Source organism: Nycticebus coucang, chromosome 3, assembly GCF_027406575.1.
Source record: "Nycticebus coucang isolate mNycCou1 chromosome 3, mNycCou1.pri, whole genome shotgun sequence".
NCBI classification, from domain to species: domain Eukaryota; kingdom Metazoa; phylum Chordata; class Mammalia; order Primates; family Lorisidae; genus Nycticebus; species Nycticebus coucang.
This window is the reverse complement of record NC_069782.1, coordinates 74711521-74783609: the sequence shown is the minus strand read 5'-3', so window position 1 is coordinate 74783609 and position 72089 is coordinate 74711521. Positions and strand designations below refer to the sequence as shown.

The following is a 72089-nucleotide window of genomic DNA, read 5'->3' as shown; positions in this document are numbered from 1 at the left end:
CCCTGCAAATATCTTCTCCCATTCTGAGGGCTGTCTGCTTGCTCTGCTTACTGTGTTCTTAGCTGTGCAGAAGCTTTTTAGTTTGATCAAGTCCCAGTAGTGTATTTTTGAAGCTGCTTCAATTGCCCGGGGGGTTCTCCTCATGAAATACTCACCCAGACCAATTTCTTCAAGGGTTTTCCCTGCATTCTCCTCTAGTATTTTTATAGTTTCATGTTTTAAGTTTAAATCTTTAATCCAATGAGAGTCTATCTTAGTTAATGGTGAAAGGTGTGGGTCCAATTTCAGTCTTCTGCAGGTTGCCAGCCAGTTCACCCAGCACCATTTGTTAAATAGGGAATCTTTTCCCCACTGAATGTTTTTAATTGGCTTGTCAAAAATCAAATAGCGGTAAGTAGCTGGATTCATCTCTTGGTTCTCTATTCTGTTCCAGATATCTACTTCTCTGTTTTTGTGCCAATACCATGCTGTTTTGATCACTATCGATTTGTAGTAAAGTTTGAGGTCTGGTAGTGTGATTCCTCCTGTTTTGTTTTTATTTCTGACTAATGTCTTGGCTATTCGAGGTTTTTTCTGATTCCATATAAAACGAAGTAATGTTTTTTCAAGATCTTTAAAATATGACAGTGGAGCTTTAATAGGGAGTGCGTTGAAATTATATATTGCTTTGGGTAGTATGGACATTTTGATAATGTTGATTCTTCCCAGCCATGAGCATGGAATGTTTTTCCATTTGTTAACATTTTCAGCTATTTCTTTTCTTAGAGTTTCATAGTTCTCTTTATAGAGATCTTTCACGTCTTTTGTTAGGTAAATTCCCAAATATTTCATCTTCTTTGGCACTACTGTGAATGGGACAGAGTCCTTAACTGCTTTTTCAATTTGACTGTTGTTGGTGTATATAAAGGCTACCGATTTATGAATGTTCATTTTGTAACCTGAGACGCTGCTGTATTTCTTGATCACTTCTAGGAGTTTTGTAGTAGAGTCCCTAGTGTTTTCCAGATACACAATCATATCATCTGCGAAGAGCGAGAGTTTGATCTCTTCTGACCCTATATGGATACCCTTGATTGCCTTTTCTTCCCTAATTGCGGTGGCTAAAACTTCCATTACAATGTTGAAAAGCAATGGAGACAATGGGCAGCCTTGTCTGGTTCCTGATCTGAGTGGAAATGATTCCAATTTAACTCCATTCAATATGATATTGGCTGTGGGTTTGCTGTAGATAGCCTCTATCAGTTTAAGAAAAGTCCCTTCTAGACCAATTTTCTTGAGTGTTCTGATCATGAAGGGATGCTGGATATTATCAAAAGCTTTTTCTGCATCAATTGAGAGAATCATATGGTCTTTGTTTTTTAATTTGTTTATGTGCTGAATTACATTGATAGATTTACGTGTATTGAACCAGCCTTGAGACCCTGGGATAAAACCAACATGGTCATGATGTATAATTTGTTTGATGTGTTGCTGGATTCGGTTTGTTAGGATCTTGTTGAATATTTTTGCATCTATATTCATTAGTGATATTGGTCTATAATTTTCTTTTCTTGTTGGGTCTTTTCCTGGTTTGGGGATCAGGGTGATGTTTGCTTCATAGAACGTGTTGGGTAGTCTTCCTTCTTTTTCTACATTTTGGAACAGGTTGAGTAATATAGGTACTAATTCCTCTTTAAAGGTTTGGTAGAATTCTGACGTGAAACCATCTGGTCCCGGGCTTTTCTTTTTAGGGAGGTTTTGTATAGTTGATGCTATTTCTGAACTTGATATGGGTCTGTTCAACATTTCCACTTGATTCTGGTTAAGTCTTGGAAGGTGGCGTGCTTCCAAGTATAGGTCTATTTCCTTCAGATTTTCATATTTCTGAGAATAAAGTTTCTTGTAATATTCATTAAGGATTTTTTGGATTTCTGATGAGTCTGTGGTTATTTCGTCTTTGTTGTTTCTGATTGATGATATTAGAGATTTTACTCTTTTTTTCCTGATTAGGTTGGCCAGAGGTTTATCTATTTTATTGACCTTTTCAAAAAACCAGCTTTTTGATTTATTGATCTGTTGTCTTATTCTTTTGTTTTCAATTTCATTTAATTCTGCTCTAATTTTGGTTATTTCTTTTCTTCTACTGGGTTTGGGGTTGGAATGTTCTTCCTTTTCCAGTTGCGTGAGATGTCCCATTAAGTTGTTAACTTCCTCTCTTTCCGTTCTCTTGAGGAAGGCTTGCAGTGCTATAAATTTCCCTCTTAGAACTGCCTTTGCGGTGTCCCAGAGGTTCTGATAGTTTGTGTCTTCATTGTCGTTTTGTTCCAAAAAATTGGCAATGTCTTCCTTAATCTCATCTCTGACCCAGCTATCACTCAGCATAAGGTTATTTAACTTCCATGTTTTTGTATGGGTATGCAGATTCCTGTTGTTATTCAATTCAAGTTTTATTCCATGATGGTCCGAGAAGATGCATGGAATAATTTCTATTCCTTTAAATTTACTGAGGTTAGACTTGTGACCTAAAATGTGGTCAATTTTGGAGTAAGTTCCGTGGGCTGATGAGAAGTATGTGTATTCAGTTTTGTTGGGATGAAATGTTCTGTAGATGTCTGCTAAATCTAAATATTGGATGGTTAGGTTTAAATCTAAGATTTCTTTGCTCAGCTTCTTTCTGGAGGATCGATCCAACGCTGCCAAGGGAGTGTTGAAATCTCCGACAATTATGGAGCTGGAGGAAATCAAGTTACTCATGTCTGTTAGAGTTTCTCTTATAAATTGAGGTGCATTCTGGTTGGGTGCATAGATATTAATAATTGAGATCTCATCATATTGAGTATTACCCTTAACAAATATGAAGTGACCATTCTTGTCCTTCCTTACTTTTGATGGTTTAAAGCCTACTGTATCTGCAAATAAAATTGCAACACCTGCTTTTTTCTGATTACCATTTGCCTGAAATATGATGACCATCCTTTCACCCTGAGTCTGTATTTGTCTTTTAAGTTGAGATGTGACTCTTGTATGCAACAAATATCTGGCTTGAGTTTTTGTATCCAGTCAGCTAACCTATGCCTCTTTAGAGGACAGTTTAAGCCATTCACATTGATGGAGAGTATTGATAAGTCTGGTGGAATTTTGGGTATCGAGTTTTTCAAAGGTCCAGTGGACATTTTTAATCCTTTCGCCAGTGTGGAAGTTGGAGTTTGATCCGAAGTTTCTGAGTGAGTTTACTTTTGTGGTATAGGATTGGGTTGGTCATTGTGGAGGATAGGTCTGAGAACATCCTGAAGAGCTGGTTTACTTATGGCAAATTTTTTCAACATATGAATGTCATTGAAGTATTTAATTTCTCCATCATAGATGAAACTCAGTTTAGCTGGATACAAGATCCTGGGTTGAAAGTTTTTTTGCTTTAGGAGATTAAAAGTTGATGACCAGCCTCTTCTGGCTTGAAAAGTTTCAGCAGAGAGATCTGCAGTTATTCTAATATTCTTACCTTTGTACGTTATAGTTTTCTTTCGCCGGGCTGCTTTGAGAATCTTCTCTTTCATGTTAACTTTAGTGAAGCTAATTATGATATGTCTGGGGGATGACTTATTGGGGTTGAATCGTGCTGGGGTTCTGAAGCTGTCTGCTATCTGAATTTCAGATTCTCTGGGCATGTCTGGAAAATTTTCTTTCATAATTTCATGCAGAAGGGCCTCTGTACCCTCAGAGGCGACTTCATCGTTCTCAGAAATTCCTATAATCCTTATGTTGCTTTTTTCCGAATTATCTGAGAGTTCTCTGAGTGAGTGATCCGTTTTTGCTCTCCATTTCTCTTCCTCTTTGAGAGATTGGGAGCGTTCGAAGACTTTATCTTCAATGTCAGAAATCCTTTCTTCTGCTTGCTCCATTCTGTTACTGAGAGATTCTACTGTATTTTTCATATCTTTGAGGGCTGTAAGTTCTTGCTTCAGTGTGTCTAAGTCTTTGGTGGTTTTGTCTTTAAATTCATTAAATTCTTGAGACAATTTTTGAATTTCTCCTCGAATTCCTAATTCCATTTTATTAATCTTGTCTGCAATCCAAATTCTGAATTCGATTTCTGACATCTCAGCCAGTTGTTTATGAATGGGATCTTCAATCACATCTGCCATATCTTTTCTTGGGGGGGTTGATCTATTCTGGTTGTTCATGTTACCAGAGTTTTTCCGCTGATTCCGCCCCATGGTTATTTTACTCCCTTTGGTTTTTCCCCTGGGGTTTTATCGAGGGCCCGTACAGTGTTGTGGCCTGAGAAACTGAGGCCCTGTCTGGTGTGGTGGAGCAAAGTGGTTCTGTCTTGCTTTCAGCTGATTTCTGTTCGATCCTATTGCAACTTCTACTCTGGTTTGAAATCTCAGCTGTGTGGAAAAATCAGCAATTAAGTCACCCCGCCTGCCCACCACTGGCCCCAGTTGGAAAAGGAGAATCAAACCTTCCTACAATCGCACACCCAGGGCACTGCCTGAAAAGTCCTCAGTCTATTAGCCCAGTTCAAAAGGTCCAAATCAACTGTCTCAATCGGCACTTGTCTCGGGTGGGAGAGTTCAAGAGGTCTCTGGGAACTGGATCACAGGGGCCTGGTGACTCCTCTGACACGGCTCACCCCAGTGCAGCGTGGAGTCAGGAGGAGCCACCCAGCAAACAGAGCAGTCTAGGAAGTTTGATGTCTCCTTCCCCACTTTGCCCCTCCGTCGGACCCAGTCACTGGTATCTCTGCAGATGGCTAACCCAGTTGCCTGCAGTGAACAGACACTCCAGGGGTTTGCACCTGCCTGAATCGCAAGGAAGTCTGCCAGGCCCCCGCAGACTGCCGCTATCTAGCAGGAGGAGATGGGGCCTGACATCTTTGAGTGTTTGATGCAGGTGATAGGAAGGAGGTGTTCACTCGGGCTTAGCCCCGTCCCTGATGGATGCTGCTAACAGAACAGAACAGAACAGAACAGACAACTTTGCGGGGTTCTTTCTCTGTTCCTGTCGAAATCGCCTACAGAAGACGGGCTGTTTTGAGTTCAAATGTCTGTGCTGCTGGAGATTTGCATCCGAACACCTCTCTGGGTCGGCCCCACCCTGGAAGCTTCCCGGGTTTGTGAGCCGTCTCAGGAAATCCCCCGCTCACCGGTGGCCTCCTCTGGTTGCCCAGGGAGACAGGGGGTGTGGCCTCAGAATATCCAGAAGTGAGCGTTCTGCTGTTAAAGAAAAAACGGCTGTTGATCTACCTCCAGGGAACTGCTGCTCTGGTGTGGGCACTCAGGCGACCCTTTTCTCCTCTGTCCCGCGCCCCAGAGTCAGCACTGAGCGGCCGCAGTTTGTGCTGGGTCCACACCCCTCAAGAGATCCCCCAAGAATCAGAACTCTTGGGGGATGGGCCCCCAGTCCCCGATTGGGAGGGGGGGGGGAAGCTAGAGTTTCATTCAGTTTTACGCAACACTATGGCCCGGGGAGGGCTCCTGCACTGCACCGCAGGGAAGTGCCGCCAAGGCTTGATTTCCCCTCAGCAGAGTGCCCTCTCCTCGCTCACGTGTCCCAGAGTCAGCGCTGACCTGACGCAGCTCTGTGCACTCCCCTCGAGAAATCACCCAAGGATCCGAACTCCTGGGGGATAGGCCCTCAGACCCCAAGTGAGAGTAGGAGCTCTCAGCTCTCAGCAGGGAAGCTAGAGTCTTATTCAGTCTTGTGCCCCGTAATGTTGCCCGGGGAGGGTTGCTGACTGCACCGCAGGGAAGTGCCGCGAGGCGTGACTCCCCCTCAGCCCGGTGCCCTCACCTCACTCGCACGCCTCAGAGTCAATGCTGACTAGTCGCAACTCGGGGACTGTCCACTCCCCTTGAGAAATCACCCAAGGATCCGAACTCCTGGGGGACAGGCCTCCAGACCTCAGTGGGCGGGAGGGGAGCGCCGGGGATTCAGGGTTGCCGGCAAAGGATTCCCAAAGTTTTATTCAGTTTTATGCCCGGCAGGAGAACGCCATGGCACCCCAGTAGGGGAGGTAGGTCCAGTTTTTAGAAGGTCTCTCCCTGGAGTGTAGTGGGAGGGCCTTTAATTTCTGCCCGCTTGTTCAACTGTGGGGCTCTTGAGCCAGTCTCATGGGGGAGGGGGACTCCCGTCCGCTTGGTGGTAGATTTTGTACCTTTTGTTTGCGTCCTTGTGATCACAGCTTGCCTCAGCGGTGTTGATGTGCGTTCTTCAACCTTCTCTCTTGGTGAGGCTCAAGTCCACCAGGATACTTACTAAATTCCTGTCCCTTAACTCTCCTTCTGGACGGGAGCCTCTGTTGAAAGCTGGCTTCAGTCCGCCATCTTGTCTCCCCCTCCCGCATTGCCATTTCTAGAGATATTTTAAATGAGACCCATACTGTTTTAGGATAACAACCACGGGATCACAAGTGAGCTGATTTCCTGCTTAAGTTTAGTAAAAGATGGGAGCAAACAGGAATGCAGGTCACTCATCCAAAGACAAGAAATAAACAAGGGAGATGAAAAGCTGGGGCTGGACTGGGCATCCTTGGGTGGGGCACAGGCTTCCTCCCACCTCCCACACTCACCCCACACCCCGTCCTCCCAGTTTTGCTCTTAACCATCTGTTGGATCTGCTGCTTCACTCTCCCCTCCCCAGGCTGCCTTGGCCTTTTCCCCTAAACATTGATTTGTCAGAAATATACAATTCATGGTGCATAGTAGGCATTCAACAAATACTCGGTGTGGGTATTTGGGTATATTTGTTTTCATTTATGTTAAGTTTTTTCCATCCATGTAAGTGTAATACCGTATGTCTGCACATTTCAGATTTTACTATCATGATTCTGCTAGCTTCACTCATGAATTAGGAAGCCTCTTATCTTTGTATGCCTGTGCCTGTCTTGCAAAGTGTATATGGGATATGAGTTGCCTGGGGATTTAGGGTTGATTAGTTCTGTTTCCTTAGTCATTTCCATTCTCAACCTGTCTTAGTCGGCTCAAACTGCCATAACAGAATACCACATACTGGGTGGCTTCAACAAACAGAAATGTATTTCTCACATTTCTGGCAGCTGAAGTTCAAGATCAAGGTGCAGGCCAGTTCAGTTCCTGCAGAGGGCTCTATTCTTGGCTTGGAGAAGACACCTTTTCACTTCATCATCACGTGCCCTTTTCCCTCTGAGCATACATTCCTTGTGCTATGGCTTGAGTGTTTGTGTCCCCTTCCAAATCCACACTGAAGCTTAATCTCCCAATGCAATAGTAATAAGGGGTGAAGCCTTTAGGAGGTAATTAGGCCATGAGGGTTACTATAGAAGGGCTGGAGGCAGGAGTTTGAGGTCGCAGTGAGCTATGGTTGCACCACCACACTCCAGCCCAAGCAAAAGAACAAGGCTTTGTCTCTAAATAAGTAAATAAACAAAAAATAAAAGGGTTGACAATAATTAGCCAGGCCTTTTTTTGCCCTTCCATCCCTTTCACCATGTTAGTACTTGTAGATGGCACCATCTTGGAAGCAGATGGCCCTCGCCAGACTCCAAACCTACTGGTGCCTTGGTCTTGGACTTCCCAGCATCCAGAATTCTGAGAAACAAATTCTGTTATTTATAAATTACCCAGTTTGTTATGGCAGCACAAACAGACTAAGACAACCAGTGTCTCTTTCTCTTATTATACACGTAATGACACCAAGTCCTGTTGAACTAGGACTCCATAGTATGATTTCATTCAACCTTAATTACCTATTCAAGGGTCCTATCTATCTCTGAAAACAGTCACATTGGGGGTCAGAGCTTCAACACATGAACTTTAAGGTGACACAATTGAGTCCCTAACACAGTATTTCTGGCCAACAGTAGGAAAGCGCTTCCCGGCACACTGTGGGATGGATTGGATTGGATGATTAGTTCCAGCCAACAAATTGTGAGCAGAAACAACTTCACTTCTGAGCAATTTAAACTGCAAAGGTGCCTCAGAATAGGGACAGCTACACAAGAGATGAGGCAACCTGGAAAGGACAGGGATGTACCATCAGGAGTCCAGGGCAGGCAGGGCCAGCCCTGGCCCCTCACACCAGCCTACCAAGTAGTAAGTCCACCTGGGTTCTCAACAGAGCAGTTGTGGCCACGTCTCCACCAACAGACATGGGTGAAATAGGAAACAAGAGCATGTGGGAATGAGGTGGGCCGGGAGGGGACAGTTAGCAAGGTAGGGCGCTCAGGTCGCCGGGGCTGCTCTCCCTTCGGCCTGGGCTCACTCTGGGCTTCTCCACAGCTGCCGGCTTCAGGCCTCCCACCTCTCACATGAGAAAGCAGCATCGCTGCACGGCCACTTCTGTCCTCCTTTAAAAAATTAAAATAAAAGTTTTTTTCCTAAAAGTGTGGGCCAAAAGCATGGGCACGCATTGTACACAACAAAATATGTTGTCAGCTATAGATATATATTTCTTCTCTCGGTTCTGTAGCTTTGCATTTTTATTTTCTTACTGGCAGCTTTTGATAAAACAAGAAAATTTTTTCCCAAATCTACTCTCTTTTATTATTGTGAGAAGATAACAAAAATAACCAAATTTACCATTTCAACCATTTTTAGATGCCCAGTTCAGTAGCATTAAACATATTAAGATTTTTGTGCAAACATTATCCCCAACAATCTCCAGTTTTTCATCTTCCCAAACTAAAACTCAGTACCAATTAAGCAATAACTTCCCATTCCCCCTCATCCCAGCACATGACAACCACCGTTCTACTTTCTGTCTCTATGTTGACTACGCTCATTACTCTGTTAGTGGAATCATACAATATTTGTCCTTTTGTGATTAGCTTATTTTACTTAGTATAGTATCTTTCAGGATTCATCCATTTTGTGGCATGTGTCACAGTTTCATTCCTATTTAAGGCTCGATAATTTCCCATTGTATGTATATACCACATCTTTATTCATCTTTCCATCAGTAGACATTTGGGTTTCTGCCTTCTGGCTGTTGTGAATAATGCTGCTATAGACATTGGTATACAAATGTCTTACAGATCCATGCTTTCAATTCTTTGGGGTATGTATCCAGAAGTGAAATTGCTGGATCCTGTGCAGTGCCTGTGGCTCAGTGAGTAGGGCGCCGGCCCCATATACCGAGGCTGGAGGGTTCAAACCCGGCAACAGCCAAACTGCAACAAAAAAAAATAGCCGGGCGTTGTGGCAGGCACCTGTGGTCCCAGCTACTTGGGAGGCTGAGGCAAAAGAATCACCTAAGCCCAAGAGTTGGAGGTTGCTGTGAGCTGTGACACTATAGCACTCTACCGAGGGCAACAAAGTAAGACTCTGTCTCTACAAAATAAAATAAATAAATATTAAAAAAAAAAGAAATTGCTGGATCCTATGGTAATTCTATATTTAATATTTTGTTGTCATTGTTGGTTTTGTTGTTGTTTTTGTTGCAGTTTCCATTGTTGTCTCAGCTGGCCCAGGCCGGGTTTGAACCCGCAAGCCTCAGTGTATGTGGCCAGTGCCCTACCCACTGAGCTACGGGCACCACCCTATATTTAATACTTTGAAGAATGGTTGTACTGGTTTCTTTTCTTTCTTTCTTTATTTTTTTTTTTTTTGAGACAGAGTCTCACTATGCATGTCACCCTCGGTAGAGTGCCGTGGCATCACAGCTCACAGCAACCTCAAACTCTAGGGCTTAAGTGATTCTCTTGCCTCAGCCTCCCAAGTATCTGGAACTCCAGGCACACACCACAATGCCTGGCTATTTTTTGTTGTTATTGTAGTTATCACTGTTGCTTAGCTGGCCCTGACCAGGTTTGAACCCGCCTGCCCTGGCTCACGTGGCTGGTGCCGTAACCACTGAGCTACGGGCACCAAGCCAGGTCATACTGATTTCTATAGCAGCTGCACCATTCCACGCTTCCGTTAGCAGTACACAAGGTTTCCAATTTCTCCACATTCTCAACAGCATTTGTCGTTTGGGGATTTTGTTTTAGATTTTTATGATAATCATCCCCTTATCTGTGAAGCGATGTCTCAATGTGGCTTTAAGTTTCCCTAATGATTAATCCTTCTTAATTTTTGTGAGTGCAGTGACATAGAGGCCAAAGTTCTTTTTTTTCCATATAAATATTTAGTGTTTGAGAACCCTTTCCTTTCCCATTGGGTGGACTTGGTACCTTTGTTGAAAACCAATTGATCATTTATGTGTGGGTCTATTTCTTGACTTTCTATTCTATTCCATTGATTTATCTACTCTTATGCCAATAAGTACTTGATTTAGTACTTAATGACTCTTAATATCAGACGAGGTAAGTCCTCTAATTTTGTTCATCTTTTTAAAGACTGCGTTAGTGATTTTAGATCCTTTGCCTTTCCCAGTACAACTTTTTTTAAGAGATAAGGTCATACTGTGTTGTCCAGGCTTGAATGCAGTGGCTATTCACAAGCACAATCTTAGCTCACTGCAGCCTTGAACTACTGGCCTCAAGTAATCTTCCTGTCTCAGTCTCCTGAGTTGCTAGGACTATAGTTGCATGCCACCATGGCTGGCCCTACACAATTTAGAATCAGCTTGTGTGTGTCTACAAGAACATCCAGCTGGGTTCGGTGCCTGTAGCTCAGTGGCTAGGGTGCCAGCCATGTACACCGGAGCTGGTGGGTTTGAATCCAGCCCAGGCCTGCCAAACAACAGTGACAACTACAACCAAAAAATAGCTGGGCATCGTGGCAGGTGCATGGAGTCCCAGCTACATGGGAGGGGGAAAAAGAATTGCTTAAGCCTAAGAGTTTGAGGTTGCTGTGAGCTGTGAAAAAAAGAACATCCAGCTAGGACTTAGACTGGAATTGCACTGAGCCTACAGATCCATTTCAGGAGAAATGACATCTTAACCATATTGAATCTTACAATCCATATGGTGTAAGTCTCCACTTATTTATGTCTGTTTTAATTTCTCTCAGCAGTATTTTATAGCTTTTAGTATAGATACCTTGTATATATCATATCAGATTTCATTCTAGGTATTTGACGTTTTCCATCCTTTGTAAAAAAACATTTTTATTTCATTTTCTAATTGTTGTCATTATGAATATATACAATTAATTATTGACTTTGTAAGCTTTAACCTTATGAAATTCAATTACTATTCTAGTGGTCTAATTTTTATATTCCACAGGATCTGTATACACAACTGTGTTGGTGAATAATGACAGTTCATTACTTCTTTTCCAAACTGTACACCTTGACCACTCTGAGGATTAGAATAAAAATAGGAGACATTTGAACTACTAAACAAAAATGTATTTATTCATTTGCTAAATATTCTTTAAAGACCTGCTACATGTATTACACTACTCAGTAATGAAGGGGGTTCACAGATATATTGGATCAAGATCTTACTCTCATAGTGCAGAGAAAACATGTATAATTATTGCTAATGCAGCATAGAAAGGCCCAAGGATCATGAAATACTTACTGACAAGTGCTCTGGGACTCCTACTGGATAACGTGAAATTCTTACATACACAGAAAGCTTTATGTTACACTGCTACCAGAATTAACCTTCACAGATCCATGACACAGGCAAGGTTGGTCTGTCCAAAATCCCAGACTAATGGGTCTATGTCAGCTGTGAGAATTTTATACATGTATACTTTACATCATGGCAAAGCCAAAGATGTTTCAAGGATGCAATTTAATGATAAAAGTCCTTAGGCTTGGCTTGGAGCCCATAACACAGTGGTTACAGCATCAGCCACATGCACCAAGGCTGGTGAGTTTGAGCCCAGCCCGGGCCAGCTAAACAACAATGACAACTGTAACAACAACAACAAAAGATAGCCAGGCATTGTTGTGGGCACCTATATTCCCAGCTACTTGGGAGGCGGAGGCAAGAATTGCTTAAGCCCAAGAGTTTGAGGTTGCTATGAGCTGTGACGGCATTCTACCGAGGGCAACATACTAAAACTCTGTCTCAAAAACAAGAAAGAAAGAAAGAAAAAAGTCCTTAGGCTGAAAAGAGACTTAGACAAATCTCTTTTCTAACTTAACACTGTTGTTTGGGGAGACTATTTGCCATTTGAAGCATGGACAACTAGTTAAAGCCAGTAGGCTCTGCTCTGGCACTTCCCCTCTGGGTTTCAGAGGCACTTTCAAATCACCAAGGAAAGGCAGCTCCATCTGCAGAGCTCCAGGGCTGAATGCTGACAAGAATCTGGGCTAGCATCTTTTCCTCTTTGCTTTGCTTTTCCCACCAGAACTCCACAATATTCATTTGGATGTTCCCTCCAGTGGAGGGTGGGCAAGACAGAACCTCTTTGGTCCTGTCTGAACACTAGTATTTCAGCTTCCTCAGGCTTGTTCTCCCAGGCCTGTTGCTAAAATAAACAGCCCAGCCCCAACCAGGACTTCTCAAGCAGAGGCATAGGAAGAGAACCTGAAAAGAAAGAAATTTTTTAAACTACAATGCCCTCTAGTGGTCAAGACTGAGACCAAGGACACCAAAATCCGTGTTAGCAAATTTCCCAAAAGTATTTGACTTATAATCATATTTGTTTATAATATTATTAAAAAATACATACCTTGGCCATGCTCCTTTTTCTTAGAGACAGAGTTTCACTTCGTCACCCTTGATAGAATGTTATGGCGTCATAGCTCACAGCAACCTCAGACTCTTGGGCTCAAGCAATCCTTTGCCTCAGCCTCCCAAGTAGCTGGGTCTATAGGCAACCACCACAAACTGAGCTATTATTAGAGACAGGGTCTTGCTCTTGCTGAGGCTAAACTCCTGAGCTCAAGCAGTCCACCCACCTCAGCCTTCCAGAGTGCTAGGACTATAGGCGTGAGCCAATGCACTCGGCCTCATACTCCTTTTTAAGTATAACATGGTTTGTAAATATTTATCTTTATTTTCTTGATCAGATTTTTAGTCGGTTGTTTTTTTTTGAGATTTATAATATTCCATTTTGATGTTTTCTCATTTATTTCTTCTTTTATTAATATTATTTTCTTTGTATTATATTTCCTGGAATTCCTCCATTCCAAGAAATACAAATTGAATTTTGGGGAGGTTGGGTTTGTTTTTTTTTTCTTTATCAATCATAAAAAACACAGAATTTTCTCTCATATATTGCTTTGAAAAATATTACAGAATTTTATATATAGTGTCATCATTTAATAAACAGTATGTTACTGTAGTCTTTAACTTCTTACTTTTAGCTAATTGCTATTTACAAGAAAATTGAGCAGATTTTAAGTGGCCCAATTTTATAATTGCTATTGAAACATTAATAGTTTAGTCATATTGTGTAAAGGGCAGCAAGATTTTTCTTTATTTTCTTAATAATATATTGGTTGTCTTTATCTCATAATGAATTATAATATTTTATAAGGATTTCAGACACCAGAAAATCTCCCAAGCTCAGAATCTATCAATTAATTCTGTTTTATTACTTTGTAATCTATAACTACTTTGCTGACTTAACTAATATAAACAAATAATGATGACCCAAATTTTGTTAAATTTTTCTTAATTCTAAGTGTATGATGTCTTTGTCAGAAAGTAACAAATTTTAAAAAGTTGCAAAAATATCTTTCATGTTGATCCTCATTTTTGTTAAATTCTGTTTATATATATCTTGCCAGTTTCTGTTGGTAAAACCATGCTGCTTTTTTTTTTTAATACAGAGTCTCACTTTGTTGCTCCCAGTAGAGTGCTGTGATGTCACAGCTCACAGTAATCTCAAACTCCTGGACTCAAGAGGTCCTCTTGCCTTAGCCTCCGGAGTAGCTGGGACTATAGGTGCCCACCACAATGCTCAGCTATTTTTAGAGATGGGGTCTCACTCTGGCTCAGGCTGGTCTCAAATCCATGCGTCCAGGCAATCCACCCACCTCAGCCTCCCAGAGTGCTAGGATTACAGGCGTGAGCCACCATGCCTGGCCTCAACCACATTTTCTTAATGTTAACATCAATGTCAGTGCCTCTCTTCCTATTTGTCAAAGCCTTTCAGGTTTGTTTGGTTTTTTTTTTTTTGTAGAGACAGAGTCTCACTGTACGGCCCTCGGGTAGAGTGCTGTGGCATCACATGGCTCACAGCAACCTCTAACTCTTGGGCTTCCGCAATTCTCTTGCCTCAGCCTCCTGAGCAGCTGCGACTACAGGCGCCCGCCACAACGCCCGGCTATTTTTTTGTTGCAGTTTGGCCGGGGCTGGGTTTGAACCTGCCATCCTCGGCATATAGGGCTGGTGTCCTACTCACTGAACCACAGGCGCTGCCCCTTTTCAGGTTTTTTTTTTTCCAGGTGCCCCTATTGCTGTTCAATGCATATCCCACAGGAAAAGCTGGTACTTGGAAGGAGCAAAGCACTCCAGTCAGACCTGGGTAGAATCCCAGTTTGCCCGCTCATTAGCTGTGAGATCCTGTACATGTGATGTAACTTGTCTAAGGCACGAAGAGAAGATGAGTGCCTACCAGAAAAGACTAAGTTATATATAACACATAATTACGTAACATATATAGTGTCTACAAACACACGTCTTTTTCCAAGAGCAACAGACTTGGACTGTTCCCAAGGCTATTCTGTGGAGCTTTTGAGTATTCACCATGCTTTAGTATAGTGAAGGCCCTCAGCATGAGGGGAAACTGCCACTGAAGCTTAAGATGAGCTCAGAGGACATGAGAAGGGCACCAACAACATACAAAACACAAAGAATCATATATTTCAGACAAATCAACATTTGGGAGCCTATTGTGGAACTCCAGAAAAATATTCCACTAGGAGCCAGGGCAGCATGGAGAGGAAAGAGTGAAGCCTCAGACCCAATAGATGGTTAAGAGCAAAACCAGGAGGACATAGTGTGGGGAGGGAGCCTGTGCCCCACCAGAGGATGCCCAGTGAACATTCGCAGTCCAGCCCCAGCTTTCTATCTCCCTTGTTTATTTCTTGTCTTTGGATGAGTGACCTGCATTCCTGTTTGCTCCCATCTTTTACTAAACTTAAGCAGGCAATCAGCTCACTTGTGATCCTGTTATTGTTATCTTAAAACAGTATGGGCCTCGTTTAAAATATCTCTAGAAATGACAATAAGCACACAAAGCTTTATTTACTTTGATGGATGTGTAAAACTTGAATAATTTCTGGCTTCCCTTAGTCCACATTCCCATCCCTTCTTATTCTTTTCTTGTTTTGGGGGGCGTTGTTTTTTTTTGGGGGGGGGTTTGAGACAGAGTCTCACTATGTCACCCTGAGTAGAGTGCTGTGGAGTCACAGCTCACAGCAACCTCAAACTCTTGGGCTTCAGCAATTCTTTGCCTCAGCCTCTCAAGTGGCTGGGACCACAGGCGCCCACCACAACACCTGGCTATTTTTTTTGTTATTGTTGCTCGAACTTGCCAGCTCTGGTGAATATGGCTGGTGCCCTAGCCACTGAGCTACAGGCCCCTATTCTTTTCTTATTCAGTCTGTGATCTTAAGTGCTGGTTTTAAAGAATACTATCTTCTCTACCTTTACATACCTGCATGTGTGTGTGTGTGTGTGTGTGTGTGTGTGTGTGTGTGTGTGTGTGGTTTTGCATAATATTTTGGCCTATCAGAATTAAAGTAAATTCTTTTCCTGTTGGGATTTAGTGATTTGCCTTAATCCTCCATCCCTTCAAGCAGTTTGGGGGTCCACCACAGGCTTTGGCCCTCCCATGTGACTAAGAAGGCTGTTCTGTTCCCTGGCTACTATAGCGCCCCTGCTGGCCTCTCCAGAAGCAGACCCTGAGACAAAGGCTTTGGGCCAGGAGTTTGAGAAGCAGCGCCAGGAGACAGGAAAGAGTGCCAACCATAGGTGTCTGAAAAAGTGGGTTACTACTGTGGCAAATTGGATGCAATCCCACTAGGATCCTCTGAAAGAAATTAGAGCACTACTGAGAACAGCTTCAAGGAAAAGGGAGTGAGCCCATACACCTCTCTGTGAACGCCCATTCCTCAGGGGTTGAAATCCCCAGCCTCCAGGGTTGGCCGCACTCAGAGGGCAGGCAAACTCCTGTGGCCAAAGAAAGCCCTCAAGCAAGGACCTCAGGGCCTTGAGGTGGGAGCCTCTCAGCATGAGGGGAAACTGCCACTGAAGCTTCAGGTGAGCTCAGGGGAAATGAGAGGGGCACCAACAGCATCTGCTGCAGGTGAAATATTACAAAGTCCCACAGAGGGACACTGCCTATGGCTCAGTGGGTAGGGCACCAGCCCCATATACCAAGGGTGGCGGGTTCAAACCCAGGCCCCGGCAAAACTGAAAAAAAACGAACATTCAGGCAGCGCCTATGGCTCAGTGAGTAGGGCGCCAGCCCCATATACCAAGGGTGGCGAGTTCAAACCCAGCCCGGGCCAAACTGCAACAAAAAAACAGCCAGGCGTTGTGGTGAGCACCTGTAGTCCCAGCTGCTCAGGAGGCTGAGGCAAGAGAATCGTCTAAGCCCAAGAGCTGGAGGTTGCTGTGAGCTGTGATGCCACAGCACTCTACCAAGGGTGACAAAGTGACATTCTGTCGCTTAAAAAAAAGTCCCACAGGGGATCAGACTCTGCCACCTGAAAGTATTTGAGGACAGCTGCATGACAGTGCCACTTCACCGATGTTTCAGAACCTGTGCCATGAGAATGCCCTCCCATGAAGACCTCTAGGTACTTGAACAAGAACAGCATGCTAAAATTGGAATTACGACTTCTCCTTTACTTGTAGAAAGATTACAGAGAAAACATTGTCTCTAATTTTATTAGTAAATACTTTTAAATAAAAATATTTTGAATTAAATATTTTAACTTTTTATAAATATTCTGAAAATGTTGGTCAGCAAAATACTTTTGGTAGCTCCTTTTATAAGTTAAAAACAACTTATTTCAACTCCTACTACAATGAATTTTATTTTAAACACATTCTAGTTAATAAACTGGAAAGTGCAGAATCAAACACTGGAAAAGTCCTAAATAAAAATTTGCCAACATTTGAAATGCTAACTGAGTATGGTACTTTTTAATAGTTGAGGCTTTCAGTTGGAAGGATTTTAGGAATAAAGAGGACAAAAGCACAAAAAGGGATGTTTTTACATGTGCACATTGACATATCTGCTATATATTTAAACTTTTAAAATGAAAAAATATGTTCCAAAAATACCACAGCATAAACCATTTTCACAGTGATAGCCCGTTTTTGTAGTGCTTCCAAAGCAGCAGTCTTTGATAATATAAAGCATCAATTTAGCCTTCATCCTATAATTTACCTTTTCTCTTTTTAAGTAAACATTGAGACTTCTGTTGTCGGAGACTTAATAACCATCTAGGCAAGTTCAAGTGCCTGGAAAATACAGCACACTTGATATGTCTGGTTCCCATGATGAAAAGTGCACTCAATGCATAGCAAAACGATCGGAATTGAGCCCTTGGAAAGATACCCCTGTTGCCAAACTACACCACCACCTCCTCTGCTAGAATTACATAAATGTGCTTAGTACTGAAATGGAATTTTCTAAAATAAACAAGTCAATCATTCTGTTTTTCAGTCCTGAAAAACTTAGATCTTGGCAAAACATTTGAGACATTTTTAAAAAACTCTGGACTCTACACAGATGCACGTGTGACAGATCACAGTTAGGATCTTTTAAGACAGGGGGTTTTACGTTAAGTTTAATCTCCATCGTATTTAGAAGAAACCTAATGCCATTATAAACCCTCAGTACCAGGGAGATAACTTCAGGTCTTAAACTGACCACTTTGTTCTATTGTGTTCTTATACATGAAACATTGTGAAATATAAAAAAAAAAAAGAATGCACTTAATAAACATAAAATGCCACTTTTCTTGTTTGCCTTGGGAGAAGAATGATTTATATCTTCAAGTACAAAGACTCATGGGTTCAGATTCATTGCAAAAGTTACGGCTAAAGTTAGGGGAACAGTCCACAAGACTGCCCTCATTTCTGATACCAACTGCAAATTTGGAGGGGTTTCGAAAACCACCCTCAAATTTAACAATTTGCTAAAAAGACATAGGACTTGCTGAAAGCTGTTGTACTAGTGGCTACTGTTTATTTCAGTGAAAGGCTAGATTAAAATCAGCCAAGGGAACATTGCACAGGGAAGCACCAAATGCGGTTCCCATTATCCTCTTCCCATGGAATCAGCGTAGCATCACCTTCCCAGCATTGATGTGGCAATAATGGAATATTGCCAACCAGGGAACCCACTTGACCCTTGGTATCCAGAGCACTTACTGAGGTGCCACTGTGGAGGTACAATTAGCCTTCCATGTGGTTGACCTCAGTCTCCAATGTCTGGGCCCTCCAGAGGTCAACTGACACCACATGACCCAAAGTCCCCACCTTATATCATATTGTTACCACCTACAATGTCTAGGTCCTATCCTCAGACTGTGCAATATGGGGACCCCCACCCTAAATTACATTTTGAGACTATCCAGTGTGAGCCAAAGCCCCCAGGCAAATGAAGACAATCCATCAGGCATGACAGTCCAAGGACCTGGATATCACCTCCCAGAAGCTAAGGACAAAAGTCAGACCTGTTTTGTGGCAAGGTTAAATTCTTCACTTTACAGTCGTAAAATCAGTTGTATGATTATTACAGTCATATATTCTATATTATATTAAATATATTATAGTACATTTTATATTCTACATATAGTCACTTTTTTATATTAAATATGTTTGGCTATTGTGAAATATAGTTAAGGCCTTTAAAGGCTTCATAAGTAACAACTACAATGAAAACTCCATAGTTAACCACCTCCCTACATTGACCCCCTCAAATTGACCTAATTTTCACAGACTGGACATGTACCACATGTACTCAATGGAAAACTGGCCACTACATATTGACCACTTCTGTATATTGACCACTTAGACTATGACACAAAATATATAAATTGCTTTCTATAATTTGACCAGTTGAGTCTACTCTACACCAAGGGGGTACAAGGTATGGGCTTTGCCCCTCAATTGCATTATTTTTTCTTTAGTGTAAGTTCTTTTTTCATTTTTTATTATCACCACATGTTGGATTAGCCCTAATGTCCTATTGTTTATCATATGTTTCAGAAAAATTTTTCAATGAGAAGGACTGATTTGAACTGTAGGTACATTCTACATAGTTGAAAAAAAATTTCTTTTTTAAAGTACATTTTTGTTTTATTAGTTTTTTTTTTTTTTTAATTTGGCCGGGGCTGGGTTTGAACCCACCACCTCCGGCACATGGGACCGGCGCCCTACCCGCTGAGCCACAGGCACCGCCCACATAGTTGAAAAATTTTATAGTTGATCAAGACATGATGGCCCAAAGGAAAGAATTCAAAGAATTGACATTGAAGGAAAAGAATGATTTTCATTTTCTGGAAAGCAGCTGCCAAAGAAAGACAGCAAAACATTTTAGTGTCAGCAAGACCACAGTTAGCAACATCCAAAAACATAAACACAGGCTTGGCACCTGTAGCTCAGTGGCTAGGGCGCCAGCTACATACACCGGAGCTGACGGGTTCAAATCCAGCCCAGGCCTGCCAAACAACAATGACAACTACAACCAAAAAATAGCTGGGCGTTATGGCAGGCACCTGTAGTCCCAGCTACTTGGGAGGCTGAGGCAAGAGAATCGCTTAAGCCCAAGAGTTTGAGGTTGCTGTGAGCTATGACGCCACAGCACTCTACCAAGGGCAACATAGTGAGACTCTGTCTCAAAAAAATAAAACACAATAAAAAAAACATAAACATGAGTACTTGGAGAGAAATAGTAAGGAAAGCAAAGACCTACAGAGGAAAATAAGGAAAACTTACCTCGAAGTAAGTGGAACCACCTTAACCTGGCTCAAACAAATAAAGGCAGTTAATGCCTCAATCTCTGGGCTGATGATCCAAAAAAGTTGCTTAAAAAATTCACACAGGAATTCCAGGTAGCAGATTTCCAAACATCAAATGGTTGGCTTGAGAAATTTAAACTGCAACATGAGATCTCCCAGAAAGTCTCTGTGGTGAATCCAGTGAAGTTCCAGTAGAAGTTATGGAAGAGTCCATTAAAAAGTTCAGAGGCTTCAAAGATGACAACATCTTTAATACTAACAAGTGGAGACTCTTTTTCAAGGTGATGCCTGACAGGAGCCTTATCATAAGGGTGACAAATGTTAAGAGCAGAAAACTTCACAAAGAATGTTTCACAGTTCTGCTGTGAGCTATCTCAACTGGAGAAAAACTAAAGCCCTGGTGATTGGTAAATTGGCAAAGCCAGGGGCATTCAAGAACTTGAAACCCAATGACCTCCCCATCACTTGGATAACTGGTGTCCTGTTTGAGGAGTGGGTGAGTGGTATCAACCAAGAAACGAAGAAGAAGAAATGATCTATTCTACTGACAGTAGACAACTATCCTGGCCACCCACATGTGAATCATCTCACAAACACGACACTGAAATTTCTGCCTCCAGAAGCAGTTGATGAAGTGGATCACAAGGGTGTTCCGAATTCTGTCCCACAGTCTCTGTTTGAAATACTTCATTTGTTCCCTGCTTCAGAGCAGTAATTACAGAACGCTTAGTTTTTTCTCGGACAGTGAGGGAGCTCAAGACATGACCTTCAAGCCCCCTAGACTTTACCAACTGACTTCTACCCAAGACTCCTTCCACGACGCCCTGCAATAAATATAAATAACCCTGGATTTACTGATTTCCTGGCTTAGCTATCTGCTACATGGTGTTGTCATTCCAGGTCTTGCTAATCCAAGCATCCGTGTCTCGGTCCCGGCTCTGCGTCCACCGGCAAGTCAGCCCTTTGGGGTTTCTGGCTCCCAGTCCACGCAGAGCGACCTGAGGTCTCCTCCCGTACCCGCCCGCTCGAGTCCCAGGGCTGGACGCGCCGCTGGACTACATTTCCCACAGTGCTCGGGGGAGTCGGCGCCGCCGAGGTCGGAGCCCGGCGGGCGGGCTCGCGCGGAGATTCCTGGGAGTTATAGTCCAGTCCGGTGGCGCCGGCGCTGCTGCGGGCTCGGCACGGGCCTTTGTCTGTCTGCGGGCGCGCGCCGCTGCGGTGAGTGAGGCCGCCGGCCGGGTTAGTACACCCGGGCTTTAAGCGGGACTGCGCTGTCAGGCTGCCGCCCCCAGGCCCTCCGCTTGGCCGCCTTGCGCCTGCGGTCCCCGCGGCAATAAGCAGGGCTGGACGGCCTGGGCCCCGAGGGAGGCGCGAAAGGAGAGGTCTGTGGCCCGCAGAGAAGGGTCCACTGGACCGGACAGCGGGGTGTTTAGGTCCAGGAGACAGGGGCCCTGGAGGCCTAAGGCGGAAGGGGAGGGTCTGCACGAGAGCTGGGGCCTCTTGGAGCGCTGCGCCTGCAGGGAAGTGCCGAGACCAAGGCCCTGCACCCCAGAAGCAGGTGTGCCCCGGGATTCTCCCCCACCCTCCAGGGTTTCAGGAGAGGGACGGGAAGAGAGCGTAGGCTTTCTAGGGTGGCAAGAAGAGGTTGGCTATTTTTCGAATCCAGCCCGGAATTAGGTATTGGCCACTGGGTGGAGAATGGGAGAAACTGGGAGTTGGATGTAGGGGAAAATCACCCCCTGCCCAGAAGCTCCTAATCCTGAAACTCTACTACAAGAGGTTCCCAAGACGGCAACATTTACCCTCTCCTAGTCCTCTTGCGAAGACTATGTTTACTCTCTCCTAGTCCTCTTCAAAGGACTCTCGGAGTATAGGCCTTCTAAAGACTGTGTAGGTTGTGTCAGAGACCCTTCATATTTGGTTCTTTTATGCTTCTGGGAGCCATCCAATAAGACAGTTATTAACCTAAATAAGTGAGGAAACTGAATGAGAGCTGTTCAATTACTTGCCCAAGGTCATAACAGGGGGAATCGCAAAAATCTTAAGAGTGTCTCGGGACCTAATTCTGTGCTTTTTCCAATGGATATAATAGCCTTTCTAAAAGGAAAAACTATTTTCTATTATTAAGACACTTTATCCAATATCTATAGGAAATTGATTCCTCGGACCTGTGATCTAGGGAGGGAAAAGATGACACTGTCCCCTTATAAATCAAGAAAGTGCCTGAGACATGGCTGAGTTATTTGTTGAACACCTCATGGCAGGTAGAAAGGCACACTTGTTCTGACCAAACTCTCTTCTGTAATCCCCAGCGACAGAATCCAACCCCAGGTAGCAGATGCCATGTGCTTTCCACTAACTCTTAGTGGATGTGCAGTTGTTAAGCAGGAATACCTAGAACTTCCAAGTGAAGTGTTGACACTTTGTTAAGGAAGTCCTTTTATAGCTTGTGTTTCAAGTTGCAAGTGAGTCCTCCAAATAAACATTCACAATCGTTCTCCTTGTTATCACAACACTTAGCAGAATGTGCAGTTACCAAGAAGAACCAAACAAAACAAGAATTGTAAGCATCATGCTACTATCTAAATCAGGAGGCCAGCATTTTGATAGGACGTATTAGAGGGAAACAGATTATGCACTGAACCCTACATTTAAAAAAAAAAGTATAAGAATTCAGTAATTAGGGTACTGAAGTAAAAAGGAATATTCAAAAATAGCAGAAAAAGGTTATGTTTAACACCATACAAACGGATTCCTTACACATGGAAGAGTAATTCACTCTGTTCAAACTCTGTTCCCTTCTGTCCCATCTTATAAGAATCCTCACCAACTCTTCAGTGATGAGCTAGTGAACTTTCTAGTATAAGAACACAGGCTTTGGATCCAGAAAGTCTTGGATTTGAACCTTTGCTCCACCTTGATTCCTTATTGGTTGTGGGACTTTGAACAAGTTACTTAATGTGATTGAAGTGCCTTGGGCTTGGTTTTGGAGTCCAGAGTATGTCTTAAATTTCCAAGAATTAACAAGTGTTTACACTTCCTTAGAACTGGTACTTTCATATCTTCAAGAGTAGGAAACGGGTAGTTCTGGATCTGGAGAACTAAGAATTGTTAAAAGGTAACACAGGAAATCCCTTGTTATAAGCCCTTATAACCTATGGCGATACTGGAGAGGACAGCTGGAACTATATCCAACATGGAAACAATTGTGAAGTCTGAAGTGCTGGGGTCTTTTGTTCTTTCTTATTTTTGTTTTTGGTTTTGTTTTGTTTTTTTTTTTTGAGACAGAGCCTCAAGCTGTCGCCCTGGGTAGAGTGCTGTGGCATCACAGCTCACAGCAACCTCAAACTCTTGGGCTTAAGCGATTCTCTTGCCTCAGCTTCCCAAGCAACTGGAACTACAGGTGCCCGCCATAGCACTCAGCTATTTTGGTTGGAGTTGTCATTGCTGTTTGGCGGTCTGGGCTGGATTCGAACCTGCCAGCTCCAGTGTATGTGGCTGGCACCCTAGCCGCTTGAGCTACACGCACCAAGCCAGAAGTCCTGGGTTTTTAGATTCTGAATTCCTCTGGGACTTGGAGGATAGGTCAGGTGAGGGAAGGAAGTGGGACTATCCCAATGATATGCCAAGACCAAACAAACAGGAGTGACCATTACCTTGGGATCAGCAGAAATACATATTTATGCATTCTCTGCCTTCTCACCTCCTGTTTCCTTCTGGAGTCATTTGTATGTGGCCCTAGCACCTTTGAGCCCATGTTGCAGTGACACTGTAGGTGACTAGAATTACATCAGGTGATCCATATTTCCCATATTTACTTGCAGCCCAAACCAGAGCTCCTGTTAACTTTATCCTTCCTACTTATCAATTCTGTCTTTTCCTGTTTGCTTTTGTTTCCCTCAGGTGCTCAGGACCAGCCCATGGAAGAATCATATGAAGAGGTGGTGACTAAGGTCATAACAGCAGAAGTGGACATGTTTGGATTCCCAACAGCTACCCTGCTGGACTGTCATGGAAGATATACCCAGAATGTAGCATTCTTCAGTGAGTGAATCAGTTGATGGCTGGAATGCCCTCAGTTCACAGATACTCAGTGTTGCTGCCCTCAGCACTGGCAGGCAGTCTGAGAAAGTGAAGACTTTTTTTGGTGGAGCTTACTCTGCCTAGACATTACAGGAGAAGCCTACAGGCTGGAGTTAGAAATAATACTAAAGTCCAGGCATGGTGGCTCATACCTTTAATGCTAGGACACTGGGAGGCTAAAGCAGGAGGATCATTTGAACCAGCCTGAGCAAGAGCAACTCTTCTCTACTAAAATTAAGAAAAGAAAAAAAAAGTGGTGCCTGTGGCTCAGTGGGTAGGGTGCCAGCCCCATATATCCAGGGTGGCTGGTTCAAACCCAGCCCCAGCCAATCTGCAACAAAAAAATAGCTGGGCATTGTGGCAGGTGCCTTTAGTCTCAGCTTCTCAGGAGGCTGAGGCAAGAGAATCTCCTAAGCCTAGCAGTTGGAGTTTGCTGTGAGCTGTAGGACGCCATGGCACTCTACCGAGGGCAATAAAATGAAACTCTGTCTCTACCAAAAAAAAAAAAAAGTGCCTTGAGCTTGGTTTGGAGTCCATAGTACATTTTGGGTTTCTTTTTTTAATTTTTTAAAGAAATAATAGAAGTAGAGCAAGAGAACAAGCTTGATACAGGAGTAATCTTGAGGTTGTTTCTGAGAAGCTGAACAACCAGCTTAAATCTCAGTGCTGTCACTGACTATGGATAAGGCAAGGGAACAAGGAGAAAATTCCCCTAGGATGAACCAAGAAAACAGTTAACAGTCATGAATGGACCCATATTGAAAGTGTACTAGGAGGCTTAGATGCAGGGCAGTATTGGAAAATAGTCGATATCTACCATAGGTAGTGTTTGAAAATAACTTCCAAACCAAAGTTGATTTCATTTCCACCATAGCTTAATAGACTGAAAATAACATAGATTTTAAAGGGAGAAATTTCTTTTCTTTTTTTTTGAGACAGAGTCTCACTATGTGGCCCAGGGTAGAGTTCTATGGCATCACAGCTCACAACAACCTCAAACTCTTGGGCTCAAGTGATTCCCTTGTCTCAGCCTCCCAAGTAGCTGGGACTATAGGCACCCCACCACAACACCTGGCTATTTTTTTTTTTTTTTTGGTTGTAGTTATCATTATTGTTTGGCAGGCCCAGGCTGGATTGAAACCCGCCAGCTCTGGTGTATGTGGCTGGTGCCCTCGCTGCTGAGCTACAGGCGCCAAGTCAAAGGGAGAAATTTCTTGAGTCAAATTTCCTGGCTAAATCTGTGACATTAGACAAGTTAACTTCTTTAAGCTTCAGGCTCTTCATCTGTAAAACAGGACAGGAATCTGTATCTTTTAGGGTTGCAGGGATTAATGATGACAAATGTAAAGTGCTAAGGATTCTGCTACATATTTTCTGAGGTCATGGAGCTTACTCCACTGTCAATAGAGAACACTGGACAGAGATGGATTTCTTATGAAGCTAATGCAACTAAAGCTTTAAGATCTTGCTCTCTTCAAGGCCCTGTGCCTAATTTTATACATTTTCTTAAAGGGGTACCTGTAACATTTTAAAGCTTGGAGCCTTACACAACCTGGATCCACACCTGTTTTGGAATCAGATAAAAATTTGGTGTGAGGCTGTATATATGATCCTATATAAGTTTTCTTAATTTTCTGAGCCTGTTTTTCACCTAAAGATATAATCATGTCTACTTTACAAGATTATTTGTGAAGCTAAAATTAAATTTAGAGGCTAGGGTGGTGGCTTACACCTATAATCCCAATATTTTGGGAGGTCAAGGTGAGAGGAATGCTTGAGGCCAAGAGTTCAAGACCACCCTGGGCAACCCCATCTCTAAAAAAATTAGAAAAATTAGCCAAGCATGGTGGTACACACCTATAATCCTAGCTAGCTACCATGAGGCTGAGGCAGGAGGATCACTTGAGCCCAGGAGTTCAAGGCTATGTTGAGCTATGATCGTGCCACTGAACTCTAGCTTGGGCAACAGAACAAGACCTTGTCTCTTAACAAAAAGGAAAAAAATAAGGGGCAGTACACTGTCATAGAGCATTCATTTGTTTGAATTCCAACTCTAACGTACCTATGTGATTTTTGACAATCTTTCTGTGCTCTCATCTGTAGCAATCTCTTGGGATTGTTTTCAGGATTAAATTATCTATGCATGGGTCATAGTACGTATATAATGCCAAGCATATAATAACTACTCAAAGTATTGTGCTTCTTCTTTTCCCTATACTTCTCATTCAATATACTGGTGCATCTCATATAACTTCCCTCTCATTTTACCAGATATGATGACTGAAGCTCACCACAAATATGATCACTCTGAGGCCACAGGATCCTCAAGCTGGGATACCCAGAATTCTTTCAGAAGAGAGAAGCTGGAACAAAAATCCCCAGATTCTAAGATACCACAGAAAGATTCACCTGGAACGAGACAGAAGGTCTATGAATGCCAAGAGTGTGGAAAATCCTTCCGGCAAAAAGGTAGTCTAACATTACATGAGAGAATCCACACTGGTCAAAAACCTTTTGAGTGTACCCACTGTGGGAAAAGCTTTAGAGCCAAAGGCAATCTTGTTACTCATCAGCGAATACACACAGGAGAAAAGCCCTATCAGTGCAAGGAGTGTGGGAAAAGCTTCAGTCAGCGAGGTAGTCTGGCTGTCCATGAGAGACTCCACACTGGACAGAAACCCTATGAGTGTGGTATTTGTCATAGAAGCTTTAGGAATCAAAGTAACCTTGCTGTTCACAGAAGAGTTCACAGTGGTGAGAAGCCCTATAGATGTGATCAGTGTGGAAAAGCCTTCAGTCAGAAAGGAAGTTTAATTGTTCACATCAGAGTCCACACAGGCCTGAAGCCCTATGCCTGTACCCAATGCAAGAAGAGTTTTCACACACGGGGGAATTGTATTCTGCATTGCAAAATCCACACAGGAGAGACACCCTATCCATGTGGCCAATGTGGGAAAAGCTTCACTCAGAGAGGAAGTCTAGCTGTGCACCAGCGAAGCTGCTCACAAAGGCTCACTCTTTGACCTCTCTCTTCAAAGGAAGTTATCTTTATGAATTAAGAGTACAAAATACTCTGAGATCAAGCAACATAGCTGATTCTATGAATGGAGAATCTTTCAGAAAGACATAATTGAGTAGGCAAACTGACTCTTCTTTCCCCCAAACGAGTATGAAAAATAAATGTCTTGTTTATTATTGTTATAAATGTATGTTTTGCAATTTCTGTCAGTTTATTTTGACCTAGTTTCCCAAGTTATCCCCACTAATCTACTTCCACTCTAGAGATTGTTCTGTGAATAGCAAACACAGATTTTCAATGTGTAAATAACATCACTGGTCTTTAAAAAGAAAATCAGCCTCTTATGAATCCCAAGTTTCTTTTCTTCCTTACATATTCAATTTAGTCTTATTTTACATTCAAGACCACTAACCACAATCCATGGGGTAAATCTAATTAAGAATTAATTAGTGATTAATCAATACTCTTATTGAACATTTCATTACCTGGATGATACCCTCAATAACCTAACAAACTATTCATGTCCACTGGAAAGGGCCTATATTTTCTTACAAAAGATTCCATTCTGAGCCTGCAGAGGTTTAGAGTTTGGGCATAGAGATGTGCTTCAGTCTTCCACTCCTGAGTTAGAAATAATTCACCTATAGCCAAAGGGCAGATGATGACTACTTACTATCTGTGCCATTTTTCAAGATTCCTAAATCTATTATCATGTCCTCTGTTAAAGGAACTCCTACTTTCTGAGAGACTATGTCCTTTACTTCCTCTTTGGCAACAGTAGCAATATCTTGGAGTTGGAGTTACCTAGAGGGAACATATAGGTGTCCTTATTACTGAGTCCAGACTTGTAGCTTATCAATAATCAAGTTCTACTGTCCAACAACACTATCCTCTTCCTCTTTTTACACACATATAAATTTGGAATATAACCCTCAAATTTTCTTTTAACTTCTAAGGGATGAAATCTAAGGAAAGTTGGAGAGGAAAAATTGGCTTTTAGAGCAAATTTCCATTTTTTTATCTTAGCCACCTTTAAAATTTTTCTTGATGAGCATCTATATAATTAAAATAACAAGTGATATAGATGTGTAGTCTTCTTGAGGTGACACCATTCCACTCTTTCTACTAGGTCCTATAAACTGTAGTTTCCTTAATCTCAAAAAGTTTATGATAGCCAATCTTTATAATTTAATGAGGTAAATAATATCAAAGGTCTTTCAGCATCAAAACAATTTTGGAAACACTAGATTTGAATAACAAAATATTACTCCTATAAAAACTCTTGATAACATTTGAAGATGTATATAAGAATGTTCATTTCATCCTCATTCATGATAGCTGCTCAATGGAAATAATTCAAATGTCTAAAAACAGATGAGGAATAAACAAATCATGGTATATTCATACAATGAAATACAACTAAGCAATGACAACAAACAACTGGTAACATGCAGCAATGTAGATGAATCTGAAAGCCTTATGTTGAGTAAAAGAAGGCAAATACATGAATAGAGCATATAATCCCATTTATAAGACTTCACAGAACAGGAAAAACTGTATGAGGATTGAATTGAAAGACACATGGGACTTTATAGGTGAAAAAATGTATTTCTTACATCAGTTGGTAGATGTATGCATCTGAACAACTGTCAAAATTCATTAAGATCTGTGCATTTTATTATATGTAAAGTGTACTTCAATAACCATGAGGCAGTATAAAAATACTGCTCACAAGTTCTTTGGCCCTCATGCCATGAGGAAATGGGGGTCTGTGTCACCCCACCCCCTTTAATCTAGACAGGCTATGACTCCTTCAAACAGTATAACACAACAGAAATGAGGCTACAAAATCTAAATTTTTCCCCTAACAGAGCACCATATTGTATTTCCAAGTAAAGACAAAAAACAGTTTTGCCTCCCGGGCATTTCCACCATTAGGAAATGTATGAATGTGGGGGTGAGGGAGTGTACAGTTGATCATCATTATCTATGCATTCCATATTTGCAAATCTGCCTACCTGCTAAAATTTACTTATAACCCAAAAATCAGTATTCACTGTGTTTTTGTAGTCATTTACAGACATGTGCAGGATGGTAAAAAAAAGAATTATACAACACTCACATTCCCAACTAAGGTCAAACAAAGCATCATTCTTTCTGCCTTCTTGTTTCATGTCTCATACTATAAATAAGTATCTTTTTTATGACATATTTAGTGTTTTTCAGACTTTTTCACAGTTTTGTGCCTTTTGTTGATGATTTTGCCATTTAAAATAACCTCAAGTATAGCACTGAAGTGTTGTCTACTGTTTCTAAACATAAGCAGTGATGTGCCTTGAGAACACTCGTGTTTTATATATAACCTTTGTTCAGGCATGAGTCACACTGCTGTCAGCTATGAATTGATCTTAATGAATCAACAATATATATTAAATAAGGTATCTTTAAAGAGAAACATACATAACACAAAATTATATTTTGACCAGCTGATAAAAATGTTGTGTCTAGACGATTGTAGGAATCTAACCCTGTATTTCTCCTTGGAACAATGGTTCAGTATTTGCTACATCAGTTTCCACAGAACGTAACTAATGTGAATAATGAGAATCAAGCATATGTGTGTGTATATATACATATATTTATGTACACTTAATATTTGTATAGTATACATGGTGTATATTTATAATACATGTCTATAAATATATTTAAAATAAATCATTAAATATCAAAATGGTAGATTAAGATGTTAAGCTAAAGTTCCTAATGTATCCAATACTTTTTTTAAGACTGAGTGAACAAATTTCACTGAAGTACAGAATTTTGCCCTGTTGAAATGAACATCTATATTCCCACTGACTTTCAATATAAAATGTCATTGTACCTGTAAGATGGTACTGACGCCCATACAGTAAAAATCAAACACACCAGAAAGCCAGAAATATGTGACATTAATTTATTTGTATAGAAATAATTTTTAAATGAGCCAGTATTTATGGAATGTTTACTTTTTGCTAAGCTTTATAGCCTTGAACTCTCACAGCCAACTGCTTGAGTAACCACTGACTATAATTACCAGGAAAGTAAAATCCAGGGAAGTTCAATAATCTGTGCAGAGTCACACAGGTGATTTAATAAAAAAGAATCAATTGTTTCCAATAACAAAAGGGGTAACCTTGGTATCACTGATGTTTCAGAAGACAAAGAGTAAGGCTGGAAAAGTAGTCAAAGAAATAATACTGAAAATTGGCCAAATTTGGTGAAAGGCACAAACCTTCAGATTCAAGAAGCTGAGCAAACCTCAAACATATAAACTCAAAGAAATGCACAAGACACTTCAGAAACAAACTTCAGAAAATAAAACACAAAGAAAAAAATCTTTAAATCAGCTAACGAGAAACAAAATATCATCTTTAGCGAATCAATGATTTGAATAATGATGGATTTCTTGCCAGAAATCATGGGGTCCAGAAGGAATTTCCACACATTTTTTCAAGTGCTGAAAAGGAACTCTCAACCCAGAATTTTATACCAGTGAAAATATCCTTCAAGATCAAAGGGGGTTTTCAGGTGGATATCAATAATTTCTTTCAAAAGAAAGAAAAGTAAGAGAATTTGTCAGTAACTGACCTACGCTACAAGAACGGCTAAAAGAAGTTCTTCAAACAGAAAAAATAATAAAGGAAGCAAACTTGATGCATGAGGAAGGAAGAAATAAAAGCAGAAAGCACAAACATGAGTAGATACACATACTACATATAATAGGTTATCCTTGTCCTCTTATGTTTTCTATACTATGATGGGCAATTGAAGCAAAAATGTATCATTGTCTACATCAGATGTCCTCAAACTTTTTAAACAAGAGGCCAAGTCACTGCGCCTCAGACCGTTGGAGGGGCAGACTATAGTTTAAAAAAAAAAAAACAATGAACAAATTCCTATGCACACAGCACATATCTTATTTTGAAGTACAAAACAAAACGGGGGTGGCGCCTGTGGCTCAGTCGGTAAGGCACCGGCCCCATATACCGAGGGTGGCGCATTCAAACCCAGCCCCGGCCCAACTGCAACCAAAAAATAGCCAGGCGTTGTGGCGGGCGCCTGTAGTCCCAGCTACTCGGGAGGCTGAAGCAAGAGAATTGCTTAAGCCCAGGAATTGGAGGTTGCTGTGAGCTGTGTGATGCCATGGCACTCTACCGAGGGCCATAAAGTGAGACTCTATCTCTACAAAAAAAAAAAAAAACGGGAACAAATACAATTCACACCACTTCATGTGGCCTGCGGGCCGCAGTTTGAGGACGCCTGATCTACATGGTTCTCTATGTGTATAGAGGAAATACTTACAGCAATTATACTCTAAAGGGGAAGGAGAATGGACCCTACCAGAGGTATGCATATGGTTTATTTCTCTAATGGGGTTAAGCCACACTTAATGATCTACATCTTCACTTTTCCCCTTAAGAATATCCTAATTTCAGAACAATCCAAGATGGCAGCCGAATAACAGCTTCCCTGCAACAGGGCACGGTGAGTCTGGGGAGATAAGACTCCAGACATCTCTGGCTGGTGGGATCTGCCTATAATCATCTCTTTGAGGATACAGGGAGTCAGCAAGGGACTTCTGGATCCCAAGAGGAGGACAAAAACAGTGGAAAACTGGCAAGTGGTTGTGTGTGTTCAATCAACCTAATCCCGCCAGCAGCCATTAAGTACAAGCAGCAGTGAAACTGCAAATCGAAAAGGGCTTACCTGTGAACTGTGTTGGTGTTTTTGGACTTGGAACTCAGTTGAACTGCCTTGGGGAGAACTTGAGCAGGAGTGCGGAGAAATCTGTGCATTGTCTAGGGCCCCAGACTGAGCCGCTGAGCCGGACGGAGGTAATAGTGTTCGGCTGTGGGCCGCAGGGAGCCGTGTGAGAGAACTGACCCAGCAAGCTCCACCCTCAGGGTCGCAGAGCAAGAATCGGGCGGGAGCTAGTAATCTAGTGACTAAGCAGCCTAAAGGCAGGGACTGAGCTGCCTTACAGCCTTAACCCTCAGGAGCAGAATGACACCAGTTTTGGCACACTGGAGCCTCAGGCTATTGCCCTCGGTAGAGTGCCGTAGCGTCACAGCTCATAGCAACCTCAAACTCCTGGGCTTCGCACCACCCAGACCTCCATAACACCTGTGCCACGACCCCCGAACCGTGACCCGAGTCTGCTGGGCCTCCACATGCCCTGACCAGGAACTGAAGGACCCACAAAACATGGCGTCCTCCCTCCAGTGCCCTCCCTGCCTCCACACCGGTCCCCTCATCTCACTCAGGACTCTGGTAGCCACGTGCCCCCCGAAGCCCTCTGCCTCTGCACAGAGTGCTTCTCCTGGCCAGAGACTGCTGGAGCCTTGGGCTCTCTGTGCCAAAGTCACTGGGCGCCAGGCACTCCCAGAACCGTGCGCACCACCACCCACCCTGTTGCTGGATCCAGGTGTGTCACACTCTGGAACTGCTTCCACAATCAGAACTCCCTGGCTGGAGCAGCCCCAGAGAAACTGGGAGAGCCCAGTGATCCCGCTGGGATCTAATCTTGGAGACACACCTCTCAACTCTGAGGATGGCCAGAGGCAATGGTGAAAAACAATCATGAGGCGAAATCAACAGAAAGACTGTGGCAATGTGAATAATCAAACTAGATCAACTCCACCAAGGATCAATGGGGCAGACGCAGCACAAGATCCCATGCACAAAAAATTATTAATATTTATGCACCCAATAGCTGAGATGTTAGAAATCGAATTCAGAATCTGGATAGCAAATAAGATTGAATTAGAATTCCAAGCAGTAACCCAAAAGATATCTCAAGAATTCAACGAATTCAAAGACCTAATGACCAAAGATTTTGACACATTGAGACAAGAAGTTGCAGCCCTCAAAGATCTCAGAAACACAGTCGAATCCCTCAGTAACAGAATGGAGCAAGCAGAAGAAACGATTTATGACATCGAAGACAAAGCTTTCAAATGCTCCCAAACTCTTAAAGAGGAAGAGAAATGGAGGACAAAAACAGATCGCTATTTCAAAGAGCTCTGGGATAATTCAAAGAAAATCAATATTCGTCTTATAGGGATCCCTGAAAGTGACAAAGTGGCTTTACAAGGCACAGAGTCTCTTCTCCATGAGATTATGAAGGAGAACTTTCCAGACATGCCAAGAGATTCTGAAATTCTGATAGCAGGCAGTTTCCGAACTCCAGCACAACTCAACCCAAATAAGACATCCCCCAGACACATCATAATCAATTTCACTAAAGTTAATATGAAGGAGAAAATTCTGAAAGCATCCAGACAAAAGAAAACATCACCTACAAGGGCAAGAATATTAGAATAACTGCAGATCTCTCTGCTGAAACATTTCAAGCTAGAAGAGGATGGTCACTGAGTTTTAATCTCCTAAAACAAAATAACTTTGAACCCAGGATCTTGTACCCAGCTAAACTAAGTTTCATTTATGACGGAGAAATTAAATACTTCAATGACGTTCACATGTTGAAGAAATTTGCCATAACTAAACCAGCTCTCCAGGATATTATCAGACCTATCCTCCATGAAGACCAGCGTAATCCTCCCCCACAAAAGGAAAACCCACCCAGAAAATTTTGATCAAATTCCAACTTCCACAGTCGCAAAAGGATTAAAAATGTCCACCGGACTCTCAAAAGGCTTATCAATATTCTCAATTAATGTGAATGGTTTAAATTGTCCTCTAAAGAGGCACAAGTTGGCTGACTGGATACAAAAACTCAAGCCAGATATCTGCTGCATACAAGAATCTCATATTACATTAAAACACAAATATATATTCATGGTGAAGGGATGGTCATCTATACTCCAGGCAAATGGAAATCAGAAAAAAGCAGGTATTACAATCCTATTCGCAGACACAATAGGCTTTAAACCAACCGAAATAAGGAAGGATAAAGATGGACACTTCATATTTGTTAAAGGTCATACTCAATTTGATGAGATTTCAATTATTAATATTTATGCACCCAACCAGAACGTACCTCAATTCATAAGAGAAACTCTAACAGACATGAGCAACTTCATTTCCTCCTATTACATAGTAGTTGGAGATTTTAACACCCCTTTAGCAGTGCTGGATAGATCCTCCAAAAAGAAGCTAAGCAAAGAAATTTTAGATTTAAACTCAACCATTCAACATTTAGATTTAACAGACATCTACAGAACATTTCATCCCAACAAAACTGAATACACATTCTTCGCATTAGCCCACGGAACATACTCCAAAATCGACTACATCCTAGGCCACAAATCTAACCTCAGCAAATTTAAAAAAAATAGAAATTATTCCTTGCATCTTCTCAGACCATCATGGAATAAAAGTTAAACTCAATAACAACAGCAATCTGTATACCCATACAAAAACATGGAAGCTAAACAACCTTATGCTGAAGGATAGATGGGTTATAGATGAGATTAAGAAGGAAATCACCAAATTTTTGGAACAAAACAACAATCAAAACATGAATTACCAGAACCTCTGGGATATTGCAAAGGCAGTCCTAAGAGGGAAATTTATAGCACTGCAAGCCTTCCTCAAGAAAATGGAAAGAGAAGAAGTGAATAACTTAATGGGACATCTCAAGCAACTGGGGAAGGAAGAACACTCGAACCCCAAACACAGCAAAAGAAAAGAAATAACCAAAATCAGAGCAGAATTAAATGAAATTGAAAACAGAAGAATTATACAACAGATCAATAAATCCAAAAGTTGGTTTTTTGAAAAGATGAATAAAATAGATAAACCTTTGGCCAACCTAACCAGGAAAAAAAGTAAAATCTCTAATTTCATCGATCAGAAATGGTAACAATGAAATAACAACAGACCCCTCAGAAATTAAAAAAATCCTTAACGAATACTACAAGAAACTCTACTCTCACAAATACGAAAATCTGAAAGAAATCGACCAATACCTGGAAGTACAACACCTACCAAGACTTAGCCAGAATGAAGTGGAAATGTTGAACAGGCCTATATCAAGTTCTGAAATAGCATCAACTATACAAAATCTCCCTAAAAAGAAAAGCCCAGGACCAGATGGCTTTATGTCAGAATTCTACCAAACCTTTAAAGAAGAAGTAGTACCTATATTACTAAACCTCTTCCAAAATATAGAAAAAGAAGGAATATTAACCAACACATTCTACAAAGCAAACATCACCTTGATCCCCAAACCAGGGAAAGACCCAACAAGAAAAGAAAATTATAGACCAATATCACTAATGAATATTGATTCTAAAATACTCAATAAGATCCTAACAAACAGAATCCAACAACACATCAAAAAAATTATACACCACGACCAAGTGGGATTTATCCCAGGGTCTCAAGGCTGGTTCAATATATGTAAATCTATAAATGTAATTCAGCACATAAACAAACTAAAAAATAAGGACCATATGATTCTTTCAGTTGATGCAGAAAAAGCTTTTGATAATATCCAGCATCCTTCATAAGAAAATTGGTATAGAAGGGACATTTCTTAAACTAATAGAGGCCATCTACAGCAAACCCACAGCCAATATCGTATTGAATGGAGTTAAATTGAAATCATTTCCACTTAGATCAGGAACCAGGCAAGGTTGTCCATTGTCTCCATTGCTCTTTAACATTGTAACGGAAGTTTTAGCCATTGCAATTAGGGAAGAAAAGGCGATCAAGGGTATCCACATAGGGTAGAAGAGATCAAACTTTCACTCTTCGCAGATGATATGATCGTATATCTGGAAAACATTAGGGATTCTACTACAAAACTTTTTTTTTTTTTCGTAGAGACAGAGTCTCACTGTACCGCCCTTGGGTAGAGTGCCATGGCGTCACACAGCTCACAGCAACCTCTAACTCTTGGGCTTACACGATTCTCTTGCCTCAGCCTCCCGAGCAGCTGGGACGACAGGCGCCCGCCACAACGCCCGGCTATTTTTTTTTGTTGTTGCAGTTTGGCCGGGGCTGGGTTTGAACCCGCCACCCTCGGCATATGGGGCTGGCGCCCTACTCACTGAGCCACAGGCGCCGCCATCTACTACAAAACTTTTAGAAGTGATCAAGGAATACAGCAATATCTCAGGCTACAAAATCAACACCCATAAATCTGTAGCCTTTATATATACCAACAATAACCAAGCCAAAAAAAACAGTCAAGGACTCTATTCCTTTCACAGTAGTGCAAAAGAAGATGAAATATTTGGGAGTATACCCAACAAAGGACGTGAAAGATCTCTACAAAGAGAACTATGAAACTTTAAGAAAAGAAATAGCTGAAGATGTTAACAGATGGAAAAATATACCATGCTCATGGCTGGGAAGAATCAACATTGTTAAAATGTCTATACTACACAAAGCAATATATAATTTTAATGCAATTCCTATTAAAGCTCCATTGTCATATTTTAAAGATCTTGAAAAAAATGCTTCATTTTATATGGAATCAGAAAAACCTCGAATAGCCAAAACATTACTCAGCAATAAAAACACAGCAGGAGGAATCACACTACCAGTCCTGAGACTGTACTATAAATCAATAGTGATCAAAACAGCATGGTATTGGCACAAAAACAGAGAAGTAGATGTCTGGAACAAAACAGAGAACCAAGAGATGAATCCAGTTACTTACGGTTATTTGATCTTTGACAAGCCAATTAAAAGCATTCAGTGGGGAAAACATTCCCTATTTAACAAATGGTGCTGGGTCAACTGGCAACCTGTAGAAGATTGAAACTGGACCCATACCTTTCACCATTAACTAAGATAGACTCTCACTGGATAAAAGATTTAAAGTTAAGACATGAAACTATAAAAATACTTGAAGAAAGTGCAGGGAAAACTCTTGAAAAAAAAACTCTCTACAAAAAAAAAAGAATATCCTGATTTTCCTTCTACATTACTTCATCTAGATCTATCTGAGTTGTTAATAGACCTGCCATAATTTGCTTGTAAGTTTTATTAATAGGCAGCGCTCGTAGCTCAGTGTAAGGCATCAGCCACATACACTGAGGCTGGCGGGTTCGAACCCAGCCTGGGCCAGCTAAAATCAACAATGACAACTGCAACAAAAACATAGCTGGGCATTTTGGCAGGCCAAACAGTCCCAGGTACTTTGAGGCTGAGGCCAGAGAATCACTGATTCCTTCAGTGATTCCTCGAATAGCCAAATGTTATAAGCAAGAATTATATACAGTATTTATCTTCTGGAGGGGCACTTATGATTGATTTTCACTTTCTTCCTTATTTCTGTTTTTCTACAATAAACATACATTAATTTACCTTAATATACTTTATGGGGCTCTCCTATTAACCCTTTGACTGCAGGGCACTCAGAAACGAAACATGCCAATGGAGCCATCAGTGACTGCAACAACCATTACACACAGCACTACCAGACTAATCAAAATAATTCACCTGAGCTGGTTTCAATTTGAACTATTTATACAAATTCTTTCAGTCACAACCGTGAAAAACATTGAGAACAAAGAATATTATGATTACAGACTCAAGTCAGGTAACATAACAACAACCTATGTTGTCAAGTTTTTATTTGCAAAATGAAAAACACCTGTTTTTCATCAAATGAACATCTTGTTTGCACACCCACAGGCACTGTTCTCATTTGAAAAGGTAAAGCTAAATATACTCCTTACAACATCATATATATATATATATATATACACACACACACACACAAAGAAAAGGTCAATAAGCTCCCTACTCCAGCTCCCCAAGTGTTACCACAATCACCTCACCACACATGCTGTTTGATATGTATACTCATATACCTTTATTCTCATGCAAATATATCAAACCACAGAACTTAGCCATATTTTCTTCTTTCACTATTTATGAACAAAAAAAGGATTACTCTATACAAACTGCTTGGCAATTTAGTGTTTCTTTTTAACTTAATAAACGTATCTATCTTTACACTTTATTTAATAACATATTAAACTCATATATACTGAGTGAACAACACACATTTATGATCTCACAGTTTATGTGGTTCCAAAGTTCAGGAGTGGCCTAGCTGAGAACTTGCCAGGATGCAGTAAAGGTGTCAAACAAGCCATGTTCACATCAGGAATCCCAATTACAAAAGATCCCCTTCTTAGCCCATTATGGTGTGGTGGAATACAATTCCTGGTGGTGGTATAATTGAGAATCCCAGCTTGTTACTGGCTATTAGACAAAAATTGCTCTGAAGTCCTAGGTTCCACCCTAAGTTCTCTGCCACCACATGGCAGTTTGCTTCTTCAAGTAGAAGACAATTTATCTTTCCAGTCTACTAAGAACAGTCTTCTGTAATGTAACATAATCACAGGAGTGACATTCCATCACCTCAGCCATGTTAGAAGCAAGTCTCAGATTCTACCTATACTCAAAAGGAGAGAATTAGAGGCATGACTCTTTGGGGGTAAACTTAGTGTGCATAGTACTAGTTTTCTAGGACTACTTGTTAAAAAAAAAAAAAAAAGTACCACAAACCGGTGGCTTAAAACAACAGAAATATATTATCTTACAATGTGGAGGCTAGAAGTCCAAACTCAAGGTGTCAGCAGGGCCATGCTACCTTTGAAACCTGTAGGGAAGAATCCCTCCTTTCCTCCTCCTAGCTTCTGCTGATTTGCTGTCAACCCTTGGCATTCCTTGGCTTGCAGCTACGACTTCATATCATGCCCACATCACACAGTGTTCTCCCTGTGTGTATCTCTACGCCTCTTCTCTCTTATATGGACATCAGACACACCAGATCGGGGCCCACCCTACTCCAGTATAACCTCATCTTAACTAATTACATCTACAAGGACCCTATTTCCAAACAGGTCATGGTCCTAGGTACTGGCAGTTAGGATTTCTACCTACCTCTTTGGTATGGACACAATTGAACCCCTAACACTTAGGGTGTGTCTTCCAGTATCAAAAACATCCTTCTGCAGAAATCTAACCCAGTGGTACCCAAAGTATGATTCAAGGACATCATTGCTACCTGAGAACTTAGAATACAAATTATAAGGCCCTGTCCCTCACCCACTAAAGCAGAAACTGCAGAAAGGAAAGGTGATGGGAGAGAGAGCACTCTGAGTTTTGGGGGTTTTTTTGCAGTTTTTGGCAGGGGCTGGGTTTGAAACTGCCACCTCTGGCATATGAGGCCGGCACCCCACACCTTTGAGCCACAGGCACCGCCCAGAGCACTCTGAGTTTTAAAGAAACTATAGCTCATTTTTCTTATCAGCCACAAATCTGACTCTCAGTTCTACTAGCTTCTCAGTTCTACTAGTCTCTCCAGGTAGGCCTAAAACTCCCTTCAGGACAATGAAAAGGGCAGAAAGAAAATTCGCAGCAGCAGGAGGCTCAGGTTACCCTACACCCTACACAGGGAATCAGGAGAGTACATGTCCTTTTTTTTTCCACACTGAGTTCCTGATTGCTAGAGTTTCCATTCAACAATCACTGTAGCTGAGCATGGTGAGTCATGCCTATAATCCTAACACTCCGGGAGGCCAAGGAGGAAGGACTGCTTGAGCTCAGGAGTTCAAGACCAGCCTGAGCTAAAAACAGAAAAATTAACCAGGTGTCTGGTGGGCGCCTATACTCTCTGCTCCTTGGGAAGCTGAGGCAGGAGAATCATTTGAGCCCAAGAGTCTGAGGTTGCTGTAAGTTAGGATGACATTACAGGACTCTAGCCTGGGGCAACAGAGTAGGACTCTGTCTCAAAAAGAAAAAAATCAATGTCACAGTAACCTAGAAAAGGCAACATAGATGAATAAATACATGATTTCTTACCTAATTTTGACTTCAAGTCAGAGACAGGTACACAAGTCAATTTTGTACTAAAGAGGTCCCACATACAGACTCAAATGAGCATCTTAATCTTCCCTGTTATTATGGATACAAGCCTTTCTCAAACTCCCACACCATTCACCAAGGTCTAGTTCACCAGATCACTTCACTTGCACTGGAGTCATTATGACATCATTGCCATGGAATAAGGGACTTAGTGACAGAGTGGAATGTATACCAGCTATTACTAAGAGTTTTATTTCTACACTGAGAGATCCCACCTTACTCTTGGGGAGCCTTGTTACTTTTATTAAAGGCAAGTCACTCCACAATTCTGCTTGCTTTCTAATTTATATCTCTTCCCAGAAGTTCTGGCCAACCTGCCTGTTTTTTTTTCTGTTTTTACTGATTATGTTTATGTTCTCAGGCCACTCGCCACACCAGCTTCGCCTTCCTCCTAAACGGCTACTATAACCAATACATCTCATTCAACATGAGCTACAGATGTACTGGAACTTGTCTATTACCAAAACGATTCAGGACGCTTCTTGGGGTTTTGCCTCTACAAACATCTCATATGATCCCGACTACAACCTGTTCTGACCCTGTCTCTTCTTGCTTGAAGACAATATTCTCTCCCTCCTAATTCCAACTTTGAATCTTCTGTCTTAAGGCTATTGGACATACTACTCATCTTTGTAGCATCATCTATCAGCTGGGGTGTTCCTGAAGATTTTAGTTCCTGTCACTATCACTTGCTCCAGCTCTACTGCCATACTCTTGGAGTCCGTATAAGTGGTCGTTTTGAATCACTTTTCCTCCTAACTTCCAATGATCTTCCTCTCCCTATGAGCAGAGCTACTCACGGCCATCTGTGATTGTATTTTTAACTTTTTCATTATCACTCCAACAATGATAACTTTTTTGATAACTTTTTCATTATCAATCCAACCATGAACTCAACTGTCTATCATCCCATTTTCTGATTATCAACTCCTGTCTTTGTACCTCACTTTAATAAGCTACCTCCAATAATTTCTCAGCTGTGTCTTGTAATTAATTCACTGATCCTGCTGCTCCCTCACCATTCCTCACCAGCTTATGTAATGCACTTGCAAACAACCTCAACTCACATACCTCTCGGTCATTTTTTAGAACAGCTTTACAGGCCATGCACAGTGGCTCACACCTGTAATCCTAGCACTCTGGGAGGCCGGGGCAGGTGGACTGCCTGAGCTCACGAGTTCAAGACCAGCCTGAGCCAAAGTGAGACCTTATCTCTAAAAATAGCCAGGCGCTGTGGCAGGTGCCTGTAGGCCCAGCTACTTGGGAGGCTGAGGCAAGAGAATTGCTTGAGCCCAGGAGTCTGAGGTTGCTGTGAGCTGTGACAACATGGCACTCTAACAAGGGCAACAAAGTGAAACTCTGTTTCAAAAAAGAAAGAAAGAAAACTTGGACAAAGACATGAAGAAAGTGAGGAGTAAAGCCCTGTAAATATCAGGGCTTATAAAGGAAACAGCATGAGCAATGGCCTGCAGCAAGCACAGGCCTGATTTGTTGCAGGAACAGTAAGAAAGTCCGTGCAGCTGACACAGAATAACTGATAGAGAAAAGTAGAGTAGTGGGAAATGAGGTAAGAGAAAGGCAGCAAGGGACGGCTGGGACACGGTCCAGCAAGGCACCGAGGCTACTGAGGGGCTTTGGCTATTCCTGAGAGTGAGAAGCCACTGGAAGGTTTGGAATGTGGGAGGTGTTTGCTTGACATACATCACAATAAACACTTATCCCACAGAATTCTTTCAGGAAGACCAAATGCAGTGAAGAGTTTTTTTAATCTGCAAACTGCTGTACAGATGTGAAACATTCTTATTATATCCCTAACTTTCTATGTATCCTTTTACATCAACTTTGACAAACTCTTCTTCTGCAAGAACCAGTGGTAAATCCTAAGAGTAACTTTCCCCATTTCACACTATATGTAAGAACATAAGGAACTTGGGTTTTTGCTTTTAAATCAAACCACAAAACATTTGTATTTCAACATGAATGAAGATGAACAATATGAAAAACATCTCAGCAACAATCAAACCAAGCAATCTGGCAGTCATGAAATGGTACGTATAGAGTATTTTCTTTTGAATTGCCCAGAACAGAAAACAGAAGCTCTAGTGCTTCTGTTCGTGATTTTCAAACTTTTAAATCTCATGGCACATTTGAATCTATAGTTAAACTTGCATGGCACACTTGAATTACATTGATCCAAAGAAAAGAGTAAAAAACAAAGAATATAATTACTATGCTTTGAATTCTTTTAAAAATAATTTAATTAAAGATCTTTAAAATTTTTTCAAGCCAGGCATTGTGGTAGGTGCCTGTAGTCTCAGCTACTTGGGAGGTTGAGGCAAGAGGATTGCTGGAACTCAGGAATTTGAGGTTCCTGTGAGCTATGATGCTACAGCGCTCTACCCAGGGTGACAGAGTAAGACTGTCACCCTGGGTAGAGGGTGACACCTAAGGTACACCTAAGTTCCTCTCACACCAATTGAAAATCACTGCTCTAGTGTTAGGTAAGAGATTCTCTTTTTTTGTTTGTTTGGTTGGTTTTTTTGTTTTGATAGCCTCAAGCTATCGCCCTGAGTAGAGTTCAGTAATGTCACAGCTCACAGCAACCTCCAACTCCTGGGCTTAGGCGAGTCTCTTGCTTCAGCCTCCTGAGTAGCTGAGACTACAGGCGCCCATCACAACACCCGGCTACTTTTTGGTTGTAGTTGTCATTTTTGTTTGGCAGGCCTGGGCTGGATTCGTACCCGCCAGCTCTGGTGTATGTGGCTGGCGCCTTAGCCACTTGAGCTACAGGCGCCGGAACCTATTTTTTAGTTTCTAGCTGGCATATGACTACATAATGGGTAGAGAAGGAAATGAATGGATGAGAGTGGATTGATTCGGCAGCTTGGTCCACATGCAAGGTAGAGCATCTTAAATCCCAACTCAGTTTGAAATGCTTGGTGACTCCTAGAAAATAGAAAGATCAAACTTGCCTGCATCTGGGCTCTTGGGGCCATCTGCCTCCTGAACTATTCTCCCAGGAAAGGACAGAGAATTCTGCATAAGCCAATCTGGGAAAAAAGAAAGGAAATATGAGGACGTCCCTCCACGCGCTACACTATACACTAACTATAATAGAACTTGCTCTCTGGATGAGTCCACCGTCGCCCTGCTCCCTACAAAGGTCGGCAAACCGGTGAAGGTGGGTGCGGTTAGGAAGAAAGAGGCCAGAACGCGAGTCCCATGCTCCGGGACAAGCACATTCCCCAACACGGGTGGGCAGTCTCGTCGGTGGCTCAATCTCTCTGCCTGGGCGCAGGTCGCAAAGTCTCCGTGACGCGCCGGACTCAAGCAATAGCTCCGCACTGTGCAGCCGCCACCGGTGGGCCCAGCCCGCACCTGCTATCCGCTCTTCGACCCGCGCCTGGGAAAAGGAGGAGTGCAATTACCAGAAGCCTAGGCCTTGAAGTCCCCACGCACCCAGGCGAGCCTGTGAGGCTACCGAGGCGCACCCACAAGTAGCCGCCACCCCAGAAAAGGAAAGCCCCACCCACCAGATGTCGACGACGCCCACCCTCGGGGAGGCGGGCGGAGCCAGAAGCAGAAGCGGCCGCACAGGCCTCTGGGAAGTGTAGTCTGGGCTGGTCAGGAGGCTGAGGGTCTTCGCACTTTGCCATCGCCTGGAGAGCTTTGAAAAGTGAACCTCTGCCAGCTCCAGAGGTTCTGACTTAATTGTCCTGGTTGTGGTCCTAGCATCGGGATTTTTAAAAGCTCCCAAGTGATTCTAATGTCCTGCCAGGTTTGGCACTTGCCACTAGAAACTGATGAGGATGAGAAAGGTTTAAAAAAATATATTAGAAAGTAAGGCACACAGAACGCTACCAACGTTATTTCCTCACCATTTGCTGACATGGAAAATGAAACAAAATTGCATCCATTTTAACAAATGCATAATTTTCTACAATATATAATATAAATAATATACATTATATATTATATGTAAATAATATGTATATTATATAAATAATATATATACGCACACACATACATATTTATAAACTCCAGGAATTGGAAATCTAAGGAAGGAAAATGTACCTCTTCGTTTAAGACGTTTCTTTGGAAAGAAACTCTCAAGATTGACCATTCATTTATCGGTTTGGCAGTGATAACTGAAAGCCTCACTATGTGCCACTCACGTGACTATGCTTTAGTCAGGCTCCTTTGCATCCTCTTTAACTGTGCCTCCTCTTGGTCTGATGACTCCAATTAGCAAAGAATCCCTTATCAAGAATCCACCCAGCTTGATATCCAATCAAGTTCCTTTTCCCCCACCTTCAATACTGGTCCAAGTTCCTCTTAGAAATTTTCTATCTACTCCCTCACATGATATAAATTCCCACTTGGGCCTGTTGTATTCAAAGTTAAGTGCAATCTCTTTCCCCTTTACAGTACTCCTGAATAAAGTCTTCCTTGCCATTTTTAACAAGTGTCAGGATAATTTCTCTCAATACAATTAACAAAATGAATAATGCCCCTCTCCTCAAAGACCTTACATTCCAATAGGGGTCAAGAAGAGAGAGATTAAACCAAAAATCCGGAATCAAGAAATGGGAAAGGATTGTTATTTGATATAGAGCTGTGAGGAATGGCCTCAGTGATAAGAAATTATATGAGAAGGACTGAAGAAGTGAGATAGCAAAGAGTATATTTGTGAAAAGTCTATTCTAGGCAGATGAAGCAGTGAACACAAAGCCTCTACAGAGAGCGTGCTTTATTTGAGGAACAGCAAAAGATCAATTAGTTAGGACACTAAAGACAGGAAAATGCCAGATCATATTTGTCCATTTACTGCACTGGAAGGACATTGGCTCTTACTTTGAATGAGATAAGAAGCCATAAGAGGCTGAGCACTGTGGCTCCTGCCTGGGATTCTAGAACTCTGGGAGGCCAATGGGGGTAATTGCCTAAGCTCAGGAGTTCCAGACGATCCTGAGCAAAAGTGAGATTCGGCCTCTACTAAAAATAGAAAAACTAGCTGGGCATTGTGATGAGTACCTGTAGTTTCAGCTACTCAGGATGCTGAGACAAGATGATTGCTTGAGCCGAAGAGTTTAAGGTTGCTGTGAGCTATGACACCAGAGCACTCAACCCCAGAGCAACTGAGGGAGAGTCTGTCTCATTAAAAAAAAAAATGAAAAGAAAAAAAGAAGCCATCAGAATATGAAGAAATTGGAACCCTCATTTATTGTTGGTAGTATAGCCAACAAATGGTGAGGCTACTTTGGAAAAGTTTGGCAGTTCCTCAGACTGTTAACCACGGAATTACCGTCATCACCCATTGATTTCATGGCTAAGTATCTACCAAAAAGAAATCACGCAAAACTTTGAACAGGAGTATTCATGGCAACATTATTCATTAAAAAAAAAAAAATGGAAATAGCACCAATGTTCAACAACTAATGAATAGATAAAGAAAATGTTCAACAACTAATGAATAGATAAAGAAAATGTTGGGCAGCGCCTGTGGCTCAGTGAGCAGGGCGCCGGCCCCATATACCGAGGGTGGCGGGTTCAAACCCAGCCCCGGCCAAACTGCAACAAAAAAATAGCCGGGCGTTGTGGCGGGCGCCTGTAGTCCCAGCTACTCGGGAGGCTGAGGCAGGAGAATCGCTCAAGCCCAGGAGTTGGAGGTTGCTGTGAGCTGTGTGAGGCCACGGCACTCTACCGAGGGCAATAAAGTGAGACTCTCTCTCTACAAAAAAAAAAAAAAGAAAGAAAATGTGGTAGGGCGCCGCCTGTGGCTCAGTGAGTAGGGCGCCAGCCCCATATACCGAAGGTGGTGGGTTCAAACTTGCCAGGCCAAACTGCAACAAAAAAATAGCCGGGCGTTGTGGCGGACAACTGTAGTTCCAGCTACTCCAGAGGCTGAGGCAAGAGAATCGCGTAAGCCCAAGAGCTGGAGGTTGCTGTGAGCCGTATGACGTCATGGCACTCTACCGAGGACGGTAAAGTGAGACTCTGTCTCTACAAAAAAAAAAGAAAGAAAGAAAGAAAATGTGTTATATCCAAAGGATGGAATATTTTTCAATAAAAGGAATGACATAAATACATAATACATGGAATAACTTTGAAAATATGTTAAGTACTAATGTACACAGCTATGGTTTAATAAAAATAAATAAATAAATAAAAAAGAAAATATGTTAAGTGAAAGAAGGCAGTCACAATAAGTCACATATTGTATTACTGTATTTATACAAAATATCTCAAAAAGGCAATTCCATAGAGACAAAAAATAGATTAATGGGTGCCAGTAGCCATAGGGGGAAAGGGCTTGGGGAGAGGGAGCAGTAGGAAGGTAGACATAGAAAGTGACTGTTAATATGTATGGTTTTGTGTGTTTTTTTTTGAGAAATGATGAAATGTTCAAAAATTAAATTGTGATTGTATTAATTTCCTTTTTAATTTTTTTAACTTCAGAATACAAATGTTTTAGCTACATGAATTTGTTTTGTACAGTTTGAGGCAAGGTTATAATTATATCCAAACCCGACCCCAGATATGTAAATTGTGCATATTAGGTGTGAATTTACCCATCCCTTCCTTTCCCCTTCCACCTGCTTGATTTCCAAGGAATTTTACTACTATATATACATATGCATGTTGATCATTTAGTTCTAATTTAAAGGTGAGCACAAGTGGTGTTTGTTCTTTCATTCTTGTGATATTTCACTTAAGAGGATGGTCTCCAGTTCCATCCAGGTTGTTACAAAAGGTAACTTTTTATGACTGAGTAATATTCCATGGTATATATATACCACATTTTATTAATCCGCTCATATTGATGGGCAATTGGGCTGTTTCCTACATCTTTGTGATTGTGAAATGTGCTGCAATAAACATTCAAATGCAAGTGTCTTTTTATAGAATGACTTTTTTCTTTTGGATAAATACACAGCAATAGGGTTGCTGGATCAAATGGCAGATCTACTTTTATTCCTTTGAGGTATCTCCATACTACTTTCCAAACAGGTTGTACTAATTTTTTTAATCAAGAGTGTATAAGTGTTCCTTTCTCTGTACATCCATGCCAACATCTGTTGTTTGGGGACTTTTAGATAAAAGCCATTTTCACTGGAGTTAGGTGGTATCTCCTTGTGGTTTTGATTTGCATTTCCCTGATGATCAAAGACATTGAGAATTTTTTCATATGTTTATTGGTCGTTATATCTTATGAAAAGTTCCTGTTCATGTCTTATATCTTCTTTTTAATAGGATTGTTTGATGTCTGCTTGTTTATTTGCATGAGTTCTTTTTAGATTCTGGTTATTAGCCCTTTGTTGGATGTATAGCATGCAAGTATTTTCTCTCATTCTGTAGGTTGCCAATTCACTCTATTCTACCAACCATACAAGCATTTTAAAGCACCTGTTTGCATTACATCTACCAACATCCACTGCTCCTGGCCTGACCAGATTTTTTTAAAAAGTACTGACTATATTCTTTCTTCAAGAAATTCACTTCGAACATAATGACATAGGTAAGTTACAAGTAAAAGGACAGAAAGACATGGCCAGGCACTATAGCTCACATCTGTAATCCTAGCACTCTGTGAGGTCCAGGTCCAAGAAATAACCAAAATTAAATCAGAGATTAATTGAGCTCAGAAGGTCAAGACTTGCCTAAGTAAGAGCAAGACCCTATCTCTACTAAAAATAGAAAAATCAGCCAGTTGCTGTGGCAGGTACCGGTAGTACCAATTACTCAGGAGGCTGAGGCAAGAGGATCACTTGAGCCCAAGAGTTTGAGGTTGCTGTAAGATATGAAGCCATGGCACTCTACCCAGGATGACAGAGTGGGACTCTGTATCAAAAAAAAAAAAAAAAAACCAAAAGACATTATGTAAAGTACATGATGAAAACATAAACCCATCAGGAATAAATAGTGATCATAAACATGTATGCATCTGTCAACCTCAATGAAAGGACACTAGAGAAAACTATTCCTAAATATATTAAGTTTACTTAGGAATAAAAATTAGGATTATAATCTGGGAGACATCAAACGGCAAACTACCAGTGCATTCTATAAGACAAGGGTAAGGGGAACTTTTATTAGCAAAAAGGATATTTACATAAGCTATTTAGGAACAGAGTTTATAAAGAAAAACAATCTAATCCCAACCCAGCAGAAGAAAAGAAATAACCAAAATTAAATCAGAAATTAATGAAATTGAAAACAAAAGAATCATTCAGAAAATAATAAAACAAAAAGTTGGTTTTTAAAAAAAATAAATAAAATCGATAAACTTTTAGCCAGATTAACTAGAAACAGGAAAGTAAATCAGAAACGATAAAGGGGAAATAACAGCACATGCCTCAGATATACAAGAGATCATCTTTGAGTACTACAAGAAACTCTATGCCCAGAAATTTCACAATGTGGAGGAAATGGGTCAATACCTGGAATCACACCCTCTCCCTAGCCTTAATCAAGAAAAAATAGAGCTCCTGAACAGACCGATTTCGAGAACTGAGATTGAAGAAACAATAAAAAACCTCCTAACCAAAAAATTCCCTCGTCCAGATAGCTTCACACCAAAATTCTATCAAACCTTCAAAGAAAAGCTTATACCTATACTGCAGAAATTATTACAAAAAATTGAGAAGGAAGGAATCTTCCCCAACACGTTCCACAAAGTAAACATCACCCTGATATCAAAACCAGGAAAAGACCCAACTAAAAAGGAGAACTTCAGACCAATTTCACTAATGAACATAGATGCAAAAATTCTCAACAAAATCCTAGCCAATAGATTACAGCTACACATTAAAAAAAATCATTTATCATAATCCAGTAGGTTTCATCCCAGGGATAAAAGGCAGGTTTAACATACACAAGTCCATAAACATAATTCACTATATCAACAGAAGCAAAAACAAAGACCATATGATCCTCTCAATAGATGCAGAAAAAGTATTTGATACATTTCAGCATCCTTTTCTAATTAGAATACTTAAGAATGTAGGCATAGGTGGTATATTTCTTAATCTGCTCAAAGCCACTTGCAACAAACCCATAGCTAGTATTATACTGAATGGAGTAAAACTTAAAGCTTTTCCACTTAGAACTGGAACCAGACAAGGTTGTCCTCGATCAACACTATTATTTAACATAGTGCTGAAAATTCTAGCCAATACAATCAGACAAAAGAAGGAAATAAAGGACATCCAAATAGATGCAAAGGAGGTCAAACTCTTGCTCTTTACCAGTGATATGACCTTATACTTAGAGAACACCAAATACTCAAACACAAGGCTCTTGGAAATGATATAGCAATGTCTCAGGATCAATGTGCACAGATCAGTAGCCTCTGTATATGCCAATAACAGCCAAGATGAGGGCTCAGCTCCCGTAGCACAGTGGTGCCAGCCACATACACCAAGGGTGGCGGGTTCGAACCTGGCCCAGCCCAGCAATGACAATGACAACTGCAACAAAAAATAGCCAGGTGGTGTGGTGGGCACCTGTAGTCCCAGCTACTTGGGAAGCTGTGGCAAGAGAATCGCTTGAGCCCAAGAGTTTGAGGCTGCTGTGAGCTGTGACACTACGGCACTCTACCAAGGGCAACATAGTGAGACTCTGTCTCAAAAAAAAAAGAAAAAAAAAGGAAAGAAACAGAGTTTATTGGTTCAAGCAGTTCAAAGCCAGAGTTATGGTCAGTTCATTTGTGTAGATTGTTTCTAGGCAAGAGCTCTTCTAAAAAAAAAATCTTGTCTGAATTACACAGTCCTAAATGGTTGAAGGCAATTTGATTCAAACAAATCAGCTATAAAAGAAATATTTGAGGCACTAAGGGAGATTGAAGCCATACACTGTGAAGATGGAGGAAAGTGTCACAATCCAAGGAATATATGCAGTCATTGGAAGCTGCAAAAGGCAAAGAAAGATGCACATTCTCCTCTAGACCCTCCAGAAGGAGCTAGCCTTGTCCACACCTTGACTTTAGCCCAGCAAAACTTGGTTTCAGACTTCTGACTTCCAGAAGTGTAAGAAACTAAATCTGTTTTACACCACTTAAGTTTGTGGGATTTGTTACAGCAGCAATTGGGAATTAGTTAATAATACACCAAGGAAAAGGGAATATATAACACAGAGGTCCAGGCAACAGCTCTTTCATCTCCAAAATAAATCCAAAGGAACAGAACTGGAGAAAGTACAAATGGGCAGCTCTTTGGCGCTTGATTGGGAAGTGAAGGAATTGCAGCCTGAGAAAATGTAGGTTGTGCCACCCCTTGAAGGCATAAAAACTAAAAGGGTTTCAAAAGGCAAGGTTTCTGTTTCCCCAGTAAATCTATGATACACAACACTATTAAATCTTAAAAAGCAAACTATAGGTCCATATAAATGCCATGACTCCATTTTTGTTCTAAAAGTTTATCTAAATGTATAAATACCTATGTCTAGGAGAGTTCTGACTGCTGGGTACTGCAGACTCATCCCCTCATCTCCTCACTTTTGGCTCCAAGATCCTCTATTTAAAATTGCAAAGTGGGCTAATTGCCTGTAGCTCAGCGGTTAGGGCGCCAGCCACTTTCACCAGAGCTGGCGGGTTCGAATCCAGAGAATGACTTAAGCCCAAGAGTTTGAGGTTGCTGTGAGCTGTGACACCACAGCACTACAGAGAGTGACAAAGTGAAGACTGTCTCAAAAATGAATAAATAAATGAAATGAAATAAAATTCCAAAGTGAACTTCCAACACTCACACACACCCACAAAGAAGCATCTCTTAACCCCTCCAACCCAGCTTTGTTTTCCCCATGATACTTATCACCTTACAACATGCTATGCCATTCATTTTTTTGTAACCACTCAACAAGCTATGCTATTTAAATTATGGATTGCTTGCTTCCTCCACTAGAATTTAACATTCACAAGAGGAATGGTTTTTATGTGTCTTGAACAGATCCTGGCCCTCAATATTTGTTAAATGCATTAACTTTGGAGGTGAAATGGAAGACGCTGAACGGCAAATACTCATTTCAAAATATTTTAAAGTTAAGGACAAAATTATGGGTGGTATTTAAGTCCTTTCCCCCAGTTTTATTTTAACAAATAAAATAAAAAACTTTTAGGCCAGAAGCGGTGGCTCACGCCTGTAATCCTAGCACCCTAGAAGCCGAGGTGGGTGGATTGCTTGAGTTCACCAGTTCGAGACCAGCCTGAGCAAAAGCGAGACACTCCTCCCCCCACCCCGTCTCTACTAAAAATAGAAAAACTAAAGTAACAGGATCGTTTGAGCCCGAGTTGGAGGTTGCTGTGAGCTATAACACCACAGCCCCACTCTACCTAGGGCGACAGCTTGAGACTCCGTCTCAAAAAAACATAAATAAAAATAAAAAACTTTTAACGGGTATTCCTAAAATAATGCTGAAACGTTTGTAGCAAAAAGAACCAGAAGGCTAACTTAAAAGAAACCGTCCTGGGGCCGAGATCCTCGCTCAGCTCAGCACCCTCAGAACACCCCCAGAACACCCCCAAACCGGCGCCGGAAGCGGGTGCCGGAAGTCGGCGCCGCCCGCGCGGCTCTCTGGGACTTGTAGTTCCGGGCCCTCAGCTCCAGATCCGTCAGTATCCAAGACCCAGCGCTTGCAGGTATGGGATTCCACGTGGGAGGTGAGACAGACCCAACTGCTCGCGCAGCTAGTTGAGGCGTCCCAAGGTCAGGGTGTGGGTGTGGCTGGGAGGAGGCGTCGGGCAGCAGAGGCCCGGAAGCCGGGCGGGGTGGCGGTGGGAGGGCGCCAGACTCTCGGAGGCACGGCCTGAGGCCGCACGTGTGTCCTGCGCCCCATTTCCCAGCGGCTGTGTGCACGCGGCTCGTAGCGGTCACACGGAGGCGGGCGGGCCCTACAGCTGAGCGGAGCGCGGCTGCGAAGCCTTTCTGGCCTGGGCCGGCCTGGGGACTTCATATTTGGCCACAGGGGCCTTTTCCACGCCGGTGACTGGCCTTATTCCAAGGAGGTTTTCTATGACATTAGGTGGCGGAAAGGGGCTCCTGTGAGGGGCCGAGGTTTCTGTGCCACAGCACTGCCTCTGCTGAAGGAGGCCGTCTGATCCCCTGCACCCCAGAAATCAGCCGGGCTCTGAGGAGGAGGTCGGGGACGGCGTCTTGGACGACCACAACCCATTTCCCGAGAGTCGATATATAGAACCCGAGCGCTCCTGCTCTAAGTAGAACTCGAGGGCAGAAACCGGAAAGTCTAAGAAATGAGTACGTGTTAGAGCTGCTACGGGTTTGAGGGGGAAGACTTTGTTTGATCCAAAGTCCTGTGGAGAGAGATGAGACGCCCCAGAAGAGGGAGTACAAGAAAAGGGTTGGCTGAAGACAGGTCAGGAGCAGAAGCTGTGTAACTCCCTACAGTCTTGCTGGGCTGGCTAGTGTGTGTCCTACAAGGTGGCTTGGTGTCCATGGCCCTTCCTCATTTCCTAACTGACCTTTCTAGGAATCTGCCCCTCCCTGAGGAGGAAATAACCAGGGTCCTGGTGAATTGGAGGTTCTTTTTTCCTAAAGTGCTATCTCTCTGAAATGTTTCTGTACCGAGTATCGTTTCTCTCTTTATTGTCACACTCAGTATAAGACAGTTTATAGCTTTGGATAAGGAACATTAGGATACTCAGGGCATGTAGCTAGCAAATGATGTCACCAGGCTCCGCACAGATAAAGCTTACAGTGTGAATGTGGTCTACTCCTCAAAGCACTGGGCTATGCGCTTTTATAGAAAGAATCCCTAGGGTGGTGCCTGTGGCTCAGTGAGCAGGGCACCGGCCCCATATACTGAGGGTGGCGGGTTCAAACCCAGCCCCAGCCAAACTGCAACAACAACAACAAAAAAAAGCCGGGCGTTGTGGCGGGCGCCTGTAGTCCCAGCTAATCGGGAGGCTGAGGCAGGAGAATCGCCTAAGCCCAGGAGTTGGAGGTTGCTGTGAGCTGTGTGACGCCACGGCACTCTACCGAGGGCAATAAAGTGAAACTCCGTCTCTACGGGGAAAAAAAAAAAAAAAAGAAAGAATCCCTAGAGTATCTTTGGGGGTTGTTTGTGGGGGGGGGGGTGTTTTTTGTTTGTTTTTGAGACAGAATCTCACTCTGTCACCCTGAGTAGAGGGTCATGGCGTCATAGCTTACAGCAACCTCAAACTCTTGGGCTTGAACATTTCTCTTGCTTCAGCCATAGAAGTAGTTGGGACTACAGGCACAGGCACGACTCCTGGCTAATATTTCTATTTTTAGTAGATACGGGGTTCTCACTCTTGCTCAGGCTGGTCTCCAACTCCTGAACTCAAGCAACTTACCTGCCTCAGCCTCCTAGAATGCTAGGATAATAGGCATCAGCCACTGTGTTGGTCCTGCCAGACATTTTATTCCCATGAAAAGTAATTCAAAACTATTCTCTGCTCAGCCTAGTGCTAAATGGTCTCAGCAAAACAACAGAATTATAAACTAGGTGCTTTTCTTTAAGTTTTACCATTTTGAGGAGCAGATTGCCCATATGCAAAAAAGTATGCATATTAATAGTGATGATTTATTAACTCTGAACGAGTTAAAAACGAGAAAATTTGTTAAATGGCAGCACAGTAGTTACAAAACCACTCTTAAAAATGCTCCTCGCTATGATTTAATAAAAAAAAAAAGAAATTACTCTTAAATAAACAATGATGATTTATTAAACTTGTAAAAAAAAAAAAAATGCTCCTCAATCGGGCTGTGCATCAGGATTATCTGTGATGTTAAGAATTAAGTTTCTGGGTGGTGCCTGTGGCTCAAGGAGTAGGGTGCTGGCCCCATAATAGGGGGTGGCCAGTTTAAGCCCCGCCCTGGCCAAAACTGCAAAAAAACAAACCACATTTGTACCCTCCTATCAGTATGAAATAAAAATTTCTTTTAAAAAAAGGCTGCTTTACATTTATTTAAAAAAAGTTTCTTAGCCTCTGCACACCTGTGAAAAAGAATTTCATTCTTTTTTATCCTATTGGTCTTTGTACATCAAAAAGTTTTTGCGTTTACTGTGAAATATCTCTACATACTTGATATAAATGTCTCAAAAGTAGGTAAACTAAGTTATTCATCTTGTTGCTTTGTTCCCTTTCACCACTGTCCCACATATTTAATTGGTACATTAAATTTTACATTAGCAAGTAGCACTTTTAAAAAACCATTTCTCATCTGTCTCCATAAAACCAAGCGTAGCTTACCTCAGGGTTGACATTGAAAGTGTTTGAGATGGAGGGTGTCGGCCAGCCCCCTTTGCCCTGTCCCGGCTTCCATGGTGAGGAGCTCTGACTCTGAGGGAGCTGAAGGGAAGTGCTCTGTCTGTTGTGGCAGAGAGCAGAGAGCCATAAGTAAACCCCATAACTAAACGAGGCATCACACCAGAAGCTGTATGAATCAAATATGGGGTTAGATTTTAAGGAAAAATATAATTGGTTCTCAACACTACCAGAAAAGCCATTATTTTGCTTGGCAAATATAACCCTTATATACATAGAAAGAAACCATGAGGTCTTATAAGAATCTGTTTAGAGGACAGTAAGCTGTCTCAAGGTATGAAGAGCATGGCATCACTCTGCCTTGAAAAATAATGGAGGACTTCAATAGAAATTAACATGAGTAAGACCCTGTGCTCAATATATTTTCCTTCCTTCTATCTGTTCCCTGATGATTATTTATTAACGGCTGCTGCTTTTGAGGATTGCTAGTGTAATAAAATTTGATATTCTGGAATATGTTACATAATAACTTTTTGATTTTAAAGAAAGGATTTCATCAATCCTTACTGCCTGTTTTATATGTATTAGACATTGTCTTTGAGTCTGGTGAAAGGCAAGAGTCCCAGTTTAACAACTCACCCTCCCGTGTGACCTTGGGTAAGTCGCTTCACTGTTAGGAGCCTTGGTTTTCTCACCTCTAACTTGAAGGCGTTAGGTTTTCTTTTACTAATATCATTATTCATTTAAATTGAATGTGAATTTATAAATATTTAACATTTAGATACTGAGTCGATTGTGTTATTTGTTTAAGACTTAAAGATTAGTTGAGTATGGCTCCTGTCCTTCAGAATCTTACAGCCAACTTGGGAGACAGACTTAATAACTACAGTAGAGTTATGTGGAAGCTGCTATGAGGAGGAGGCACCTAACTCATCCTCATGCTTCAGAAAGGGGCTGTTGATTATTTTGACACTGACAGCAGTCCAGAATGGATGAGAGAACGCAAAGGGCTGTGCTAGACCTGAGCGTGTTTGGATGACTGGACTGTATTACTGTTTCCTACCCTTAAGTAAATGTTGGGGATAGAGCAAGGATGGCTGTGGAAAGAAGTAGAAGGCGACATGATGACAAATGTGTAGGTCTGAGGAGTTTAACATGGGCCTGGTGGAAAAAGGAAACTACTGGTCCCATGACCTTCCTCTTTGGTTGGCCTTTGGTACTTTTTTTTAGAGATAGAGTCTCACTTTATTGCCCTCCGTAGAGTGCTGTGGTGTCACAGCTCACAGCAACCTCCAACTCCTGGGCTTAGGCGATTCTCGTCTCAGCCTCCTGCTGGGACTACAGACGCCCACCACAACACCCAGCTATTTTTTTGTTGCAGTTTGGCCAGGACAGTGTTCAAACCTGCCACCCTCAGTATATGGGGGGGCCAGCGCCCTACCCACTGAGGCGCCGCCCTGGCCTTTGGTACATTGAGTCCACTTTCCCCACTGTAAGCAGGAACTCAGACATGGGGAGGGGAGGGATTCGTTGGCTCTGCTGATACCAGGAGAGAGTATTTATTGTCCTTCATTCCCAGCTTTGTTTTGCTTTATCAGGAGCACTGTTTTCTTCCTGTTCTTCTTTTCCCTGTCAAAGATTCTTCTCATTTGGTTCACGCTTTATCATTTTTTATCTACTACAGATTTAGTACCCCTGAACACATCCTTTCCATTCTCAGCATGGAATTTCCTCACACTTTGCAGGATCTTAAAAATTTAATAACTCTGATCTGTGAATTGAAAGATGACAAAAGTTATACTTACGAAGACTTGATAAGGAGTTATTATGGTCTAGGTAGAAAAAAAAAAGTGAGGGCCTTACTAAGTAGGAGCTGAAATGGAGGGGTGATAACATGTTGGCAGGAAATTTAGAAGGCAGATTTGAAGTGATGCGAATATTGTTGAGGTAGAAAAAGAGGCTTAGGCAATCTGGATAACTGGGTAGAAGATGGATAAAATAAAGGGAGAAAAGATAATTGATGGGCTTGAACCTCTGAAGAGAGAGGAAGGGATTGGATCTAGAATGCATGGGAAAGATTAGCCTTGAGCAGAATACTTTTTTCTCAGTGTGAGCTCTGGAAGATAAGGTCTGGTTGAGAGGAGGGGCCAGTCCTCTTGCTTGAGATTCTCTGGGTCATGCTTTGCTGAAGGGTGTGGTGATGAGGCTCTAAGCAGCCTCTGCTTCTTCTTTGTCCCACCTTTACTCAGGGACTCGTGGGCGTCTCTTTTATTGCAGAGTGGAGAGTGGTGTCCTTGCGAGGAGAGCAGCTTAGGAAAATGAAAGCTGCCTTCCTCATCCTCACCTTCTCTGCTGGTGACTAGTGGGGAAAATCATAGCACTCTGCAGGGCAGGCCTGGGAAGGGAGAGAGTGATGCCCCTTCAGCCTCAGGCCAAAACTGGCTTCTCAGAGGTTGATCCAGTTTACAAGACAGCCCTTTCTGTTTTTTATATATTCTGTCCCTCTGTCAGGTAATGCACCAAGCAGATGTAAGGACAGAAATTGAGTGTTTGTTCAAAAAACAAACTGGTAGCTGAGAAACATTCCTCTATCAGACAGAATCCTGGAGGGAACCAGATTCACTGACGTTAACTGAGTAAATATTTGGACTCCTTTTATGTGCAAGGCCTGCTTTGAGGCCTCAGGATGCAACAGTGAACAAATCAGACAGCCTCTCTTTCCCAGGGAACTTAGGTCTCAGTGGGGACAGACAGTAAATAAGAGAGCAAATGAAAACACAAGGAAACAACGTAAGGGATAAGTGGTAGTAGGAAGAAATTAAAACCAAGAAAATGATAGTTACTGGGTGCTACTGTGGATTAGATTGCAAAGGAAATGCTTTTCCGAGGAGACAACAGTTAGGCTGAAACCTGAATGATGAGGAACAAGCCGTGTGAAGATGTGGAAAAACAACATTCCTAAAGCTGAGAATGAGACTGATGTGGCTCAAGGGCCTGCAAGGTTGTTGTGGATGAGTTACCATAAAAGAGAAGTGACTGAGGCCCAAGCTGGAAGGTAGCGAAGCCAGTTCTGCGGAGCTTCACGGGCCAGGGTAGAGATCCTGGATTTTACTTGATGCCCACTGAAAAGCCTTTAGAGGGTTCCACACACCTGACCTGGTTTGTGTTTTAAAGATCACCTCGGCTGCTGTGTGGACAACTGAATGTGTTACCCAGGCTAGAATGCAGTGGCATCATCAGCTCACTGCAACCTCAAGCAGTCTTCTTGCTCAGCCACCCGAGTAGCGGGGACTATGTGCATGCCGCCACACCTGGCTGATTTTTTTAACTATCTGTAGAGGCAAGGTCTCTATGTTGCTCAGGCTAACTTTTTATTTTTATTAATATAAAATTGAACACAGTTGTCCAACTTTTTCGTTTTATGCAAGTAAGATATAAATGTCAAAAATTCAAAGATAAGCATAATATGAAATAAAATCACTGATAGTTTTTCTGAGTACTCTATACATATGCATGTATATTACAAGTGTATATATTAGAATTTTATGAGATTATACTGTATATATAATTCAATGTACTGTTTTATGTAGAGTATGTTAAAGTGCTGCTTTATGTCATGTTAACTCCCTAAAAAAAGGACCCTTTTTTTTTTTTTTTCTAATTTTTTTTTTCTTTTCTGGGGGAGGGTTCGCAGTTTTTGGCCAGGGCTGGGTTTTTGAACCCGCCACCTCCAGCATATGGGGCTGGTTCCTACTCCTTTGAGCCACAGGTGCTGCCCCCAGGACCCCTTTTCTTACATGAACATTTTTTCCTAATGTTACACACTCATTCTTCATATTATTTTAAATGTTAAAAAACATCAGAAAATTTCATTACTGCCCATGAAAATATACCATTAATAAAATTCCTCCCTCAGTGCTTTTCATGTACCTGTGACTTCTGCAGCCACTAGCCATTCCCAAGTACTCTATAGTAAAGGTGCTGAAGCAATCCCTTAACCATTAAGTTCAGCCCACCTCATGGCTTAACTGTAAACAAACTGCACTGGTTTTTTTTATCATTTTTCCTTTTTCTTTTTGCTATTACTTTTGAAATTTATGAATAAAGTGCTATATTCACCAAGGTAAAGCAAATTGTAGCTACAGGCTTTTTTTTTTTTCTTTAAACAGAGTCTCACTTTGTCACCCTGAGAGTGCTGTGGCGTCATAGCTCACAGCAACCTCATACTCTTGGGCTCAAGAGATCCTCTTGCCTCAGCCTCCTGAGTAGCTGGGACTACAGAAACCTGCCACAAAGCCCGGCTATTATTAGAGGGAGGGTCTTGCTCTAGCTCAGGCCAGTCTCAAACTCCTGAGCTCAGGCAATCCACCCACCTCGGCCTCCCAGAATGCTAGGATTACAGGCATAAGCCACTGCTCCCAGCTCAGGCTTTTAATAAAAATGTTCCTCCAGCTCTGCTGGTCCTCCATCCAGTGTGGCTTCTCAGAGGCACTCAGCTGCTTCCTATGGGGTTTGTCTTCATGCATCCAGACAATGTACTTACACAGTTATTTCTTTTCTCTTTCTTTTTTTTAAAAAATGAATTTATTCATATGGTTTATAAAAAAAGAAGTATAAAAAGGTACACAACAACGGGCCCATGATCTCAATCAGGCCAGTCCACCCATTTTGCTCACAATAAACCTTTTTTTTTCTTTTTTTTAGAGACAGTCTCACTTTATCCCCTGTGGTAGAGTGCTGTGGCGTCACAGCTCACAGCAACCTCCAGCTCTTGGGCTTAGGTGATTCTCTTGCCTCAGCCTCCCGAGTAGCTGGGACTACAGGCGCCTGCCACAATGCCCGGCTATTTTTTGTTGTTGTTACAGTTTGGCCGGGGCCGGGTTTGAACCCTCCACCCTCGGTATATGGGGCCAGCGCCCTACTCACTGAGCCACAGGAGCCGCCCCTGTAAAGTTTCTCTTACTGATATTGATAGGACATTTGTCAGCCAGCTAACGCCAGGACATGTAAGTGGGATTCCAAGGACAAGATAATGCTTTGATTGGCTTCTCAAACAGGCACACGTTAAAATCAGCTCAAGTGACTTTTCGACACCTGTTAGCCTTCTCCCCTACTTCCCAATTCAGGTCTGGGATGTAGGCAGTTCTGGCTTCTGGGCTTTGAAAAACTCCTCAGCTGATTCTGATACAAAGCAAATTTTGAGAATCCTCTTTAAGGAGAAGTTTCTTTTTCACCTGGCCTTTCCAGCCTATTTCTCATAGATACTCTAATGCAAAAAAAAAATAAAACCACCACCAAAGGAACTACTTTGCTGCTCCCCTGAGCCACAGCCACCCAAACGCAGGGGGCCAGTTAACTTAACAGCACAGAAACCCATGAGGCCCCGCACCCGACAGCGCGGCAGGTGAAGCTTCCCGGAGACGGCGCCCGCCGCCCGCCGCCCGCCGCCGGGAACAGCGCCGCCAGCTAGGCTCTCGCTCGGGCAGGACCGGCCCGGGCCTCCTGGCTTTCCACCATTTCCGCCCTCTTCTTGACACCACCACTGCATCAGTTTATAACCACCCAGAAAGGCCGTCCACCGTCAAAGGTCAAGGGCCTCTGGCTTTAAAAGCTCCTTTCGAGCTATGTTGCTGCGAAACTAAAGCCAGGAGCCCTCCCAAAGGCCAGTGAGAGCCAGAATAAACCTCTTTAAATTAAAAAAAAAAAAAAGGCGGGGTCGCGGTGGGGAGGCGAAATGTGGCGGCTGACACCTATGATTCTGGCACTCTGGGAGGCTGAGTTGGGAGGATTGCCTGAGCTCAGGAGTTTGAGACCAGCCTGAGCAAAGGAGACCCTGTTTCTAATAAAACTAGGGGAAAAAATTAGCCAGGTGTGGTGTTGCACACCTGTAGTCTCAGCTACCTGGGAGGCTGAGGCAAGAGGATGGAGTGAGCCCAAGAGTTTGAGGTTGCTGTGAGCTATAATGCTATAGCACTCTACCCAGGGCAACAGAGTGAGACTATGTCTGGGGGGGGGGGGGGGGAGAAGCAGTGCACAATGAACAATTTCTTTCATTAGGGTCAAGCATGGTGGCTCATGCCTGTAATCCTAGCACTCTGGGAGGCCCAGACTGGTGGATTGCCTGAGCTCACAAGTTCAAGATCAGCCTGAGCCAGAGTGAGACCTCATCTTTAAAAATAGCCAGGCATTGTGGCAGGCTCCTGCAGTCCCAGCTACTTGAGAAGCTGAGGCAAGAGAATCTCTTGAGCCCAAGAATTTGAGGTTGCTGTTTGCTGCAACACCACAGCACTCTACCACGGGTGACAAAATGAGACTCTGTCTCAAAAAAAAAAGTTTCTTTCATGTTTGTAACTCCTGTCTACTCAGGTTCTGGTCATTGGCTTCTGCAAAGCATTTGTAATCTCATATAAAGGTCATTTCTTAACTACATAGAAGTCTGAAGACTAAAGCCTCCAGGCTGTAATACTGAGTGTACATGTTTGTGATTTTGATTGATAAATGTCAAAGTGTCCATCCTTCATCATGGGTGATAACCAGTTTCCATTCGTGAACAATGTGAGTCTTTAGACTTTAAGTTTGTGCTGGTGTGACAGGTGAAAAATGGTACCTTGGTATCATTTTAGTTTGAACTTATCTATTGTGATATATTGCTACTTGTCAATTTATCAACATTTTATGTATTATATTGATTTCTTCACATCACAGATGAGGATATAGTGTTTTTGTTTTGTTTTTTTTTTTTAGAGACATAGTCTCACTTTGTCACCCTCAGTAGAGTGCTGTGGCGTCACAGCTCACAGCAACCTCCAGCTCTTGGGCTTAGGTGATTCTCTTGCCTCAGCCTCCCGAGTAGCTGGGACTACAGGTGCCCAGCACAACGCTTGGCTATTTTTTTGTTGCAGTTTGGCCAGGGCCGGGTTTGAACCCGCCACCCTCGATATCTGGGGCCAGCGCCCTACCCACTGAGCCACAGGCGCAGCCCATATATAGGTTTTTTTTTACAGTACTTCCCCCAACATGCCCAGCCTCCCAGTAATTTATGTTAGAGTCTTGTCAGTGATCAATGCTTACATTGCTTTGATGTGGTAATTACTGTTTACTGTACATAGTAATATACTTGTACTATGATTACAATTCCCAATTCCTTTTTCTTCCTCTGAAGGTAATATTTACTTTTTAAAAATATATCTTATTTGGGGGGATTTTCATTCCATTCTGTTACTGTAGTTTTAGTTACCTTTTCTTTTATTCATTTCTTTTATTCATCAATTGATTCAAATTATGTCTTTTATTGACTTATTTTCTTACTCCAATCTTTTTTTTTTTAAAGACAGAGCCTCATGTTGTCACCCTGGGTAGAGTGCTGTGGCATCACAGCTCACAGCAACCTCCAACTCCTGGGCTCAAGCGATTATCCTGCCTCTTCCTCCCAAGTAGCTGGGATTACAGGTGCCCGCCACAACGCCCGACTGTTTCTTTGGTTGCAGCCATCATTGTTTGGTGGCCCGGGCTGGATTCGAACCTGCCAGCTCAGGTGTACATGGCTGGCGCCTTAGCCGCTTGAGCCACAGGCACTGAGCCTTACTCCAATCTTTTTATCATTTATTTTCTTTGTCTACGTTTGATCTTAGTCAAAAGGCCAAGAAGCATTATCATCTTTTTCTTAAATTAACTTTTAAGATTTTGCTATATTACATTCTTGAGTAATTGTTTTGTAATTGAATCCTTTCTTGTCTGCAGAAGTGTCTGTTTTTTCCTCTCACTGAAATGGGTACTTGGCTAGGTAAAGAATTCTAATTTCACAATTACTTTTCCTCCAAAATTTGAAGATGGTACTCTGTTGTCTTCAAGTATGCAGTATTGCCAATTAGTAGTTTCATGTCATTTTAATTCTCATTTATTTGTACATAGTCTGGCTTTTTTGTGTGAATGCTTTTAGAATTTTCTGGGAATTTTTTTTTCCCTGTTTAGTTATAGGTTTTCTCACATACCATTTTTAGCATTCACTGGGCCCTGAGTCCTAGGAAACATTTTTTTCTGTTGTGTCTTTGACTATTTTCTCCCTCTTCAGTCTATCTTCACTATCCTCATGGAACTCTCTGAGATGGTTTTTACTTTTATCTTTCCATTTGTCTATTCTTTTAATATGCATTCTAGGAGAATCCCTCAGTTTTCTATCATGGCGATGTTTTTATTTTGCTCTTCGACCCTCTAGATCAGAGGTCCTCAAACTTTTTAAACATGGGGCCAGTTCCCTGTCCCTCAGACCATTGGAGGGCCAGACTATAGTTTAAAAAAAAAAAAAACTGAACAAATTCCTATGCACACTGCACATATTTTAAAGTAAAAAAATAAAACTGGAACAAATACAATCACACCGCCTCATATGGCCCGCGGGCCATAGTTTGAGGATCCCTGCTCTAGATTGTAGGCCTTAGACAAAGATAGCCTGATACTTAGCTATGAGATGAGAAGTTACTTAACCTCTTTCAACTTTGGTTTCCTCATGTGCAAAATGGCTGTCCTAATCGTTCCTCTCACATAAGATTGTGCAAACTCTAAGACATTAACGATGATAAAAATGGGATGATTTGGATAATGTTAAAATTAGCACATCTTGATAATAGCAGAAATTTAGAAACAAAATAAAAATATGCATTGTGTTATAAATAATCATACACGGAGTATCTAAACATACAACAAGGCACCGACACCACAGAAATATTTAACATGATAATTTTAAAAAAGGTATTCACAACGTAATGCTGAATAGATAAAGCAGGTGAAAATGTTTATAATACAATCTTATTTTTGGAATACACACACATAGAGAAAGAAGTTTAAGATAAATATAACTGTCCATGGCAGAATAAAAGGTGATTTTTATTTTCTTCTGTGTGCTTATCTCTATTGTCTTAAGACAAACATGAATAAATGTATTGCTTTCAAATTTAAAAAAATAAAAACAATAGTCTGAAAATAAAAAGATTGTGCAAACATTGGCTGAGAGCTTCAGAAAGACACTATAGGTATTAATATTATCATCTTTAGTGATTTTATTAATTTATAATTGTGGTTATTTTTCGTAGCAGGATGGTTATAGTTTATGATTAGATTGTATTTATTTTTTATTTTATTTTCTTTTTTTTTATATTTTTTTTGTTAACAGGGGAAAGCGCGAACGCAGTCCCCCACTACCACAAATTATGCAGTCGAGTTTCCCACATTTGGGGAAATCGCAGGGGTCAGCACATCCGGAGTGCAATGGATAAGCCTCGCCCTGGGAAAACCACCTTCGTGATCATGGTATCTCCCCTGCCAGGTAAGTATGATTAGATTGTATTTAAATGTGATATCTTCTCTGATTTCTGTAGGATTTTAATTATGTACCTTTTATATTGTTTCTTCTGGCCACTATTCCTTGCTTGTGCCTCTCTTCATTAGCTTGCTAAATTTTTTTTTGTCTCCTTATATGTGTTTTCAGTATAATACTGGAGTGTGCATCCTTGGCTGACTCTTGACCGACTTTGAGGCACAGGTATGTTCCCATTTAGTACATGCCTCTACTTATTGTGTGTGGGAGGTAGATAATAAGAATCCAGATGGTGGGTGCTATAGGCCTTTGTTTAAGACCGCCTCTTCATGCTGCTAGTTATACGGGGCACACCCTTCTTCTGCAGCCCCAGCTCTGGATTATCTGCCCTGTCAAAACTCCTTCAGAGACCTTGAGGCCTTATCCTGGGCACATACAGAGTTACTTGCTCCTTTTGTACCTTAGTCGATCTTATCAGTGTAGATGCAGTGTTTCCTCAGCCTCTGTTTTCAGCCAAATAATACTATTAGAAGTCTTTCTTTGGCAAATCATTTATTTTATTCTCAAGGCTTTATAGGGGACGACTGCTGTTAGCTACTCAGCATTTCTGTTTTTAAAGGGAAGAGCGGGGTTGGGAGAAGTGCTGCTAATGAAACAACTATCCCACCCATTAGGAATGTCTAACTTAAATTAATGAATCTATCTTTACAGTTGTTGATTCTGAATTTAGAATTAGAACTCTAAGACATCTTGAGATCCCATAGCCCTAAAGAAGCCTTCTCCTGTAGATGATTTGAGCTGTGAATATTTTCCCCCTAGTTTCTCCATCTTTCCTAATCCATCTGGTCTTTATCACCTGGGAGTTCCTCAACATTTTTAATTCTGGTGATGTCAACCTTTCTTTTTTTCCAAGACTATTATGGATTTCTTTTTTGTCATTGTAGTGTAATATTTGGATATTTACTGTAATTGTTTTGACTGACATATATATACCAGTAAGTCTAAACCTGTATTCCAAGCACAGTTCTCTCTCACAAGTTCCATAGCCACATATCTCACTTTTTACTGAACAGTGGCCACCAGCACCACAGTGAAATAAACAAGGTAGATTTTTAGTTTGTCCTCTGCTCCCTCCCCCACTCCAGCCTTGTCCTCTTGTCTTATAACACAGCACAGCTATACCTAGTCACTCAGGCAGGGAGCCCAGGGAGCATTTTTTCTCCCAGGCATTCCCTTGCCTTCTAGGTTTAGTTTGTCATCCACCTAATTTAGAATGAATCTCTCCCCTTTTCTCTACAACCATCATTTTTCTTCTGAGAGAGAGTGTCACTATGTCACCCTTGGTAGAGTGCCGTGGCGTCATAGCTCACAGCAACTTCAAACTCTTAGGCTTAAGCGATTCTTTTGCCTCAGCCTCCCAAGTGGCTAGGATTACAGGCACCTACCTCAATGCCAGGCTATTTTTGTTGTGGTGGTTATTGTAGTTGTCATTGTTGTCTGGCAGGCCCAGGCTGGGTTTGAACCCGTCATCCCTGGGGTATGTGGCCCGCACCATAACCAACTGAGCTACAGGCACTGAGCCTGAATTTAAATCCTTTAATAGTCTTTGAACTCTGCAGTGGTTAGCCCTAAGTCTTTAGGACTAGACACCAAGCCCTTTGCTCAGCTTCCTACCTTCCCCATAAAGACATTCTTCACCACTGTTAGCTTTTTTATATCCTTCGCAAGAAGCTGACTGTAGTCTTCTGAAACATGTCATAATTTCTGTCCACATTTCACTTTTTTTCCAGTGATTTTCTCCCAGAAACCTTCCCAGTGCTCCAAAGTTTGAGTTGTGTGCTCCTATTCTGTGCACTCATAACCAATTAGCATGTCTCTATTGTATGCTCATCCTCACCACGTGCCATTGTTGTTGGTATGTTTGTCTTTCTCCCAAGAGGCTTTAGCGTTTTGTTTTTTTTTGTATGGCCCTCGGTAGAGTGCCGTGGGCATCACACAGCTCACGGCAACCTCCAACTCCTGGGCTTAGGTGATTCTCTTGCCTCAGCCAGGCGCCCACCACAGCATTCAGCTATTTTTTTGTTGCAGGTATGAACCCACCACCCTAGGTATATGGGGCCAGCATCCTACCCACTAAGCCACAGGCACCACCCGAGGCTTTAGTGTCTTAAGCAAAAGGACTTCAGTTTTCTTCCTTGTATCCCAAACACCTATGACAGCAGAATACCAATTAAATGTAAATTAAAATAAAATAAAGGGAAATGAAATAGAATGTTATTTGTGGCAATGTATAGGATTCATAGGCTTTTGCAGGATTAAGGAAGGAATACCTTTTTTTTTTGGACACAGAGCCACAAGCTGTCGCCCTGGGTAGAGTGCTGTAGCATCACAGCTCACAGCAACCTCCAACTCCAGGGCTCAAGCGATTCTCCTGCCTCTGCCTCCCAAGAAGCTGGGACTACCGGCGCCTGCCACAACACCCGGCTATTTGTTTGGTTGCAGCCGTCATTGTTGTTTGGTGGGCCCAGGCTGGATTTGAACCCGCCAGCTCAGGTGTATGTGGCTGGCGCCTTAGCCGCTTGAGCCACAGGTGCTGAGCCAGGAAGGAATACTTCTATTGGCAGTGCTTAAAAGCAGAGAGAAAATTTCTGTCTTCTGTACCCAGATATTCTCTCCTTCTGACATTAATCTAAAGGACAGCACTATAAGGACAAGTTGAACTTTTTCCTGGTTCCTAAATTGTAGGCACTTCTGTTCTATAATCTTGAAATCTGCCCTCTGTTCTTACTGCTAAATTCTCTTTGTTCCCTAGGAAACTTGAAAGAAAATTCTGTGGAGAATCTTCAAGAGAAAAAACTTCAGGATCTGTCATAGGAGCTTTCCCACTGGCTGACTCTAGAAGAAATGACCAGTCCAATAACTGGTAGTCAGGATGATTTTGTGAATCTTCAAGGGGAAGTATATGGAGAGCCTGAACTAGATCTCCTCACTTGTCAAAAGGAGCGAGAAGCCTCTTCTCATACTTGCAGAAAGAACAGTGCAGTGACTCTTCAAAGTCATGATTTCAAAAACACTGAAAGTGAAAAATATTTGTCTTTGAAAGCTCGAAGCCAAATGGCCACACAAGACTCTTCAGCAAAGGCCTGTAAGAATGAGCCTCAGGATGCTCAGGAAAGCAAACATCTCTATGTAACTGAAGAAAGCACTGAGAGCAAAGTGATAAGGGGGGGAAATTCTCCCACGGACCACTGTTCAGAGAACCTTCAAGTTAAACCTGTGTCTGATATAACAGAACTGGACTTAGCATTGTCCAGTGGTGAAGCAACTTGCCAGAATGGCCAGTTGAAAGAATCTTTGGATCCCTTTGACCATAACTGCAAAGACATTTGTGGATGGAAATCACAGTTGGTCGGTTGTAGTCAGCAGGGAGTTTGTACAGAGGAGAAACCATGTAACTGTAATGACAATGGGGAATTACTTAACACCAGCCAAGGTGCTCATCCATGTGAGGAAATCTACAAATGTGGACAGCATGGTAAGGACTTCAGTCAAAGCTCAAAGCTGCTGCTTCATCAGAGAGACCAAACAGAAGAAAAACCATACAAATGTGAGCAGTGTGGGAAGGGCTTCACCAGGAGCTCGAGTCTTCTTATCCATCAAGCAGTCCACACAGATGAGAAACCTTACAAGTGCGACAAGTGTGGGAAGGGCTTCACTAGGAGCTCAAGTCTGCTTATCCATCATGCAGTCCATACAGGTGAGAAACCTTATAAATGTGACAAGTGTGGGAAGGGCTTTAGTCAGAGCTCCAAACTGCACATCCACCAGCGAGTGCACACTGGAGAGAAGCCCTATGAGTGTGGAGAGTGCGGTATGAGCTTCAGTCAACGCTCAAACCTGCACATCCACCAGCGTGTCCACACAGGAGAGAGGCCCTACAAGTGTGCTGAGTGTGGGAAGGGCTTCAGTCAGAGCTCAAACCTCCACATTCATCGGTGCATCCACACAGGAGAGAAGCCGTACCAGTGCTACGAGTGTGGGAAGGGCTTCAGCCAGAGCTCAGATCTTCGCATCCATCTCAGAGTCCACACTGGAGAGAAGCCCTATCACTGTGGCAAGTGTGGGAAGGGATTTAGCCAGAGTTCCAAACTCCTCATCCACCAGAGGGTGCACACTGGAGAGAAGCCCTATGAATGTAGCAAGTGTGGAAAAGGATTCAGCCAGAGCTCCAACCTGCACATTCACCAGCGGGTTCACAAGAAAGATCCCCATTAAAAGGCATGTACTACTCAGGTCTTCAGAGTATTCATACTGTTCAAACTGTCACTTTTTTTTTTTTTTTTTTTGACAGAGCCTCAAGCTGTTGCCCTGGGTAGAGTGCTGTGGCATCACAGCTCACAGCAATCTCCAACTCCTGGGCTCAAGCGAGTCTCCTGTCTCCACCTCCCATGTAGCTGGTACTACAGGCACCTGCCACAACGCCCGGCTATTTTTTGGTTGACGTCATCATTGTTGTTTGGCGGACCCAGGCTGGATTCGAACCTGCCAGCTCAAGTGTATGTGGCTGGCACCTTAGCCGCTTTAGCCACAGGCGCCGAACCAAAACTGTCACATATTTTTAACATCACTCTTACCTTTGTATTCTACAGACGAGGGAGATGAAAAGGGTTATTCAGATGTATTTTCTCACTGAAAAATCATTCATTCATTTAAAATATTTAAGTATCAAGCACTTGTTATGCTGTTGCAGAGAGATGAGGCCCAATGCAGAGAAAGAGCACGCAAACACCATGTTTATAAGAGGAAGGGCCAGCAGAATGAAAGGCATAAACAAATTAAAATGTCCATGCTCCCCACCTGGCTTGGTCTTTCCCTTTTTATCTCCAGTCAAAAAGTTCCAATCACGGGTACCTTTCTCACTGGTCAGTTTGAATCAAGCAGGAGCAGCTGTTCCAGCCCCCACAGAATACAGGATTTTACAAAAATGGAAATTTCCAGGTCCCAGGAAGTTAAGTCTACAAATTCCTAAGAGCTGAGTCACCATGGAGAGGATCCTGCAGGATACAGAGGTGTACCCTTGGGTTCTCCTTGAGAAGAATTCTGTTCTCCTGGAACTCACCTTTCCCAGGTATCCTCTTTTTTTTTTTTTTTTTTTTTTGTAGAGACAGAATCTCATTTTGCCCTCAGTAGAGTGCTGGTGGCGTCTCAGCTCACAGCAACCTCCAACTCCCGGGCTTAGGCGATTCTTGCCTTAGCATCCCCAGTAGCTGGGACTACAGGCGCCCTTTTTTTTTTTTTTTTTTACTTTTAGTAGAGACAAAGTCTCGCTCTTGCGCAGGCTGGTTTTGAACTCTTTTTTTTTTAATTTCAGCTTGCTTGTTCATTCTTCTTCGTTTGAAGTACTCTTTTTTGTTGTTGTTCATTTTCTTCTTCTTCTGGCAGTGCTCTTTCCCATTGCCTCCCCAGTAGCTGGGATTACAGACGCCCACCACAACGTCAGGCTGTTTTTGATGTTGTTAGTAGAGACAGGGTCTTACTCTGGCTCACTGCTGCTCATACTGGTCTCGAACCTCTGAGCTCAGACAATCCACCCACCTCGGCCTCCCACAGCACTGGGACTACAGGCGTGAGCCGAACTCTTTTTTTTTTTTTTTTAGAGACGAGTCTCACTTCATCACCCTCATCACCACAGCTCACAGCAACCTCCAACTCCTGGGCTTAGGCAATTCTCCTGCCTCAGCCTCCCAAGCAGCTGGGACCACAGGTGGCCGCCACAACGCCCAGCTATTTTTTGTTGCAGTTTGATTGGGGCCGGGTTCGAACTTCCGCTACAGCTCCTTCACATGGTGCCACCCTCAGTATATGGGGCTGGCGCCCTAATCACTGAGCCGCAGGCGCCCATTTTATTGTTGCAGTTTGGCCAGGTCCAGGTTGGAACCTGCCACCCTCAGTATATGGGGCTGGCACCCTACCCACTGAGCCACAGGTGCCACCTAAGACTCCATATATATTTTAATTTGGGGTCTCAATATGAGCTTGCTTCTGCAGGAACTGATATTAATCACTTTCCACATTCAACTTTTCTACAAAATCTAAGGCATAGAAGTATTTCTGATCTATCCTATAGTTTCTTTCACAGCTGCTTCCGCTACAGCTCCTTCACATGGTGCTACTGGCATCAAATCTTCAGAGTCACCTGTCTGAGCTTTCCTATTTCCCTGGTCTGGACCAGCATTCATATTTTAGGGACTGTGACTCCTCTCGGGTTCTCTACTCAGACCTTAATTGTACCTTTGGTGGGGGGGAGCACTAATATACATATGGGTTTTCACTTTTCCCTGTGTCACATATTGAGTACTGTATTTGATAATGAGTGCATGCTCCCTTCTGGGTACCTTCACATTCATAAAAGCTATAAAGGAGTAACCCTTTGTCCTATCTCAGTGGTATGGTTGCACAGATCACATCCCACCTCCCCTTTTCCGAAGTCCTGTGAGCAGTTTCCTCAGGCTTCAGCTGTGCATTGACCAGCCAGCTCCCAGTATGTGGCTAGAGTAAGGCCTGTTGCCTGTCTTACAAGTTACCTTTGCTTCCCACGGGACAGTGAAATTCTTTTCAGCCAGCTGTGACGATCCAGGCAAGGATCTCTTCCACCTTCACTGCCATGTGTGTGGTCAGGGTGATGGTGCAGTGTACCTCTACCTTGGTTTGAGGGGGCCGGGTTCTGATTCTTGACCTAGACTTGATTCCCCTGATCCCCCAGAGAGAAAGGATGTACAGACACAAAAGACTAAACAGAACACGGTTAATTACCCAAGTGGAGATCATCCTTGCTACTCTTCCTAGGGCTTTTAACTGCCTGTTTGATATAGTTGCTCCCAGTTCTTTTAGGAGTCCCTGCTAAATTGCTGAGGACTAATGGAGGCTTATTTGAACAAGACCAGTGGCAAGGCCTGTATCCAATTAAGCTTTGCTTCCTGGCAGAGTTTACCAATTCCTGCTCTTATGGCCCTATTCATGCACTCTACCCTGTCTGAGCTTTGAGGCCTTATGTCACATACAGTTTCTAGGTGATATTCGAAACTTTAGCTATCATTTGCACTATTTCTCTTATGAAGGCTAGTCCACTGTCAAATTTAAACCAGAGTGGCACCTAAACCATGGGATGATTTCTCTGAGCCAACACTTTTACTACTTCAGAGCCCTCTTAATCTTAGTGGTGAAGGCTTCCACCTATTCCAGGTACATACAGACCAGAACTAGTAAGTACCAGTCTGTATCTGGACAACTCAATATTGTCCATTTACATGTCTTAAAAGGGCTTCACTATAGGACTGAATTTCAGGTGACAGGGATAGTCCCTGTTTAACATGCCACACAATGCTGGCTGACTTCTTGGCAACGTTGGCCAACAGGGAAATGTAAAAGTATCTCCCCAGAAGCCCCCTAATTTTCTTTTGTCTCTGTCCTAAGTGCATGGCCTCATGCATACAACCTCTATAACCAACCTCAGATTTTTACACAGTAAGCTTTTTTTTTTCTTGTTGTTGTTGAGAAGTTCCACCCTATGCCCCTGAGCAGAGTGCAATGGCATCATAGCTCACTGCAACCTCAGACTGGGGCTGTTGGCATCGCAGTGCCCGGCTGGGTTTTTCTATTTTTTTTTTTCTTTGTAGAGACAGAGTCTTACTTTATCGCCTTCTGTAGAGTACCGTGGCGTCACAAAGCTCACAGCAACCTCCAACTCCTGGGCTTAGGCGATTCTCTTGTCTCAGCCTTCCGAGTAGCTGGGACTACAGGCACCCACCACAACACCCAGCTATTTTTTTGTTGTTGCAGTTTGGCCGGGCCCAGGTTTGAACCCGCCACCCTCGGTATATGGGGCCAGCGCCCTACCCACTGAACCATACACGCCACCTGTTTTTTTTTAAGAGTTAGGGTCTCACTCTCACTCAAGCAAGTCTCAAACTCCTGAACTCAAGCAATTCTCCCTCCTCAGCCTCCCACAGTACTGGGATTATAGGTGTGAGCCACTGCGCCCAGCCACAGTAAGCTTTGACATTCAGTGAGGCATAAGTTGGTCAACCAGTGATACCCCTCAGTGTTCATAAGAATGACCACTGCATATGGTACCCAGATTTTTCATTTTGTTCCAAAGTCAACTTATCGGCCTCTTGCACCAGCATGGCAGTGGCTGCAAGTGTTTTTAGGCATGGGAGCCATCCTTTTGAGACTCCATCAAGTTGCTTAGAGAGATAAGCAACTGGTCCTGCCCAGGATGCTACATACTGGGTGAGCACTCTCCTAGCTATTCTATTTCTTTCTGATATGTTCTATTTCTTTTTTTCTTTTTGGTTCAAAAGGCTTGGCTAGGTCAGGGAAGCCTGGCACCAGAACTGCCCACAGTTTTTCCTTTAGTCTCTTGCAGGCTTTTGGTTGGCCAGATTTTACTCAAGTGGTCCATTCTCTCCATCCTTAGTAAGTTCATATGATGGTTTGGCCAGTCTGTATGTTCCACACAGTCTTTCACAGAAATTCTCAGGGTTTTCATCTAGCTTCTGCATGACCTCAGCTACTTTACATATGTTTGTGGCTTTCTGGCTCCCTTACACTGACAGGGATGAAGTCAAGATTGGGTTCATCGAGAATGAAACCATTTAGCAATCACCTACAAATATCTGCAAGTTCTGGATTTCAAGGCTAAGGTTCACACAATGAAAACATTAGTATTCCTACTTACAGAC

The 72089-nt window shown here is 42.3% G+C and overlaps 2 protein-coding genes and 1 non-coding gene across 4 annotated transcripts; 2 read left to right on the top strand and 1 right to left on the bottom strand.

The window, feature by feature from the left end:
* Positions 1–20929: 20929 nt before the first annotated feature.
* ZNF32 (zinc finger protein 32) lies at positions 20930–27070 on the top strand. The gene is made up of 3 exons (XM_053585428.1): positions 20930–21009; positions 23695–23835; positions 26146–27070. Exons 2-3 carry the CDS (start codon positions 23712–23714, stop codon positions 26895–26897), a joined length of 876 nt encoding a protein of 291 aa, XP_053441403.1. The 5' UTR covers positions 20930–21009; positions 23695–23711; the 3' UTR covers positions 26898–27070.
* A 24309-nt stretch (positions 27071–51379) lies between these two features.
* ZNF239 (zinc finger protein 239) lies at positions 51380–68338 on the top strand. 2 transcript variants are annotated; one of them, XM_053586275.1, is made up of 3 exons: positions 51394–51422; positions 63517–63570; positions 66158–68338. In XM_053586275.1, the coding sequence occupies exon 3, from the start codon at positions 66250–66252 to the stop codon at positions 67618–67620; it is 1371 nt and encodes a 456-aa protein (XP_053442250.1). In that variant the 5' UTR covers positions 51394–51422; positions 63517–63570; positions 66158–66249; the 3' UTR covers positions 67621–68338. The 2 variants fall into 2 exon arrangements, with proteins under 2 accessions (XP_053442251.1, XP_053442250.1); XM_053586276.1 differs by lacking the exon at positions 63517–63570 and having other exon boundaries at positions 51380–51422.
* On the bottom strand, positions 63199–63362 carry LOC128582769 (U1 spliceosomal RNA). Its single transcript, XR_008379213.1, has one exon. It is a non-coding gene; the product is annotated as a U1 spliceosomal RNA (small nuclear RNA).
* Positions 68339–72089: the final 3751 nt, after the last annotated feature.

Bases quoted from the DNA above. Each gene is read 5' to 3' on its own strand.
- ZNF32 (XM_053585428.1), top strand. From the start codon at position 23,712: ATGGAAGAATCATATGAAGAGGTGGTGACTAAGGTCATAACAGCAGAA. The intron at 23,836-26,145 runs GTGAGTGAATCA...TCATTTTACCAG, and splicing joins CCAGAATGTAGCATTCTTCA to ATATGATGACTGAAGCTCAC.
- ZNF239 (XM_053586276.1), top strand. From the start codon at position 66,250: ATGACCAGTCCAATAACTGGTAGTCAGGATGATTTTGTGAATCTTCAA.